The 72,089-nt window shown below is 32.9% G+C and overlaps 4 protein-coding genes and 1 pseudogene across 8 annotated transcripts; 4 read left to right on the forward strand and 1 right to left on the reverse strand.

Annotated features, from left to right (window-relative positions):
• Positions 1–29,239: 29,239 nt before the first annotated feature.
• On the forward strand, positions 29,240–35,147 carry RNR1 (ribonucleotide reductase 1). 2 transcript variants are annotated; one of them, XM_039024899.2, is made up of 17 exons: positions 29,240–30,761; positions 31,027–31,088; positions 31,230–31,317; positions 31,557–31,820; positions 31,944–32,184; positions 32,261–32,337; positions 32,467–32,637; positions 32,749–32,841; positions 32,931–33,080; positions 33,182–33,268; positions 33,369–33,533; positions 33,615–33,734; positions 33,851–34,053; positions 34,133–34,282; positions 34,367–34,514; positions 34,637–34,720; positions 34,809–35,147. In XM_039024899.2, exons 1-17 carry the CDS (start codon positions 30,534–30,536, stop codon positions 34,899–34,901), a joined length of 2,424 nt encoding a protein of 807 aa, XP_038880827.1. In that variant the 5' UTR covers positions 29,240–30,533; the 3' UTR covers positions 34,902–35,147. The 2 variants fall into 2 exon arrangements, with proteins under 2 accessions (XP_038880827.1, XP_090167839.1); XM_090311713.1 differs by having other exon boundaries at positions 30,249–30,761; positions 33,179–33,268.
• Positions 35,148–36,603: 1,456 nt separating this feature from the next.
• On the forward strand, positions 36,604–42,260 carry LOC120073231 (serine/threonine-protein kinase/endoribonuclease IRE1a-like). Its single transcript, XM_039025950.2, has 7 exons — positions 36,604–37,057; positions 37,203–37,437; positions 37,618–39,161; positions 39,609–39,781; positions 40,125–40,371; positions 40,600–40,903; positions 41,927–42,260. The coding sequence occupies exons 1-7, from the start codon at positions 36,879–36,881 to the stop codon at positions 42,071–42,073; spliced, it is 2,829 nt and encodes a 942-aa protein (XP_038881878.1). The 5' UTR covers positions 36,604–36,878; the 3' UTR covers positions 42,074–42,260.
• A 1,729-nt stretch (positions 42,261–43,989) lies between these two features.
• Positions 43,990–48,993, forward strand: LOC120073066 (Pentatricopeptide repeat (PPR) superfamily protein). Of its 4 annotated transcripts, none has more exons than XM_039025673.2 (4): positions 43,992–44,400; positions 44,511–44,613; positions 44,913–47,976; positions 48,079–48,523. In XM_039025673.2, the coding sequence occupies exons 2-3, from the start codon at positions 44,554–44,556 to the stop codon at positions 47,613–47,615; spliced, it is 2,763 nt and encodes a 920-aa protein (XP_038881601.1). In that variant the 5' UTR covers positions 43,992–44,400; positions 44,511–44,553; the 3' UTR covers positions 47,616–47,976; positions 48,079–48,523. The 4 variants fall into 4 exon arrangements, with proteins under 4 accessions (XP_038881598.1, XP_038881601.1, XP_038881599.1 ...); XM_039025671.2 differs by adding an exon at positions 48,569–48,993 and having other exon boundaries at positions 43,997–44,400; positions 44,511–47,976; positions 48,079–48,225; XM_039025672.2 differs by having other exon boundaries at positions 43,998–44,400; positions 44,511–44,843.
• A 13,144-nt stretch (positions 48,994–62,137) lies between these two features.
• LOC120074136 (ethylene-responsive transcription factor ABR1) lies at positions 62,138–63,771 on the forward strand. Its single transcript, XM_039027154.2, is given in 3 exon segments — positions 62,138–62,523; positions 62,911–63,526; positions 63,528–63,771. Coding segments are annotated over 3 exon segments (1,014 nt in total). The 5' UTR covers positions 62,138–62,243; the 3' UTR covers positions 63,646–63,771.
• A 7,918-nt stretch (positions 63,772–71,689) lies between these two features.
• LOC120073526 (26S proteasome non-ATPase regulatory subunit 12 homolog A-like) overlaps positions 71,690–72,089 on the reverse strand; it is a 2,331-nt pseudogene continuing 1,931 nt past the window's right edge.

Here is a 72,089-nt window from a genome sequence, read left to right on the forward strand (position 1 = left end):
AAATACATGTAAACCATATGTTGCACATAATAAAATTCAACATATCACTATAAAGAACATTCTTGAAATTCACTGAAAAAAATAAATTATCCCCTTAATTAATACAATCAAAATCATAACAAATTTATAGCATATTTTTCTTAAACTTCTCCCCATTTGGAATCATCAAAAAGAATAATTAAGAAAAATTTAGAACTACATAAATGTTTCCCCTAAAAACATGAACATAAATTTAGCACAACTCCCCATAAGAATATTAACACATGCTTTCCATATCTCCCCCTATCAAAATGCCTTCTAAAAGATTTAACAAATAAAATTATAAAATCAAGAGGCATCACAATGAATAATATCGAGCTCAAACCTATTTTTTGCAAAAGTTCTCTTCATTCAAAGGCTTGGTAAAAATATCCGCTAATTGATTGTTAGAGCCTACAAATTCAAGAGTAATATTATCATTTTGCACGTGCTCTCTAATAAAGTGATGCCTAATATCAATATGCTTAATCCTAGAATGATGTATAGGATTTTTAGCCAATTAATAGCACTAGTATTATTAAAAAATTTAGGCACATTACCAAACTTTAATCCAAAATCACAAAGAGTTTGTTTCATCCAAAGAATTTGAGCACAACAACTAGCAACTGCAATATATTCTGCTTCGGTAGTGGATAAGGCAACCGAATTTTGCTTTTTACTAAACCAAGAAACTAAGGAACTACCAAGAAATTGACAAGTCCCACTAGTACTCTTACGGTCAAGTAAACTACCCGCAAAATCCGCATCGAAATATCCTATCAAATTAAATTCAACATTTCTAGGATACCATAAGCCTAAATCAATAGTACCAAGCAAATATTTAAAAATTCTGATTTCTTAGGACAAGATTGAAATCTAGCACAAAGACATACACTAAACATAATATCGGGTCTAGTAGTGGTTAAATAAAGTAAAGATCCAATCATACCTCTATAAGTTTTTATATCTACACACTTACCTTTTTCATCCTTGTCAAGCTTGGTGGATGTGCTCATAGGAGTTTTTGCAATTTTACCTTCATTGAATTTGAACCTTTTGAGCAAATCCCTTGTGTATTTTTCTTGACTTATGAAAATATCATCTTTGAGTTGTTTGATTTGGAGTCCAAGGAAGAAGCTAAGTTCTCTCATCATGCTCATCTCAAATTCACTATGCAGATATTTAGAAAATTCTTCACACAAAGATGGATTAGTAGAACAAAAAATAATATCATCCACATATATTTGTACTAAAAACATATCATTTTCCTTAGTCTTAATAAAAAGAGTAGTATCAATTTTACCCATTTTAAATTCATTTTCAAGCAAGAAATTATCAAGTCTATCATACCAAGCTCTTGGAGCTTGTTGTAAGCCATAAAGAGCCTTTTTCAACTTATAGACATGATTAGGAAAATCAAAACTTTCAAACCACGGAGGTTGTTCTACATAAACTTCCTCCATGATATAACCATTTAAAAATGCACTTTTCACATCTATTTGATACAAAATGAAATTCTTATAAGAAGCAAAAGCAAGCAACATTATAATAGCTTATAATCTAGCAACGGGTGCAAAAGTTTCTTCATAATCCATTCCTTCCTCTTGACAATAACTTTGAGTTACAATTCTAGCTTTATTTCTAATGATATTTCCATTTTCATCCATTTTATTTCTAAAAACCCATTTAGTTCCAATTATAGAAGCATGAGAGGGCCTAGGGATTAACTCCTAAACTTTATTCCTTTCAAATCGGTTTAATTTTTCTTGCATAGCTAAAATCCAAAATTCATCATTTTCGGCATCTTTAAAACTTTTTGGTTCAATTTGAGAAACAAAAGTAAGATTATTAAACATACTAAGAGAGGAACGAGTTTTCACACCTTGTTCGGGATCACCAAGAATTTATTCTTTGGGATGGGAAGGAGCATACCTCCACTCTTTAGGCATGGATGAAGAACCAACTTCGTTCTTTTCGATTAAGCTCACCTCTTGCTTACTTGAAACAATTTCCTTGCCTTTGTCACTAACAAGTAAATCTCCAAAATTTCCTCCTAAAACATCACTATAAATAGGCTCATTAGAAATAACATTGCAAGATTCATCAAATACTACATGCATAGATTCCTCAATTACTAAAGTTCTTTTATTGAAAACTCTATAAGCTTTACTAATAGAGGAATAGCCAAGGAAAATACCAACATCCGTCTTAGAATAAAATTTTCCAAGTTTTTCTTTGTTATTCAAAATAAAACATTTGCAACCAAAAACTTTGAAATACCCAATATTTGGAATTTTGTTATGCCAAAGTTCATAAGGAGTTTTATCCAAAGAAGGTCTAACTAAAACTCTATTTAAAACATAACAAGAAGTGTTAACGGCTTCCGCCCAAAAGTATGTAGGTAAACCATACTCATGCAACATTGATCTAGCAAATTCTTGCAAAGTATGATTTTTTCCTTTCAACTACACCGTTTTGTTGAGGAGTTCTTGGAGCAGATAAATTATGAGAAAAACCATTTTCTTCACAAAAAGTTTCAAAAGCATTGCTATCAAATTCTCCTCCATGATCACTCATAATTTTAGAAATCAAAAAACCTTTTTCATTTTGAACTCTTTTTGCAAAACTAGAAAAGCTTTTCAAAGTATCATCCTTATATTTTTAGCATCAAAACCCAAGTAAATATTGAAAAATCATCAACTATCACAAAGACATAATAGTTCCCTCCAAAACTAGCAATTCTAGAAGGGCCAAATAAGTCTATGTGTAATAGTTGAAGGGGTCTAGTTGTAGAGATTACATTTTTAGATTTGAAAGAGGACTTAGTTTGCTTACCCATTTGACAAGCATCACAAACTTTTTCTTTTTCAAATTTAAATCTGGGAAGACCTCTAACCAAAGAATTATTGAAAACATTTGAAATTAAGTTCATGCTAGCATGTCCTAGTCTTCTATGCCATAACCAAGAATCATTATGCAAAGCCGATAAACATTTATCATTAATAGGACAATCATTCAAATCAATAGTATAAACATTTTCATCTCTATTTCCAACAAATATAACTTTTCTATCACTAGCATTTTCAATTATGCAATTCTTTTTATCAAACACAATTCTAAAGCCTTTATCACACAATTGACTAATAATAAGTAAATCATGCTTCAAACCATCAATCAAAAGTACATTTTTAATTAAAATAGAAGATTCATTACCTATACTACCTTTACCAATTATTTTACCTTTCTTGTTGTCTCTAAAGGTTACAAGACCTCCATCCTTTTTGGAGAGAGAGACAAACTTGGATGGGTCTCCCGTCATGTGCCTCGAGCAACCACTATCCAAGTACCACTTGTTTTTCTTAGAGGCTTTCAAACAAACCTACAAACACAAATGTTCAAGTTTGATTTTTTGGTACCCATACTTGTTTGGGTCCTAGATGGTTAGCATTGACAAACTTGAGAATCCATTTCATTTTTGCATAGACATTTAAGGCATTGGATTTAGACAAGTACAAAAATAAGTTGTATGTCCAAACTTGCCACATGAGAAATAAACAACATTATGCAAAGATTTATCTCTAACAACAAATTTATGCACTCTACTTTTCTTGGAGAAATTATTCCTTGGAGCATTGTGAAACTTTGCCCTTTGAGAAAAATTTCTTCTTGGAGAAGTAGTATGAGCATATTTCAATTTAAAACACTTAGGTCTAATATGGCCTTCGACACCACAATAATGACATATAGGCATAAAGTTAGATTTAACATGCTAGACACAACCTTAGGCATATTAAGCTTAGGCATATTATGAGATGCTTTAACAAAGATAGTTTTAGAACTTGAAGGAATAGAACATTCATCAATATAGCCTAAACCTCTTTTATCACCAAAAGGCTTGCCTACTTCAATTATCTTGTCTAATCTTTGAGCACCTATTGTCAACTTTTTAATAGATTCTTTAGCCTTATCAAGTTCTTGCAAAACGCTAAATTCCTCTTCTTTGAGTAATTTAATCAAATTATCTTTTTCACAACTATCATGCTCAAGAAATTTAACTTTGTCAAGCAAGGCATTTTTCTCATCACAATCAAAAGCATGCTTGTCACAAGAGATATTCATTTCATCAATATGCATAGCATCATGCTCATTCTCTTTTAAGCAAGCAATTTCTTCAAGTGAAGACTTATTTTTACTAGATAAAACATTGTATTTCTTTTTAAGTACAACATACTCAGAACTAAGTTTTTCTAAATCATTTTGTATATTTTCAAAAGGTTCAAACAATTCATTATAAGAAAAAGGTTCTAGAGTGACCTCATCATTTTGTTCATCCTCTCTGTCACTATGAGCCATGAAGCAAAAATTGGTCACTTCTTCGTTATCACTCCCATTCACTTTCATCGCTATCATCCCAAGTAGCTTTCATTGCTTTCTTCTTGGATTTCTTGGATGATTTGAGAAAAGGATAATCGGTTCTAATATGACCCGACTTCTTGCATTCATAGCATATTACCTCATCTTTTTTGCTCTCTTCACCTTTTGACTCTTTTTGGTTGGAGATATGCTTCTTGAATTGCTTCTTTCTCTTGATGAAGTTCTTATACTTACGTGAAAGATAGGCAACATCATCTTCATCAAGGTCATCTTCAGATTGGGGGTCAACTTCTAAAGAGATGGTCTTTAAAGCTATACTCTTTTCTTTCTTTTTCTTCTCATCCTCCATGTTTTTCTTGATCTTTATCTCATGCGTCAACTACGAGTCCATGAGTTCATCAATGGAGAGAGATTTGAGATCCTTTGCCTCTTGAATGGCGGTGACTTTAGGCTCCCATTGTTTAGGTAAAGACCACAATAGCTTCTTTATCTTCTCAAGATTTGAGTACTTTTTCCCAAGTCCTTCTAAAGCATTGACAATGTTAGTAAATCTAATAAACATATCAGAAATAGCTTCATTTTCATCAATTTTAAACATTTCATATTGATGAACTAACATGTCAATCTTTGTTTATTTTACTTGATTAGTTTCTTCATGAGTAATTTATAATTTATCCCATATCTCTTTAGCGGTTTTGCAAATAGACACTATATTATACTCAACTTCATTCAAAGCACAAAATAAGCAATTAATAGCTTCGGCATTTAAAGAGCATGTTTTTTTTTTTTCATTTATTGGCATTCTTCCTTAGGTTTTATAGTGCTAACACCATCAACATTTTTTGTTGGAATTTTAAAACCTTCCTCAACAATATCCCATAAATCATAATCAATAGAAAGCAAGAAAAATCTCATTATATTTTTCCAATAACTATAATTAGTACCATTAAAGAAAGGAGGCTTTGTAATAGATTGACTATCGGTAAAAGGGATAAAACTTAAAGTTTCCATAGCTCAAAAACAATTAAATTTATCAAGAAATAAATATTTCAAGAAGAGCAACCCGCTCTAATACCAATTGTTGGATCGACATGGCAACCCTAGAGGGGGGTGAATAGGGTTTAATTAAACTTTTTTTTCTAAATTAACCCAATTAAACTAATTAATACACTTTTTATAAATAATAAGAAAAATTAAATTATGCAACAAATAAGATGACAAAAAAATGTGATAATTTAATTCTATCAAATTTTAGCAAATAAATAAGAACAAACTAAAACATACAATAAATTGCTTAAATTAATTGCCAAAATAAAAAGGAAAGAGTTAGAGAAGAAGACACTGTAATTTTTATAGTGGTTCGGTCAAACTCGACCTACTCCGCTCCCCAAACGCCTCTTAGGAATTTGAATAAAATCTTTTCGACTATTTTCACGGATTAGAGCCCAACCCTTACACCACCGCTCCTTTTACGGTTTCAAGAGCAAACTTGATCATTTCCACGGTTTAGGATCAAACCGTTACAAATGTTGGAATTTTTAAAGAACACAATACAACTCTCACTAGAGTGGATTTATAAGTTTAAGCACTCAACAAGTTTATCTTCACAATACAATAACACTCTCTCAAGAATAAGATGAAAAAAAAAAATTGGGAACTTAGAGAGAGCAACAATGGAACTTTTGAGTTTTGGAGGATTATGAAATGTAAAATTTATTAGTTTAAAATTTGGAGAGGAAGATGGTTTATATAGAGATGAAAAATTTTTAAGAAACCACAATTAATTGGGACCATTGGATTTTGGAAAATAAAAATCAATGATGAAGATTTTAAACTAAACTAGTCATTAGATACAAACAAAATATAATATTAAATTTCTTTTCTTTTGAAATTCATTTTCTTTTTAAAATTAATAAAAAAAAAACATACCATGTGTCAAAAACTAGCCGTTAGACAAAAATATAAAATAATATTAAATTCATTTTCTTTTTAAATTCATTCTCTTTAAAATCAATCCAAAAATAAAAAACATATCATGTGTAAAAAACTAGCCGTTAGACACAAACATAAAATAATATTAAATTTATTTTCCTTTTAAATTTCTTTTTAATTAAAATATTTCTTCATTTTAAATCAATCAAAAAATCAAAAGTTCATCATATGTTAATCTCTCAATGATCCACCATTCAACCAATATGTTGCCACATGTCTACATGCAAATGGTCTGGTTATGCCACGTCATCCACTATGGTATTTTCTCTATAGACTTGTTTCGGTCATATCGTCTTCGATTTTGCTCCGATTTGAGTGATTCAAGAGGTGTTGGAATCATTGTTCCGAACTTTATGCTATGGACATATTAAAACACTAATATTTTCAGTAATTAAAAATTGAGTTTGTTATCATCAAAATATTGATTAATTAATTAATTAAAATTAATTAATTTGAGATTAAGGACAAAAAAGCCAACAATAACACTGTTAGTAGAAGAGACTTGCATTTCACCATGATGATCATAGGTGACTTGACTTGAATCTTGAGTGTGTTGCATGCTTCTGCCTATGAAGGCGGTCATTTGATTTGCATGGGTGAGAGCGACCAGTTCGTCGACTCAATATGCCTTTAATTTTGGGGATTCATATGATTGGGGAGCTGGGAACGCAGCTACACAAGAAGAAATTCTCTTATTCTTTATAGTTAAATAAAGTAGGGAAATTTTTGTCACACCCTGCCCCTAGGTTACCTTTTTAGCCTGGGAGAGGGATGCAACTACAGCAGTTATCAACCCTTGAGCTGACACTTACTGCCTAATGATTATTGTGGAATAACTCTGATACCATACTATAACTTATACACAGTGGAATGATTAAGTCAAGGAGATAAACTATAACGGATTAAGTAGGCCTATCTTTAATTACGATAGTGAAATAATGTTTATACAACTTAAGGACTTAATAACAAAGTTTACAACGACAACCGAAAAACCCTCTGGAAGTGTAATTGGGGCACAAGGCAAACCTTGACCTTGGCAGCACCCTGGAACTCCCCATCTTCCGCTACCTGGGGGGAATTAAGAAAACATTTTGAAGAGTGTGAGCTACTAAGTCCAGTGAGTGATTCTTTTAAGATGAAATTCACTTTGAAAATCATCATTTTTGGGAAATCAATCGCATGCCAACACTCGCATTATAACTCATGCACAGTCAAAGATATAATCATGCAACCAGTAATCTTTATTCCAAAAGCTACATGTAGCATGCATATCATATCATCAATCAATACAATCATCTATGGAAACCTTCCTATGACCCTAATTCCCGCCAATGTGCACATTGACCATTTTATTTATCCCGCTAGTCATGCTTAGGTACTTGACCATATTTCCCGCCGGTCGTCACTGACTATTATTTCCCGCCGACTGAAGCCGACCATATTTTCTCGCCGACCATATTTTTCCCGCCAAGCACCTTTTGTTAAGCATGCTAACTATATCTCGAGCATAATCTCAGTTTCCATAGTCACACACAAACAATATCATGGCAATCATCCTATCACCAAAAGCATGTATTTTATATCTACAGATGCATATATTCCAATATCAGAGTATAAAGCTAGGTGAATACTCATAATATGCATTTACTATCAACACTGTATAAACACAAAATATTCTTTATTTATCAAAGCAACATAACACTCACGATATATCGGAACTATAACGCTATAACACTTACACTATGTGTTAATGATCAAAGCTATAACGCTCACACTGTGTGTTAATGATAAAAGCTATAAAACTCACACTATGTGTTAATGATCAAAGCTATAACACTCACCTTACTTACTTAGGAGCCTTTCTAATATTCCCTTTTCTACCTCGGGCTCCCTTTTTACCCCTAGAAACCAGAACCAAATTACAGCTTAGATTACTCATAGTTCTAAACCTTATTTTGAGATAATTCCTTCTACAAAACTATTCTAAAATGTCTTAAGAAGCTTACCATAAAATCTTAGCTTATAACTCTTCATGTTCTAGCCGAAATCATTCAAACATCAAGACTGGCCCAGCTTACTCGATAGCTCGACTCCTCTGTCTTTTTCTCATTCTCCAGCCCAATTCCTTAGAGCTTCTTCTCCGGCAGCCTCACAATTAAAACTAGACTCTCTTATCTTTCAGATGGCTTTAGGATTACATCAAATGCTCGAGTAGATTGGGAGATTTCCTCGTCTCAAGTTGATGCATTCTGCTCCACCCTCACTGTCCAATGCACTCTACTCTCCCCCTCTTTTTACGAATTTTATGATTTTTGATTTGAAAATGAAATCCCAACTCCATATTTATAGGCGTCCAAACCTTATATGGTGTTGACACCACCTACTTGGCTGCATGGCCAAATGTTTAATCCTCCCTTTATCAACGTAGGCTGACTTCACATTGGTTCAATGTGTTCTTCCCAAACGCATCCAACACAATTTCTTAGGATTTAAGAATTTCTCTTAATCGGACACCTAAATTTTAATTGACGTTCGCCCTTACGTCTTCAATCTTTATTTGTATTAAATTTAGGGTTTTCAATGCGTAATCTATAAAATCGTGGCCAAATTCAATGCATAAATGCCTCGTCGTTCGATGCACAGGCGGTTTCCTTCGATCGCGTGGGTGTGACGTTCGAATGAGGCGTTCAGGCTGCTCTCGCTCTCTTCCACTTTTTCATTGGTCTCGCTCTTTCCACTCTCGCCCTCTCCCACTTTCTCGCTCACAGTCTCGCTCTCTCTACTATCGCTCTCTCCAACTTTCTCGCTCAAACTCTCGCTCTCTCCAACTTCCTTGCTCAAACTCTCGCTTTTCTCTAATCTCGCTCTCTCTCCCATTCTCTTGCTCAAATCAATCTCGCTCTCTCCCATTCTCTCACTGCCTCCACTCTCGCTGGTGTCGCTCTCTCCACTCTCATTCTTTCCAATCTCGTTAGCTACGTTGAATATGGTTCATCTCCGTGCAACTTCTACACGAATTTTCCCAAATAATTTTCTATATTTTCCTCAGTTCTTCAATCCTTTCCTCACTATTCAGGATTTAAGTCTTCAAGGTTTTCTCTTCTTTTTATCCTTTTAGGGTCCTCTCTACTCGTACTTCAGGATCAAATATGGTTATCGTAACTATAATACCTAACCATTATAGTTTACATTCACTCTTACTAATTGTTGATCCATAGAAGGTGACAATTATTACGGTTATTATGACAATTGTAAACATATTAGATTATTTACATAACATAGGATTTAACTTTCTCCCAATTAACCCCTTAATCACTTACTTAAGTAGGAAAATGGAGATCCAAGTTTCACAATTGCCCCTTTAAGGACCGATTTTGAGGTTTGAACAATGTGGTGCCACACACTATCCTCCCTTAATATCTCTCAATTAATCGTGGGAGTGGGTCGTTGGTGGTGGAATCATCTTCTTCCCTAAATCACATAAGGTCTGTGATCTCTTTTTGGGCTCTCCCAAGAAATCTCTCTAATCAAAATTCCTCTCAAAATCTTATTCTCTCCCTCTTCCCAATTATAACACCAGACCCACAAACTTTTGTGGTTTATCAATTCAAAATAGAGAATACCAAGGTTTCCTATCTGGTGGTGTCCAACCAGTTGGTTAATTGGGTTTTTTGTTCGTGATCCAAGGAGAGTTCGTGAAGTTTACAGAAGATTTGCGAGTCTTCAACGGTTAGTTCTTAAAACCCTGATTTTTCCCCTTCTCTCTTTTTTCTGAAAGCATGCAGTAATTTTTTTATTAGAATACATATTTTTCTTCTTTGCATTTTTTTCATATTATGTGAAGATCGAATTTGGGACACGATCTTGCTTGTTCGTCAGTTTTCACAAAACTTCAATTGGTATCAGAGCCAGGTTTTGAGTCCCAAATTCCATTTGTCCAAAATTGATTTACAGAGTTATGGTGGATTCAATTTTCTTTTACATTTATGAGATCAATGTGGGTTTTTGCACATATTGGATGTTTCAGGTTTGAACTTTCTATTTACTGCTTTACTTTACAAAATTGGTTTGTAAGGACCCATTATTTTTTGGCATAAATTTGTAATGAAGTCTGTAATTATTTAGCTCGAGTTGTTCGTGGTTGTTCTGGTGAAGATCTAGAAGTGACGAAACAAAAATCGAACAAAAATTAGTGTAGAACGCCGCTGTAGAGAACCGTCGGTGCACCGCAACACTAGGGTATAACATCGTGACTCTCTGAGATGGTGAAGTACACGAGGAAGGCTGGTTCGCTTCCAGTACGCCTAGGTGGTTCGATTCGCATGTGGTTTGTTGGTTGGTCTGATCCAAGCGATTTAGCTGTTGTTTTGCCTTATTATTATTGTAATATTTTAGGTTTTAATTAATTAAATTAATATAAATGTTATATTAATTCAATTAATTGTTAGAAAGTCAATATAGGTCCAATAACATGTTCTTGTTTATTTATTTTAAATTATGCATTAGATTTATGATTTAATTTTTTTATATATGTCATAATGTATGTCATATAGAGAAAAATCCCACCATAGGTTATGCATTATTCATGCATCATAAATGTTATAATATAGTTGCATGACTTAAATTTTAAGCATACTCACGCATCGTATATTATAAGAGTTATAATATATGTTTGCATGCATTAATAACATTGTCATGCATCATTTATATTATAAGGGTTATGATATATGGCTTGAATGTATGGATGAATTTTTTCCCCCCATTGCTTTTATGTATAATTGTTATTTATGGTTAAGTAATGAAAATGAGATTGCATGAAGTCTAGCACATGTCAAGTCTAGTACATGACATTGCATACACCAGGCTGTTAACAACCGAATCAAAGGGGATTCGTCTCATCTTCTAAACTTCTTGTGGTGTCTTAGAACATTGTTCCTTAGACAAGACAACTTCATGTCTGAAAGGTAGCAAGCCTTTCTTAGAGTTCTACATCGAATACTTGACAAGCATCTTGTCAATGTATGATGCTTGAAACAAGGCCAGTGATTTGTTCTTACGACCCCTAAAAAAATGAATGCCCAGAACAAACTACACCTCTCCCAAATATTTCATTTGGAATTGGGCTTCCAACCACTATTTTATATTAGTCAGTAGACCTACATCATTCCCAATGAGTAGGAGATCGTCTACTTACAACACTAAGAAAGCTACTGAATTGTTGATGACGTTCTTGTAAACGCAAGGCTCATCAACGTTTTGATCAAATCGATAAGATTTTATCACAATATTAAACCTTATATTCCAAGATTGAGAAGCTTGTTTCAATCCATAAATGTACTAATTAAGCTTGCAAACCTTTTGCTCTTGACCTTGGGTTATAAATCCCTCTTGCTATTGCATATAGATGGTCTCCTCAAAATTGTCATTCATAAAGGCAATATCGACGTCCATTTGTCAAATTTCATAGTCATAATATGCGACAATGAATCGGAGTATCCAGATAGATTTTAACATGGCAACAAGTGAGAAAGTTTCTTCATAGCCAACTCCCTCAACTTGGGTATAACCCTTTGCCATTAGTCTACTCTTAAAGGTTTTCACCTTAACATCTGCACCCCCTTTCTTCTTGTAGATCTATTTGCAACCTATATGTTTTACCCCATCGGGTTCATCTACAAGATCTCAGACTGAATTGAAGTGCATAAACTCTATTTCAAGATCCATAGCTTTTATCCATTCATCTTTATCTATGTCATCCATTTCATGTATGTAGGATAATGGATCCTCAATGTTGCCATCAGATATGACAGTTAGGGTTTCTATTAAATCCATAAAACAAATAGACGGGTTCGCAATCCTCCCACAACGCGAGGGGGAATTTTCTTTAGTATTTTATTCGGATGGGCGCAAAGTTAAGAATTAACGCAATTAATTCATCAACGCAAATGCATCTTTGCAGAGGACGGGCAACAACTCATGTATCCCCGCAACACACCCCTTAACTCAATGCATTTCTGGAAGACGGGCGCACGGTATTTCTACGAGCGCAACACTACCTCAACATAGTGCATTTTTGCTAAGGACGGGCAAAGAACACATATGAGTGCAACACGCCCCCTCAACGCAATGCATTTGTGTTGGATGAACACAAATTGTATCTTGTTGGTATAAGATGCACCCATCATCGCAATGCATACCGAGGGTTGATTGTTTTGTTGTTTTTATTTTTATTTTTTTTTTTTCATCAACGCAAGTCACACAGACATTGCGGTAATAATTCTCTTCTTATCAAACAATCATTCACCGATTTTAAGAATAACACAATTAATACGGAAAAGTAAGGAATATAAAGAGAACACGGAAATAAACGCAAGAGAATTAAATGAAGCATAAATTCACAAAGCAATAAAAACAAATTAAATGAAGCATTTGACAAAGTTTATAAAGCAGTAAAGACAAGAATTAAGAAAGCATGTAAACATAGAATTTAGAGATATGGACCGGAAGATAGTTTTCCATGATTAACGCAATCCACACCTCCGCAGGCGATCGAGCTTGCTTGCACAATGTCTTCACGGACATTGTTCTCCTCCTAGTCTCATCCCGCAATGTATAAGGGGAGAGATATGATCTACTTCCTTCGGGAAACACATCAGGTATGAAAAATGCGTTGCACATTTCTCAAACCTTGCATTCTCCGCAACAGTAGGTTTTGAAATTTCGGCGCTTAATCTAGTCCTGATGTGCTCCTGCGCGAAAAATACACCTGATCTCTGGGTCAACTTAGAATTTCTGGATCACTCCAATACTCATAAACCATCATCTTGCTCTTCGCGATAAACAAACAGTACAAAGAGATTTGTCCTGCAAATACTACAACAGTACTCTACACTAACTATTAGGATTCCCCGGCAACGGCGCCATAAACTTGTAACGCTGATTTTATATCTTTAAATAAGCATGTGGACAAATATGGATAATGATGAATGTGAACTATACATCATGTTGCCATAAACTTGATGACTTGGAAAGATGGAGATGGAGTGTGGATGTTGTGTTATGCTTATTGACACTTTATGCGATACTACTTCTCGATGTATGCGTTATTAATAGAATGCTTGTAGTATGCTATGGAGTAATGCGTTGTCACAAGTTTTCTTGCGGTGAAACCAAGTATAATTCCAACGCAAGTTTCCCGAAGTGATCCGAGGTCAAACATAGGGATTGTTGTCGTTAATGTGTTACGATTATGATATATGCGATCGGTTTTTACAATTAATAAAGATTATGATTGTACAGGAAGGTAAATTGCGGTAAAGTAGAACTGTGAAGATAAACTAAAGTTGCGGTAATGAAATAAAGTGCGATAAAAATAAACCTAAGCTAATGTGATGCAAGATACAAGATACATGTTATACATGATGCTGAGTCCGAAACTAACTGTGAAGTTTATACAAAGGATCGTGGTATGCGATGGCAAGGCTTAATGGATGAATCAAAAAGAGAAAGAATAATTAGTACAATCATTGCAAGTTTGTTAATTATGTTAAAGATATAACTAAGGTTCCTGTTTCCCTTGGCGTACACCTCTCGGTGATCGGCCGCGTTCCCATATCTCTATGGTAAAACAGGGATGAACATGGCGAACGCAAGGTTGCTTCTATCTCTGAAAGTACTTCTCACTTTAGTGAACGCATTCTTCCAACCCTTTCTCGATAGGCGGAATGGCATCTTCACTTATGCTCTCACAGGTGAAGATGTCGTCTAGCATGCTTTAACTAAACTTAATTATTTCCTTAACCCAATTAATTTATTTGCTCATTTATTGTTAAATATCCCAGGGATTAAGAAAACATTGTAGAGAAAGTGAAATATTGATGAACAGAAATAGGCAAAGAGATGGAGATGGAAATGATTATAACATTTAATTATAGAATTAAGCGTCTGATACATGGTGTGAATGATAGAGATTAAGAAAATGAATACAATTGATGATAAAGAGATAGAAACAAATACAGAAGAGTGTCAACGTCTTGACACAGATCTAGACGGTGGATTTACTTGCCGGCGTGTGGAGTGGATGAAGAGAAGAGTTTCCCTCTCAGGCTTGCTCATCCGAAAGAAGTGACCATCGTACAGAGCTTCAACAGCGGGAATTGGAAGGATTCTTTCCCGAAGACTCACCTTTCGCCCTTGTCTCTTAATTCTTCCCGGATTTACTCTGATTAGCCGCTCAACCGGTCTCTCTCTCAGATCAGTATATATACTTTTATCTGTATTCAAGCATATCTTTTCAGTGCAATGGCTGGAGCTATTTATAGCCTCAACTTTGACTCTTTGTATTGTGGTCCCCACTGTATTGTTATGGCAGTTTCAGAAATGGTGGAGTGAATATTCCTTTTGTTATGCAATCAATCCCGTCTAAAATGCACAACGGTCAGCTATACATGCGTCAAAATCCTCCGCAATTGCGATGCTCTTTCACATCTTCGATCATTTGCCCGCATGCAGTGTTGTTTTTTATTACCGCATGCGGTTAAGATTGCGTTGATCGTTTAGCTCTTGATCGATTGTTGCATGCGCCGTCATTGCATTGATCTTCTATTCATTGTGTTGTTCAGTTTACCTTGAGCCTTGAACGCATGCGGTGACTTGATTTCCTGTAAAACAGACTTGAAATACTCTTTTCTACCATCGTAATGGTGTCAGTGGGTGTATTGATGATAATTTATAATTCTTGCATTTCTTAGCTAATTTCTATACAATTGAAGCAACTTTCCTTTCTTTCGGCAGCAATATCTAAATAAAACAGTATAAATAACTTGTATTTCTACAAGTTATCACACCCCCAAATTCAGATATATGCTTATCCTCGAGTATATCTTCTACTAAGGCAATATTGTTCAATTCCTATCTTAAATTTTACGTCGATTGGTTGCTCCGAATGCTCCACCTAGACAACATTACTTAACATCGCAATTTCTTTCTATCCTTGAAAATTCCTAGCAAAGCCCTACTTTATTCTTCTATGCTACAAATTTCTGCTCAAAAATGCTTTTCTAGTTTTAAAAAGAATGTTTACCTCTTATTGTCAAAACAACTTGATGCGTCTGGATGCAGTGGTCAAACTTTGTATCATTTATTAGAGATTGATGATCATGGTTACACCCTTCGTTTTGGCTTGTTCCCACGGGTGCCATACGAACATCCAGCTACGGTTGTGTGCCAATCTCAACTTTAACTCTTGAATTTCAGAGGAGTTGTCTCTTGTTTCTTTTATTTTTCTCTCATTTTTCTCTTTTCATATTGCGTCATTCTTGGAAACCCACCTTTATTTTGGCTCACTCCCACGGGTGTCATGCGAACATCCAACTATGAGTAGGCTTTTTTCACAACTTAACTCATATCAGGTTGGGATTGTTTTTGGAGTTTCCCTTGCACTGACATTGGAGTTTATAATTTTTTTTTCTAGAAATGAACGCATTTTTCTTAATGACCGCATCACTTGATCTCATCTACTCAAACCTTCCCCACTCCCAAATTTAGAGATGCGCAAGATTCTCATTGCGTTGTTTGGACAGAATAGACAAATACTTAAACAAAATTTTCAAAACGAAGGTGAGAGCAGAATTATGAAAGATAAAAGGTAAAACATTGCTATAGCTACGAATTAACTAAGTGTTAGTTAGAAAATACAAAGTGTGAGAAATGTTATTATGTGTATGCATATTAGTCATCATGGCATCGCAATGAATAACGCAGAATAAAAGATCAAGAATATCGCAAATAATGACAGAGGATGATAAAGAAGTGGCTATTGCGTATAGATAGAATTGTTACTTAGTTGTATTGAAAATTAACTAAGTATATAAGGAATTATAATTAACGCAATACAAATTTTTTGCATGTACAAAGAATCAAAGAATTGGCTTCTATACATAGAAAAATAATAAATGAAGTTATAAATAAAAGAATGACCGCGATAAAAAAAATGTAAAGTTATTGAGGAGGAGGAGGTTCTGGTGGAGGATTCTGGTGAGGTACACGAGGAGCTTCTTCGAAGTGTAGATGCTGCTGGAGATGTGGAGGCACCATGGGACCATAAAGATATGCTGTCAAGAAGTTGAAGTACTCATGGTTGCGCTCCGTTAGTTGTCTCTGGTTCAGGTGGATCGTATAGATGTTGTGTTGAATATTGATCATCACCTGCTTTGTCATCATAGCGTTGCGTTGTAAATCTCCTACTTGCTCGTGTACCACATCTATTCTCTGGCAGAAGAAGGCCTATTTTTGGGCAATGAGGGTTCGCATATCTACTAGTTCAGCAACTAAGGAGGCAATGGTAGGTTGTGCCCGCGATGTTTCGCCATTGACATTTTGGGGTTGGGCAGAAGTGCCTTCACCCAAATTGCATGGGTCATCAACATGCGGTAGTGGAAGGGAAAGTTGCGATGATGATGCTGAAGGTGAGGATGGAGCTATTGGATATACAGTTGAAGAATCAGGGGCAAGGAGAAGGTTGGTGAAATGCTCGTGAAGGGAAGAATAAGGTTGCGCGGGAGGGCTTGGAGGGGGAATTATCAAAGGCAAAGGGTCTTGGTGAGTCTTGGACTTTCCCTTTTCCTTTGTCATCTTTACGCCGTTTCTTTGGCTTGGGTTGTTGCGGCTCATTCAAATCAATGACAGGCCTCTTCAATGGGAGCTCGAGGCAATGTGGGAAATCTTTAAGGAGCAACCTCAAAATCTCGACGTTTATGAGGCCATGAACTTCAGGCATGGGTTCTTCCTCAATGCCTACACCCATTGATAGGCATAAACTTGAAATAGTCCATGGGAAGAAATACCGGCCTCTTATGTGCCCCATAAAACCTCGAATTTGTTTTGCGATCAATTGGCCCAGAACGATTGGAATGCCATGCGCTATGCAATATGCGGCCATGACTCGATCCCTCGAAATTGTTTTATCATGGGAAGTCGGGATGAGTCGCCATTTTACCAAATATACCCAAAGCTGCGCCTCGGGAAGAAATGTCTTGGATGCCAGAGTTCTGATACCTTTTAACAAAATCGTCCACTCAGTGCCCGATTGCGTTAATGTTTGCAGAGTATCTTCCATCTGCTCTTCAATAGAATCATCAATGATTTTATTACCTAGTGCATCTGGTTTGCTCTTCATCAAGAGTAATTCAATGATGTCCTTTGCGCTGAAAGATACCATTTGCCCTTTTATGGTCACCACATTCTTGGTGCCATATAGTCATCGTTGTATAAGTTGCGCACTACCTTTGGAATGACAATGGCTGGGCATTGGCAAAATGTTTCCCATCCGTGCTCCAGTACAACGCTTATAATAGGGTTTGATAATGGCATTGGCGCGGGAAAAAATCCATCTTCATCAGCATATCATCGTTTTCTCTCTTCTTCGATGGACGCCTCTTAGCGAATGCGAGCTCGTTATTTTCTACAACTGCTTTGCCATTTTCTTTAGTTAACACAAGGCATTATTCTTGCCTTTGTTTCCTTTCCCTTGCCTTGCGTTGTTCCTCCTTCTCCCGTTCAGCAAGTTCCCTGCCCTTCTTCTCTCTTATGCGCTGAATGTTTGCTCGGTGCTTCCTCTCCTTCTCCTCTTTCTTCTCCCTTCCTTCTTCTTCTCCTCTATTTTCTTTTTCAATTTATTTTTCAAACTGCTCAGAGGCCAGCAAAATGCATTGTTCCTCTTCAAGCCTTTTCCTTTCCTCTTCTGTCGCAATCTCATTGTTGTGGCACACCTCCCTATCTTGTAATTTTCTTTTTCGATTACCTTCTACGATAATGAGTTTTATCCAGAACATTTTCTCTTGCTTCTCTTCCTCCTCATTTCTTCTCCTCTCTTGATCTTCTAACGCATCTATCAAAATTGGAGGGTCGATGGTTGACCCTTTCAGCTCATTCTCCTTGCGACGCCATATCGAGGGGGTGATTTCTACATCTTCTCCTTCATCAGTCACAAACGTTTGCGGTGTTGCAGGTTGCGCTGATTCTCTTAGTTGCGTTGATTCCCCCTTGTCCTCCCTCACGAAGGTGGATTCTTCGTCCAGCTCTAGGCTTGCAACCCTCTTTCTCCTCTCTTTCTCATTCTTCAGGCGCCTTTTCTCTCGCCTGCTTTCTTTTCTTTCACTCATTTCTTTCTTCTTCTTTAGCTTGGCCTTCTCATATTCTTCATCCTTCTTTTCTTTGATTTTCTTCTTTGCTTTGCTTCGATGGGCTTGCTCATCTCCTTCAGCCCTCTTCTTCTTCTTCTCCTCAGCCACTTCCGGCTGCTTCTCTGCCACCATTTCCTCCAAAGCGACCCTGACGGGTCCCTCATAGGATTCTGCGTTAGCAGTTTCCTTAAGATCCAAGATGGCCAGAGTGCTTCTCCTTGACTCATCCTCCATTGCCTCCTCTGAAGGCAATGGTTGGTTCACAACCCCAGCTTCGGGCAATCCTCCTCCTTTCTCCAAGTTGCTGAGAATGCTCCCGAACACTTTCTTATCATTCGGTCTCTTCTTTTCACTTTCAGAGGAGAATGTTGGGAGTAAGGTTCTTTCAGAACTTTGCCTCCTTTTGAATTGGAGTGGCCTGGCTACTAAGGGATTTCGTCGGGGTCTTCCGGCGACTTGAGGGATGGTGTGTGGCTGGGCGACGAGACAATGGTTGGCTATAAGGAATGTCGCCTCTCGCATAGAGAGTTGGTCTTTCAAGGGTGATGAGGATGAAGAAGATGGCTGGGAAGTTTGGTCTGCCATGGATGCCGGAGTAAAAGAAAACTGGAAATTCTTTAAGGTTTTAGGAAGAGGGAAACAATCTGGTATGGGTTTCTATTTGCAAATGAGATCAAATGGACTCATAGACGGAGGAGATGGAATTTATAGGTTGGGCCTTGATTGGCCCAATGCGGATTCTGCTGTGGCAGGCCTCGAGCTACTAAAAAATCCTGCCATTTGCACTCCTCACATTTATGAAGTTGCAAAGTCGTACGTCCTTTCGTCTGCAGATTCATCATTTCCTTGGAATCTAAAGCGATTAGACTTCTCAATTTGTAAAAAGAATTTTCTTTGTATTTTATTTGGATGGGGTCAAGGTTAAGAATCAACGCAAATGCATCTTTGCAGAGGACGGGCAACAACGCATGTATCCCCGCAACACACCCCTTAATTCAACGCATTTTTTGAGGACGAGCACACGGTATTTCTATAGTGCAACACTACCTCAACATGGTGCATTTTTGCTAAGGACGGGCAAAGAACACATACGAGCGCAACACACCCCTCAACGCAATGCATTTGTGTTGGATGAATGCAAATTGTATCTTGTTGGTACAAGATGCACCCATCGTCGCAATACATACCGAGTGTTGATTGTTTTGTTGTTTTTATTTTTATTTTTTTTAATCAACACAAGTCACATGGACATTGCGGTAATAATTATCTTCTTATTAAACAATCATTCACCGATTTTAAGAATAACGCATTTAATACGGACAAGTTATCAATCATAGAAGTAACCACCTCTTATTTTGTTGGGGTTGCTTACAAATAGACAAGTTTTGAACGAGGTTCCAATTTCGTAGGATTCACCTCAAGCACACTTGTCGGGCAACCCTGGATCCTGAAATAGCGTAAACCACCTTTACGACCACCAAAGGTGTTTCATAAAAACTTTTTATCAAACAAAATTCAAAATATATGTTGCAGTCTGTATTGCATAACCCTATAACAAATTAGGCAAATAAGTGTAACTCATCATAGACCGAACCATGTCCAATAATGTCCAATTTCTCTTTTCTGATACACCATTTTATTGAGGTGTACCAGGTACTGAGAGTTGGGATACAATTACATGTTCTATCAAATAGTCATGGAATTTTAAATATATATACTATTCACCTCGATCAGATTGAAGTGTCTTTATTGTTCTACTTAGTGCATTTTCAACTTCAGTCTTGTACTCTTTTTACTCTTCAAGGGCTTCAAACTTATGTTGCATTAAGTAAACATAACCATATCTTGAATAATCATTTATAAAAGGAGATGAAATATCTATACACTCCTTTTGATTTAACATTCATAGGACCACAAAGGTTCAAATGTACAAGTTTTAAGGGTTCTCTGGCTCTATGACCTTTTCCAGTAAAAGGTCTCTTAATCATTTTGCCTTCAAGGCATGACTCACATATCGGTAGAGAATTTTCTTTTAACTCGTCAATTCTTAACCAATCTCTCAATTGTATTGATATTTATGTGACCTAATCTTAGGTTTAGAAAATTAGGGTTTTCTTTATGTGAAACTTTTTGTCTTTTATTTTAAGTTACAACAATTCTGAACATTTCAGTATTAAGGAGGGCTTTAAATGCTAACGACCTTAACACATCAAGGTTATCTTCGAGATTAGCTAAACAAAATGCACCATTCTTTTAAATAAACACTTTATTTACATTAAAATTTAAGGAATGGTTTTGTTCAAGTAAGCATTTTACATAAATCAAGTTCCTTTTCAAGTCAATAACTACATAAACATTGTTAGACAATAAATATGATTTATGTAAACATAAATGAAGTCCTCCCACTTCCTTTGCTGAGATGACGTGCCCAGTTTCAAACCCGTCTCCAGCCTGTAGTTACTGTCAGGAACTAATTCCCTAAAATGAAGAACAAACATGATTAGTGGCGTCTGAGCCTATTATCCAAGCAAAGTTTCCAATACAAGTAAATCATATTACCTTATTTTGCCTCATTCTTTTATGCAAAGTACTTGGGGACAATTCCTCTTCCGGTCTCCCTTTTGGTTGCAATGGAAATAGATTTTCTTTGCAACCTTGGCTTTCTTACCCTTTTGGGCAGTAGTAGGGTTAGCTTTCCCCTAACCTCCCTTCTTCTTCCACTTTTTGGTGCTGAAAGAAGAATGTGTAAACTTTATCCCAGAGAACCTCTAGAGAACTTCTTGGAGGACGAGGCAACATTTGCCTCACCCTTTTGTTCCTTGACTTTCATCAAGGACTGGTATGTTTGCAACTCACCGAGGGGGTGGTCAGGTTGTAGTCAAGCTTCTTCGTGACAATGTTACTAGGGAACTGGAGGAAACTCTCAGGTAAAGTTTACGAGATGAAACTAACCTGACTGGCCTCGTCGACGATAGACCCGTTCATTTCTACCACGTTAAAGTGAACCATCGTGTTTAAAACATGTTCTCAACCAGATGTCCCTTCTTTCATCTGAGCATTGAAGATGTATTTGAGAGCGTCATACCAGAGCTGTGTAGATGGTTGTCCATGAACGATCCCTGAGAAGAGTTCGTAGCGGAAGCATGTCGTCTCAATTCTAAAAAATTTACAAAATGCAATCTTACAGAGAAACAAAACGGATCATGCATTTAATTAAACAAAACATATAACACGAACACCAAAAAAGGCACTGCCACAAAAGCAACTCGGTATTCTCTGGATGAGAATCTATGAGGAATGGGCTCTGACTATTTTGGTGAGAGAAGAGATTGAGAGAGGAAGAGAAAAGAAAAGCAGGAGAAAACTTGAGATATCATAACAAAAAAAAAAAAAAAGTTTCTTTTGTTTCTTCACCACACATAGAAGAAGAAAGTGTAACAACCCACACACACGATCTAGAGAGAAAGAGGGGGAGAGAGTTACAACTCCCTCCTAAATAACATTAATTTAAAAATAAATAAAATAAAACAAAATTTATTTATTTATTTAATACGTTATTTAATATATATTCATATGTAACTACCTTATCATATAATATATATTAAACTATATGTTATATTAAATATAACATACCTTTCTCTCACTAATGACTTTTAATATAACTCACAGTTATACTAATTTTAACCATATGAATCCAATTTATATAATTAATATTTGAATCATATTCAAATATTTATTTCCTCTCATAAATACTTAATATTATAATGTATCAAATACATTATAGTAATTATATCATATATAATTAAATTAAATTGATTATATCACATCTAATTAATTTCCTCAATTAATTTGAACAATCCAAATCAATCCAAAAAATGATTCTCATTAAATCTTGTTGAGCTACTGAGAGGACCTCATTGACCTGTAGCTTAAAGCTCCAATAGTACGTGAATAGTTAACCCAGCTCTTTAATTTAAATTATTCACCATCCGTTAACAGATAGACACTCCACTAAGACCGTCAGCTGCATTCTTTGCACTACAAATATATTTTTGTGTCAATTGGATATAAAAAATAAATAGTATGATGACCCTTCACAAATTGCTCGTGAGTACAGCTAGGTCAAAATTATCATTTTACCCTTGTAGTTACATCTAACTTCTTAACTACCATTGATCCCTCTAATGAACAATAAATCATAGTTCAACTATGACCAAACCCTTCTCGAACCAGGAGAGGGTATGGCTCCACATTGTTCAAGCCCCGGAGTCAACCCTTAAAGGAACAATTTATCTACTTACCCCGATGTTGGGGAATGAGTTAATTCCTTATTGTGTAGTTGTGTTCCCAACGTCCCAATCAGGCAAATCCCAAAAATGGTAGGCTTGTTGAGTTGCCGATCTAGTTGCTCTCACCCATACAAATCAAAGGACTGCCTTTAAAGGTAGGAGTTCATGACTCACTCAGGATTCATGTCATGTTACCTATGGCCATCCTGGTGAAATGTAAGTCTCTATTATGAATGGTGTTATATAATGAGACTGGTCCAGTCTTATACTGTAAACCCCGAATCTTACATTCTCTACATATGTATGTTTAGCCATGAGAATATTATGTTAAATAAGTAATGAGTGAAATTTATGTTTTATTGCAGGGAAGTAAGAAGAAGAAAAGAGGGGAAGAAGGAAGAAAAGAAGAAAGCAGGAACAAAGAAGATAGGTCAAGAAAAGAAAAAAAGATCAATTAATTAAACTTAAATTAAGTCTTCCCGACCGACAACACTAAACCCATTAGGGGCGAGGTGGTGGTCGATGATTTCATGCATGAGAAGGCAGCCGGTTGAATAAAAAGGAAGAAACAGTTCAAATACTCGGTTTAGGCAATTGACTCATGTGATCTAAGTGAAATTGGTGTTGTTTGAAATATGGAAGAGTTTAGTTTTTGGAGGCAAGGCTTCCAAAGAAAGATCACACGGGAAGAAGGTTGAAAAGTGAAGAAATTGCAGAAGAGCTAAGTTCTCATATTAATCGGGGCCAGTGGTAAAGATTGGAAGCTTCAGGCCAAACCACGAGGAATTTAGAGCTAAAATTTGAAGGTAAGGTAGTAACTCAATTCTAAACAAGCATATAGAAGAATGTTTCTTGAAATGAGTTTTGGATTTTGAGTTATAAATTCTTGGAGTTGAAACAGGAATTTATTACGTAAGCAGGTATCTGGTTGGGAAGATCAAGCAAGCAGCTCACTCGAAGGAGTGAGAGCGAGACAAGGATTGTGTAAATCTCGTTGGTCCCTCATATCTCGCTAATTTTCTGCCTAATCTCGCTAATTTTGTGAAAATCTTGCTAGTGATGATTTCCTTGGTGATGATCTCGCTATTGATGAGCTCCTTGGTGAAGATCTCGCCAGTATGATCTCGCTAGTGACGATCTCACTAGTGATGATCCCGACAGTAAAGGTTTCGCTAGTAATCAAACTATTTGAAGCATCTTGATGGGAATTCCAAGGAATCTAACAAAGAATTATGTTGTTTCAGGCCAAGAGGAGCTAGGAGAAGCCTATAGATCACTAAGAGCCCAGACGAATAGTGATTGACTAAAATAAACTTAATGTTTTCAATATTTTGTGCACAAAAGACTATGCAATTTCAATGATGTTCAATGATAAGTTTATAAATATTCAAGCAACCAAGTTTTATGAATTGCATAGCATTTCTTCTCCGACATGTGTATATTTTATCGCATGCCAAGGTTATATGTTGATTCATTACAAAAGCCAAGTATCTATGATGAAGCATATGTTTTTAAGATAAAAGCTATGTTTCTACAAATTCTATGCTGAAGGCTATGATTAAATTATTCTGAATGTATATGTTTTTTTTTTTTTCTTAAGCATGATGTGTTTAGTAAGCCGGATACTGAAGGTATAGAAGGTATCCAAAAAGTACTTAAAGTGTTGATGGTACTTAAAAACTCTACGTGCACGTAGGTAGTTCTGAATGAGAGGCCGAAGTATGGGTCTCCTAGGCCATATACCAGCAACCTGAGGCTGAAATATAGGTCTCTTGGCCGGATACAGACGTTGGGAGCTAGAGCGATGTATGCTCGTTCTTAACTAAGGTTTAATGATATTTATTGATGATCAATGAGTTTTTCTTCATAAAACACGAGATTATGATTATGTTTAGGGTTTATCAGAAGTTTCTTGGAATGTTTTCCAATATGTTTATATGTTTATAATAATGTGAAGCATGGCATAACATGATTTCTATAGTCACTCACTGGGCAACTAGCTCACAGTTTTCCTATGTTTTTCTTTTCCCAGGTAACAATCAGATTCCTCAAGATTGATCCTTTTGCCACTTGCCACTGAAAGACTCGGCTAGTTAAAATAATTTAGGTGAATGGTCTATAACAATGTATACATGTTATGAGGGGATTCGGGATATTGTTAGTAAAGTCTGGGCCCAACCATAAATATTTTATCTATATATATTGTGTTATGGTTTTTTAAACATGTGATTGTATGAAAGTTAATGTCGAGCCTTCCTGATGTGGGCTAATTGTATAAGATAATAATGTTTATCAAGTTGGCACTAAAGGAGTTAAGTAAGTAAGTAAAGGGAGTAAGCGCTAGCGATAAGACTAGTAACTGTTACCGTCACATCTTCTTCCAGGTTAAGAGGGTGTGACATATACAAACTCATTTGTATAGAATATCCTCGTTCACATGTCTCCACATGAATGATCAGGATTAGGACATTTGTAGCACTTTAGAATAATTATAACATCTACAAAACGGGTCATACTTGTAGTGTCACCAAGATAAGGTATTCAGCCTTATCTATCTACTATATACCATTTAGGTTATCACTTAAACATGATTCACCCATATGTCTCTTCATACATGTTTAAGCTACAAGATAACCTTTGATGTTAATTTATTGGTTAGTAGTTAATGCAACTAATTTTGAAATAAAAAATCAAATATTTTATTACATAAATAAAATTTGTGTACATTATAGTTACAAATTATAGAACCTTGCGAGATTTAAGGCATGAACCCCAACAGTCCAAAAATTCCCCTCAGGGACTCCATGATCTCACGAGCCATGAGTATGGACTCATGCTTCTTGGCTAATACTTCAAATAAGTTGGCCAAAATATACGTTCGGGCCTTTTCATTCGCCTTGGCCCATCGCTCATTGACAGTTGAGACTTGAGGACACTCCTTAACCAAGATGAATCGCAGGTCACTGATAATGAGTACAGTATTAATAGTATTTTTTAAGCTTGTGTAATTGTTGTCGTTAAGTTTAGCAGCAAAAAGCAAATCTAGTGTAGTGCTCGTTATAATGAAATTGCTAAAACCATATAATTTATTTATATTACTTATACATGCATTACCCAATTCAACAACCAGTCAATTTAGTAAACTTTTAATGTACCCTACGTGACATCTATGTTACAATGAAATTTCAGTGGGTTAGAGTAAAAGACCATAGGGTGAACAACTACTCATTCACTGAAATAAGACAATCTCAACTAATAATTACACAAAAACAACTCTATTCCTATAATTATTAGTCATCATTGTTTGGCCCATAAATTGTTAACTTACTCAACATTTTATTGTAAGTGTAACTCCTCATTTTAGATTCTAAAGTCCTATCCTAATGAGTCAATCGTAGGAAAAAATTGATTGGATAAAAAACTAAAGCAATTTTATCCATTTTTGGAGTTTAAGTAAACATTCATTCAAACACCATTTGTAGGGGGGACAAGCAAAGGTGCCTCGAGGCCGAGCATGAAAGTTTACTACAAACTAATGAAAGAGATTGTGGGATGTCTTGACACAAGCCCTTCTCCCACTCACTATAAACATTATCTCCATTCATCTCGTTATTAATAAACACCACCCATAGGGGGCACAAGCAAAGGTGCCTCAAGGCTGAGCATAGATCTCACGGTGTGAACTATATAGGAGAAACATGAAAGAAAACTAAAGTATCATATACAACATTTTCTTTCCACTAAGTGTTCTACCTACAGTTGATTAACTTAGAAAAAAATCGGCTAATAATTTTTACTAAGTGCCTGTTAACTTTGCCAAATGTACATTTACATTAGATAGTTTAACAATGTTGATTTATGTTCATTAAATACCCTAATAAACGCTAATCATTTGTTGCATGCTTATAACAAATTTATCTATTTTACCTTCCAAATCAGTTCCCAGGCAGGGATGTTATGTTTCTATCATCTTAAAAACCCCAGCCTAAACAAAACCTTCATTAGACAGAGATCACTTATAGATAAATTTGTTATAAATTTAATCTTTTATTGGAGTCCAATTTAATATAATTAAACGGAATCAAAAGATTAAACTTATTTGTAATTATAATAAGTAGGGGTGAATCACCGACTCCACTATGGGGGCCGAGTACGTAGCGGTTTGTGAAGCTGCTAAATAGGCCGTTTGGCTTAGGAAGTTCCTGACAGAGCTGGAAGTGGTTCTAGATATGTCTAGGCCCATCACCCTTTATTGTGATAATAGTGGTACTGTGTCGAACTCCAAGAAGCCCAAGAGTCACATGCGCGACAAACACATAGAGCGGAAGTATCATATGATCTGCAAGATAGTGCATCGAGGGGATGTGATCATCACAAAGATCGCTTCAGAGTACAACATTGCTGACCCATTTACGAAGGATCTCACGACTACAGTGTTTGAGGGTCACCTTCAGAGCATGGGTCTACGGGACCGCCCGCGGCTGGAGTAGGGCACGTGGTAGATTTTATTATACTGGGCCTTAGTGCCTTGGTTTATTGTTTTGTACTAGTTTTATGTACACCCCACTCACTTTAGGACAAGTGAGAAATTGTTGGGGATGATGTCAACTCTCATGTCTTATAGTTTGTAAACACATATTTGTACGAACGATTGTGATGTATAATATATGATAGTTTTTTCACTATTTGTCTTTAAACATTAGATGTTTTATTTGCTTGACCACAAACCAACAAACTAAAATCTCTGGTTGTCATTATGTAACTTAAATATGTACGTAGTGACATACAAGTGGATCGTGTCTTAAGTGATAACCAAAATAGTCTGTAGTATATGGATATAGGAAGGAAACCTTGTCCTGGTAACACTACAAATGCGACTTGCTTTGTGAAATAGTTACAAGTGTTGTGACTTGCTACAGATGGTCTGATCCTGATATTCGTGTGGGGACGTGCGAGCATGGGTGTTCTATACAAAGGGTTTGTATAAGACTTGACCACGAAGTGTTAACGTCTTTTTATATAACGTCGTTCATGACAGAGACTTCACTTCACTAGGATGACCATAAGTAACACGACCTCAATCCTGAGTGAGTTGGGAACTCATGCCTTTGAGGGCGGTCATTTGATTTGCATGGGTGCGAGTGGCCAAGTTGTTGACTCAAATCTACCACTTTGGGGATTCGTCTGATTTGGGAGCTAGAAACCCAGCTACAGAAGATGGAATTCACTCCTTCCCCGAAACAGGGGTAAGTAGATAAATTGCTCCTGGGGCTTGAACGATGTGACGCCACACACCTTCTCATGGCTCGAGAGGTGTCCACACATAGTAAGACTATGTTGTATTGTTCATTAGAGGGATCGATGGTACTTAAGAAGTTGGCCCAGTTGTACTTACAAACATCTGTGAAGGGTTATCGTACTGTTTATTGGTTATATCTGATGGATATAGAAATATATCTGTGGCAAGGAGAGTTGAGCTGTCGGTCTTTAGTGGAATGTCTGGCAGTTAATGGATGGTGGATCTTGTGGCTAAAGAGTTTAGTTAGCTATTCACATACCGTTGGAACTTTGAGGCATAGGTCTATAAGGCCCCCTTGGTAGCTCAATGGATTCAAGTTGAGAATCAGTTTTTAAGTCAGTTTGAAATGTTCAAATTGACAAGAGAGAGTTTGATTATATATGATATGATTGAACTGGTTAATTATATCTTATATGATTGACTTTGTGTATGAGATACATTAATTGAGGGAAATAGATATAAATATGATTTATATCTAGTGGAGGAGAAAACACTATGGTTTATGTTTGATATTAAACTATAGTTTAATGGATATATATATATAGGACAATTATGAGATAATTGACCGCTGTTTTCTCTGTAACCGTGTGATAGTGGGAAGTTTCATTCACTTTTCGTAACTGAAAAATAAAATGAAAATTGTTTTCATTTTACAAAAGATCAAATAATTCGAGGAAGTGTATGCTGTCCATCTTTCAGTAAACACATCTATAAAAATAATTATCATTTTATCTAAACCGTACCCATAACTTTTGGGTTTTGTTTTAAACGACAAAATTAATCACGTGTCGTCCGTGTGACCGCATTGGAATAAAATAATAACAGTTGAGAGGTCAATTTAAGAGGATGCGAAAATAAAGGGGTGGATCTAGAAACATAAAAAGGGAGAAGTGGTGGGCCAGCACCTGTGCCCAAAATACAAAACCCCCGCCAAACCCCAAATGCGCGCTAATTAAAACTTTGGTGCTGGCTTCTCTTGCACGTCGCCCACAAACAAAAGCTTCCCCAACAATTTTCCCCCTTTCCTCCCGGCTTCCACCGCAAGTTTCCCGTTTTTAAATATGTTAAATTAAATTCCAAATCTTAATTTTAAGGTAAGTATTATCATTAATGTTTTTAGTTTTTTGGACTCGATTTACATAATTTTGAAAACGTTTACAAATGGTATTTTTTTTTTCTTTTTTCCCAACTCTTGTCGTGTGAGGTTAACTAAATCAGTTATATCTATTATGTTAATCTTGGATTTGACAAAATAGAACAGATATCACAAAAGTATTAGAGATAATAAGTGCAAGATGAAATTCTTGAACCAATCATATTTAATTTCAACGTTTTCAAGATTAAAAAAAGAAACCACTTCTAATCCTAGAAAAAAATAAAATCGTTATAATTGTATTATGATAACTTCACATGAGGTAAATTGAATTTTAATTTGAAATACATTCTAGACCCTAATAAACTCATATCTAACTTGGGAACGTTTGAAACGAAGAGTTAGTTATTATAATTCTACATTATTATAGTCGGATTACAATAGTTTATGTTTGAGTGTAAATTATTTTAATTTGAATTATAATAGTATGTGTTTGATGTGTAAACTATTTTAGTTCGAGAAAAAAATAGTAAATACGGTAGCAAAAGATAAACAAATGATAGATGTAAAATAGTATAAACAATAGAAAATAATAAATACAATTGCAAATGAGAGTTTTAAAATAGTGTTAATTGTAGCTAATTGAGAAATACAATATTTATTTTAGCCAGAGATGATTATTATAGTCTTAAGATAGTCTTTGTCTCACACGCATCCATCCTAATTTTTAAAATAAAAATACAAATTACTAATATACAAAATTGTTCGGTGCTACCACTTATATAAATAATCAAATTATCGCAACATATTGGTAATATCATTTCAGTTCAATAGTAATTCAAAATTATTAAATTGGTTTTATTATTGTATAAATTACTCAAATTAATTATAAAGAATCAGCGCGCGCTTCATCTTTAGGGCCTTTCAATTTCGATTTTTTTGTTTGAATTTTGAAATGGATTTTGGAATGAATAATAATAAGAAAAACAAAAATCAGAAACATAATTTGAATATCTCTAAGATCTATCTAACCCCAAACTTCTATCTAGAAATGAAAGGGAAAAAAAAATCTAACCCTAAAGATGAAGCGCGCGCCCTCGTTCCCATTGTTTTGCGTGGGAAAAATAAATTTGAACTTTCTGAAATTCCCACTTCAAAATTCGTAAATTTCCCATTTTCCTTCTTGGGTTCCCGGTTCCTCTTCCTATATAATCCGAATCTTCTCTCGACACTCTCTGCACACAACCTATTCGACGAAATTCCTTGGTCTAATTATTCTCTACAAGATGTATGTGGTTAAACGAGATGGGCGTCAAGAAGCAGTTCATTTCGACAAGATCACTGCCCGTTTAAAGAAACTCAGTTATGGCCTCAGCATCGATCATTGTGATCCAGTTCTGGTGTCCCAAAAAGTCTGTGCTGGCGTTTACAAGGGTGTTACTACTAGCCAGCTTGATGAATTGGCCGCCGAAACCGCCGCTGCTATGACCGCTAATCATCCTGACTATGCCTCTGTGAGTTCTCACTCTTATCCCCGTCTATTTCACAATCTGGGGTTTTCTAATTTTGTAGTCGCCTATAGGTTTCTTCAGTTCTTTTTATTCTCATCTGGGATGGGATTTTGTGTCACTTTCATGTTTTCTTTCTCTATATCCATTAGGGGGTACGATATTTGGGTCACAAATGATCTGTAGTCGTAGATCCATACTTACAATAATTTTCTTAATAATTATAAGTAAGTTTTGTTTGAGTAACTTTTTTCTTGTTTGTTTAACCCAGTTGGCTGCAAGAATTGCTGTTTCAAATCTGCACAAGAACACTAAAAAGTTATTCTCAGAGACGTAAGTTTTGGCATATGCTCTTAATTGATAATGCATTTTAGTATGTAATTGATTTTTTTTTTTTTTTTTTTTTTTTTTTTTTTTTTTTTTTTTTTGTTACTCTTTACTTGAAACTAATATTTGGGCCGTAATGGTGTTTAGTATTAGAGACATGTACAACCATGTCAGTGAAAGATCAGGACAGAAGGCTGCTCTCATAGCTGATGATGTTTACGAAGTGATCATGAAGGTGATTTTTTTTTTTTTTTTTTTTTTTGTTGTTGTTGTTGTTGTTGAATATTTTGCACCTTTAATGATCAGTAGTTTTTCTAGTTTGTTTTATCTTGATTTTGTACATCAATTGTTAAATTTTATTGGTCAAATTTTTAGTTGCAATTACTTAGGCTTTGGTATTTCTGTCAGGTGATTGTTTAATCTGCCATACTGCTTAATAAATGGATTTCTATCTCTTTTGTTGCTTTTTCTCAGAATGCTGCGCGTTTGGATAGTGAGATCATATATGACCGTGACTTTGATTATGATTTCTTTGGCTTCAAAACTCTGGAAAGGTCATACCTCCTGAAGGTTCAGGGGAAGGTTGTGGAGAGGCCTCAACACATGTTAATGAGGGTTGCTGTTGGTATTCATAAGGATGATATTGATTCTGCTATTAAAACTTACCACACCATGTCTCAACGTTGGTTTACTCATGCTTCTCCCACCCTTTTTAACTCTGGAACACCAAGGCCTCAAGTAAGTTTTGAGTTCATTGATTGCTATTATCAAAGAATGCGGACCATAGTAGTTTTGTTTTGTTTAATTTGAAAATGTGGCCCTTTGAGTATGATAATCATGACTTTGCTTATTGCATGACAGCTTAGCAGCTGCTTCCTTGTATGCATGAAGGATGATAGTATAGAAGGTATATATGATACTTTAAAGGAGTGTGCTGTCATTAGCAAATCAGCTGGTGGTATTGGTGTTTCCATCCACAATATTCGTGCCATGGGCAGTTACATTCGTGGAACAAATGGGACATCTAATGGGATTGTGCCTATGTTGCGGGTTTTCAATGATACTGCTCGATATGTTGATCAAGGAGGAGGCAAGCGGAAGGGTAATGTGCTGATTGGATCTAATAAAGTTTTCAATGATTGATATTTGCATTCTCACATCATAACTTCCATTTGCAGGTGCTTTTGCTGTATACTTGGAGCCATGGCATGCTGATATATTTGAGTATTTGGAACTTAGATTAAACCATGGAAAAGTAATTACTATTTGTTGGCTTATTTATTCCTTTTCTTTTGGAAATTATTCTACATTTTATTCAATTGGTTCTAAAATGATCATTCTAATATATTTAAGTGCTAACTGTGGAACATTTTCTTTCTCGTAGGAGGAGCATCGTGCTCGTGATCTTTTTTATGCACTTTGGGTTCCTGATCTGTTCATGGAAAGAGTCCAAAGTAATGGAGAATGGTCATTGTTTTGTCCAAATGAGGCCCCAGGTTTGGCTGACTGTTGGGGTGAGGAATTTGAGAAGCTATACATTGGATATGAACGGCAGGTAAATACAATTCAATTGTCATGGAGTTAATTTTGCAACTATATGAGGAGCTTTGTCTGCTCCATTCAATGATATGCTCTTGTTTTGATTGGGATTTTGCGTCCTTTATAGGGAAAGGCTAGGAAGGTTGTTAAGGCACAAACTCTCTGGTTTGAAATCTTAAAATCACAGATTGAGACTGGAAACCCATACATGCTATTTAAGGTAGTAAGCCACCATACATTGTCAATAGTTTCCAAACTTGTTTGGAGTGTAGCTTAATTTGTTTGTCTTTTCTTTTTGGTGATTTCTAGGATACTTGTAACCGGAAAAGCAACCAACAGAATCTTGGGACAATTAAATCCTCTAATTTATGTACAGAGATTATTGAATATTCAAGCCCTGAAGAGACAGCTGTGTGTAATTTGTCCTCAATTGCTCTACCTCGTTTTGTTAGAGAAAAGGTGGGCTATACCAAATATCAGTTTCTTTTTACACCATAACTTTGCTTTCTGTTCTTATGATTCATTACCTTAATTTGCTTCACTCTATTTTTAACTAGCAGGGTGTTTTGCTCGAGTCTCACCCATCTAAGCTTGTTGGTAGCAGAGATTCCAAGAATCGATATTTTGATTTTGACAAGTTAGCGGAGGTATTATTAATCATGACTTAATTTGCTTTACTTCTTATAATAAAGAGATTTATTCTTTGTTTAGTCAACTGACATGGTTACTTATTCTTTGTCTAACTAGATAACTGCTCTTGTGACAACAAATTTGAACAAGATAATTGATGTCAACTACTATCCTGTTGAGACTGCAAAAAGGTCAAATCTAAGACACAGACCTATTGGTATAGGGGTTCAAGGTCTTGCAGATACCTTCATTTTGCTTGGCATGTCGTTTGATTCACCTGAGGTAATTCAAGCTTTTAGCTTTGCCTTCTACTCTTAGCCTCTTACTTTCAACTAAAGTTACCTGTATTGTAACAAATGGCAGGCCCAACAATTGAACAAGGATATATTTGAGGCCATATACTACAATGCTCTTAAAGCTTCTTGTGAGCTTGCTGCAGTGCAGGGCCCCTATGAAACGTATGCTGGCAGTCCTATTAGTAAGGTATGCAATGTGAAAAGGTTATTTTCCTTAAAGTTTATATAAATGTGCATATGACAAGTGTTGGATTTGATTTAATCTAATAAGATGCTAATGCTGATTGACTTATTTGTACTCAGGGAGTTCTTCAACCTGACATGTGGGGGGTAACACCTTCAAAGCGATGGGATTGGGATGGCCTTAGAGATCAGATAGCTAAATATGGTGTTAGAAATTCACTTCTTGTGGCTCCAATGCCAACAGCTTCTACCAGCCAGATTCTTGGAAACAATGAGTGCTTTGAGCCATACACTTCTAACATCTACAATCGTAGAGTTCTAAGGTCTGCATTTAAACCAAAGCTTTTAATAATAATATATGTTTTCTCTAGTTGTATTCTAAAATCTCTTTCCATCCTCCAGTGGTGAATTTGTTGTTGTGAACAAGCATCTCTTGCACGACTTAACAGAGATGGGTTTATGGTCTCCTGCATTGAAGAATAAGATTATATATGAAAATGGCTCTGTTCAAAACATTCCAGAGATCCCTGATGATCTAAGAGCTATTTATAAGTAAGATGACTTTTCCTTGCATTTCCCCTTTGCTTGCCTTTGATGTTGATTTATCGTTCTGACTTCTTGATATATTTAACTCAGAACTGTTTGGGAAATCAAGCAAAAGACATTAGTTGATATGGCTGTTGATCGAGGATGCTACATTGACCAAAGTCAGAGCCTCAATATCCACATGGACCAACCAAATTTTGGAAAACTTACTTCCTTGCACTTCTATGCGTGGTCAAAGGTATACTGGTGTCATAGCCCTCTTATTTTTTATGATTGAAAGTTTATACATCATCTGTTAGTATTGATTTGTATTTTAGACAAATCTTTGATTCCATTTGTTTTTGTTTTGGCTATATGAAGGGTTTAAAAACAGGAATGTACTATCTACGATGCAAAGCTGCAGTTGATGCGATCAAATTTACAGTTGATACGTCAATGCTGAAGGTAGTAGTGTATAATGAAAACTGTTTGTTTCGCACTGCCTTAACTACAAGTTCTTTATATAATCAAATTCCATTGATGGTCTTTGCAGGAAAAATCTAATAATGAAGATGATAGTACAAAAATGGCACAGATGGTATGTTCTCTAACAAATCGTGAAGAGTGCATGGCCTGTGGAAGTTAGACATGGCTTTATATATTTGTTCTGGAGAAAAACCTCTTGCTCCAAAGGGATTACTGAATTTTTATACATAAATTTCTAGCTATCTATAATATAAAGTAAAATTTCTGTACAGTTTTAGTTTTAGTTTTTAGGTTTTTTTTTAAAAAAGTGTTTCCCCCTTTTTTGGGTTTGCTGTTTGTAATCCATTTACCATGGGTTTGACATTGGAAGTGAATATGACTAAACAACTTTGCTTCTTACTATTAATAACTATCTGTTTCTACTTCCTATAGAAATCTAAAGGTTTGAGGCTTAATATGATCTTGCCTTTATAGTACTAAAAAACTCAATGTTTGTTTTACAAAGTTGTATTTGAGTATTTGGTTTAGTTTAATATGTAATGAAAAAATTGAAATTTGGTCACAGATGTAACCAACTAATAGAAATAGATTACAATCAATATCATCAAACATTTTCTAATAAAGTAAGGCAATAAAAAGAAAAAGAAAAGAAAATATGAGCTATTTAGAGTGTCATAGTCGAGTCAATAAAGTATTTGCATCTCTTATTTCAACTCAATAATGGAAAAAATAAACATAAGTTGCACAACTCATTTAAGCTTTGAGTTTAATTTGAGGTAGTTTAAAGTTAGACAGTTATTGACAACCCTAAGAGAAGAAGCTGACATACTAATTAACTGTACAATGGAGTAGTTATCTGACAATTATTTATTTTAAGTTCAATAAGTGGAGGTGTGAAGATATGAACTCTTATTCTTAAAAAAAAATGTAAACTAATCATCAATCTATTGTTATTGCTTAACTATGCTCTTTTAGTTATTATTATTATTATTATTATTTAAATAAACTTCGATAAAATAAAAAACTAATTGCAAGAAAGATCCTCATTAAGAACAAGATGACACATAGGTAGGGTAAATATCATCCCTACAGTTAACATGACCCTCAGACTCGGGATAAAAAATGTTCACAATAACATATGCCAGAGAATGGGGAAAGAAGATTCTAAGAAATTTCTAAACAATTACAATAACCAAAGGAAATCTTGCTAAAGCACATGACAAGCACAATATTGCCATCAACCAAGTTCTTTGTTTTATAAAAATCAACGTTCGAATTGTTTAGGGTTCAAATCATATTTGTCAAGTTTGATTTCACTGGTAGAGGTTGACGTGCATTCCCTCAATTGGAGAAGATAGTGAAGGCCAATCTAAATAGTCTCTCTTTTCAATGTCTTGATAGGCCACCTTGTATCTAATCTTTTAAACTCAACACATAAGAGAACTTTGATAGTCTCAAACCACCCACCCAAAATTGTCACTTTTTGACGTTGCATCAAGAGGCATCAACCGAGACTATCTTACCCAACTCACCTTTCTCTTGAACCTCATTGGGATAGGTCTCTTAGGATTCTTGAGGATCAACAAAAAAAAAAAATTGTCGATCATTTTGCACACACGCTCAAAATTAGCAATTTTGGCCTTAGACCCCGAAGATGTATGCATAATGATTAAAGGATAAAATGAACTTAGCTCAACTGACATACAACCAAGATATATGTGCATAATTACTAAGGTTGTTTGTTCAAATTTTCATATTACATTTGTTATGTTGAAAAAATAAATAATAAAAAGCATACACAAATAGGAAAAAATAAAAATAAAATAGGGTAATAACGTAATTACGAGCGGGAACATATTCAATGGGCATTGGAGTTTTTATAATATAAATTATTCTATGGATTAAAAAAAGAAAAGAAAAACCAGATGCGTTTAGATCGAGAGCACCTGGCTCGATCTGCTGAAGAGAAGACGATTTAGGGGGAAGAAGATTCTAAGAAATTTCAGAAGGATCAAAGAAGCTCGGATTCCATCAACTTGCTCCTTCTACACCTTCTTCTCATTAATTTCCAAAATCTCGCTTCAAAATCAGCTCGAATTTGTCTTCATTTCCATCAATCCACTCTCCTGGCTCCGATATGAGGTGCCGTTTTTTTCGCCGCCTATGGGTATTTCTACTGTTAATTTCAAGATTTCGGAGCTTGACTGGCGAAGCAATAACATATGAGAATTTGAAATTCTCGCAATTGGGACCGTACGGGGAGAATTCTGAAGAATTAACTCAAATTGGGGGCAAATCCCTTCTGCCCCTTTCTGTGTAAGCTCCTTTCATTATGTAGTATTCTTCATTTCCTTATTAATATTCATAGAAATTTCTTAGATTCAGGACTGATTACGATGGCTTGATGCTGGCTTGGATTTTTGTTTAGTTACACTATTTGCATTTTCTTTTCCTGTTGCAGAAAAAGTAAAGGTAATACTGCTCTTGTTGCCACTTCGGACGGTGAGTTATATTTGGTAGATAGTAATTCGAAGAAGATAATTTGGTCATTTACTTCTGGGACACCAATCTACTCGTCATATCAGTCTCCTACCAATTACAATAAAGAAAATGCTTCTGGCTCAAGCCGTAGCCCCTTCTTTTTTGATTGTGGAGATGATTGGGAGCTGTACATCCACACAGAGCATGGTAGAACGGTATACTTTTGTGAATTAATTACGTTATCACATTAAGGATTCGAAGAAAAAAGTTTTTTGGTTCTATTGTTTTTGTTAACCTTACTAGCCTAGTCGTGAAAGATTTCTGTGTTGCACATATGCGTGAACTTGTATAATTTCCCTTTATATAAAGCATTTTTTGGTCATTTGACACTGCAGAAACTACCCCGCACCATTGATGAGGTTGTTAGAAGTACACCTTATATATTTGAGGATGGTTCGGTGATGACTGGTTCTAGGAAGACCACTGTATATGAGATTAATCCTGTTACAGGAAAGTTGATTCGTAACCACACGTCTGATCTCTCATCATCTGGGCTATGCAATGAAGAGTACAGTGTTTTAAATGGCAATAGTTCCAAGAATAAGCTGGACAATGTAGATCTGATACAACCTGGTTTGATGAAACCTATTGAGCAACGTCTGTACATAACAAGAACAGATTATTCCCTGAAATCATCTATTGCAGGGTCGGAAGAAGTTTCTTGGAGTTTGAATGTTGCTGAAATTGGAGCTACCTTAGTCTGTCCAGATGTCGAGAATCCAACAAATAGCATTCCATCGGGTCTTCAAAATAATGGTAATTTTGATTTTGATTTTACTCCGCCATTGTCTTGTCAATCAGAAGTACTTGTCTTTCGTGAACGGAACCATGTATTGACAGAATCATCTGGGCACGAAATACTCTCAAATTCTCATAACACTAATAATATGCTTCCGGTGTCTGCTTTAAGCCTAATGCTTCCTTCGCAGCCTAATGTTAAGCATTCAAATATTCATCCTGAAAGATTGATGCTTCCTGGACCTGCAGCGAACATAGCCTCCCTTCTGGAACCTAATGCAATTAGTCACCTAAATAACGATAATCAGGCAATAGTTCCAATGCCTCTGATGAAGATTAATGATTCAAGTATAGTTCAGGGACATACAATAGGAACCCATAATGTTGATTTCACAACCATGGTTCTTAATGGACCACTAGGATTATTTATTGTTATATTTATAACCATATTTTTGGGATTGATTAACCGCGGTGGGGCACTGGTTGCAAAGGCAAAACAATTTCTCTTGAAGGAGAAGCAACCCAGTATTGTTAGTTCAAAAAGTGTATCTTCCAAGAAAAAGAAAGCTCGAAAGTTAGGAAGAAATGGAAATTTTAACAAAAAAGATGCATCTGTTTCATCTGAAAATGAAGATATGGCTCGAAGTGAGGGTGATTTTAACAACTGGTTTCACCCTAATAACCTTATTGATACAACTGGTAGTGGACGTCAAATTGGTAAATTAATGGTAACCAATACAGAGATAGCTAAGGGTAGCAATGGCACCATAGTTCTAGAGGGGGTCTATGAAGGTCGACTAGTTGCCGTGAAACGTCTTGTTAAGACTCACCATGATGTTGCCTTTAAAGAAGTTCAAAATCTAATTGCTTCTGATCGTCACCAAAATATTGTTCGATGGTACGGGGTGGAGTATGACCAAGACTTTGTATATCTTTCGCTGGAACGATGTACCTGCAGTCTGGATGATTTGATTCAGATATGCTCTGATCCTTCCCTGAATTCTTTGCTTAGCCTAGATGAAGATGCAGGACCTACGATTGATTATAAATTGCGTTTGGAGTCTGTCAAGAATGTAATATCAGATCTTAATCTATGGAAAGAAAATAGCCGTCCATCACCACTTCTTCTAAGACTCATGAGGTATATACTTAATCAGTCACAAGTTTTTATTCTATTAATTAAAGGTCTCTAGCAATTTCTGCGATGACATGTTTCCTTATTAGTTGCACACAGTATTTTTATGTAATAGAGTAAATTTAGTTAATACTTTTGGTAGGACTATATCCTTGTTTGGTTGAAATCAAGCCACATTCATTTAAATACGGAAAGTTTCATATTTGGTTGATCGATCTAAGATAATTTGTTATCTTTCTGTTGCTACATAATGGAGTCTTGATATCAAATAATAATAGCTCGGTTGTTCTTTGGCATATTCATGTGAAAATATATATTCAAGCACAAAATTTGGTCCCTTAGCCTTCACCTACCTTACTACAAGTTTAGATATCCAACTATGATATATGAATTTTCATTTGATCGGATGAATTTCATGTTAGTTTTTCTTATTTCATACTTTGTATAATGTAGGGACATGGTTGCCGGGCTTGAGCATTTGCATGAGTTGGGGATAATTCACAGGGACTTAAAGCCACAAAATGTGTTGATAACAAAGCAAAAATCTGTACGTGCTAAGCTCTCTGACATGGGTATTAGCAAGCGCCTTCAAAAAGATATGTCTTCCTTGGGACATCATGCTACTGGTAAGTGTTCTTAAATTATTATAAACTTGTGGTACTGATTTATCAACACATTATTTAACTTATAAATTAGAATTTTTTAACCAATAGAATCTTGTTTCTGGTTTTAAAAAAGCTAGTATTGAGTATGATCTTTACACTTTTTAAGTGCAAACAATCTTACACGTGAAATTATATACAACAATTTATTAAGTAATGTTCTCTAATATTTTTTAACTTAAATTTAATGAAAATTTAAATGGACTGAATGATGTTATCATGTATAGCATGAAGTTTATGTTCCAAATTTAAAAGAAAAAAGCACATGAGGAATGATCACATTTGAAACTTGAGAACTTTACTGCAGGCTGTGGGAGTTCTGGCTGGCAAGCCCCTGAACAGCTTCTTCATGGACGACAAACACGTGCAATCGATTTGTTTAGCTTGGGCTGTGTTCTCTTTTTTTGCCTCACTGGTGGTAGACATCCATTTGGTGATCGTTTCGAGCGTGATGTTAATATCGTGAGGAATCAAATGGATTTATTCTTGGTGGAGGGCATCCCAGAAGCTGTGGATCTTATTTCTCGATTGTTAAATCCAAATCCTGATTTGAGGTAAGAAATGACGGTTCTAGAACTCAAAGAGAATCCTTAAACACTAGTTTTTATCCACATATACCAAAGGCCAGCATAAATGCTTTGTAGTTCACTTGTACATTTTTTTTACGGACAAATATGTGAGTAAATTTTTTGGAACATTATGTGATATTTTTGTATGGTAGAAGATTTATATATTATATAAGTAAATATGTAGTTTAATTAATTTCCATCGACTGTTGTCAGGCCAAGAGCATCAGAGGTATTGCAACATCCTTTGTTTTGGAGTTCTGAGGTTCGACTTTCTTTTCTACATGATACTAGTGACCGTGTGGAATTGGAAGATAGAGAGACTCACTCTGATCTCTTGGAAGCAATAGAGAGTACTGCACCATTAGCTTTAGGTGCTAAATGGGATGAAAAGTTAGATTCAGCTTTCATTACAAATATTGGTCAATATAGACGTTACAAGTATGATAGTGTTCGAGACTTGTTACGAGTCATGCGCAACAAGTTGAACCATTACAGAGAACTACCCAAAGAAATCCAGGTTATCTCCATTTACATGATGCTTCTTTCCTCCTTTTTCTTTCATTTTTCTGATGCTTGGGGCCTATAATTGGTAATACTATTTAGTTATTTTTGGAAAATAGATTGCAAATTTTAGTTTCAACGTTAATGATTGTATATCTTGACTCAGAATTTCTCGGAATCTAATTATCTTATATGGTTGTTTGTCATAAATTAAAACCTTCTCCTTCCTCTCTTGACCTGCCTCGCCAACCTTGCACTTCTTGCCAATGGAACCAGCTCACCTCCCGTAGCTGGTGATCGTCCACCCACCTTCCTCCTCACCCCCTTTGTCATGCAATCTGCTGACCCTCTTGGAGCGGTAAATGTAATATTGAATAGAAATACTTTACTGTGGATTTAGAAGAGGCCACAGCAGAATCAGGCTTACAGAGTATCAGAGAGAAGCAACGGTTCCATGAAATTCTCCCAGTATTTTCTAGTCTGGATCCTTGATAATATCCTAATGGACATTGCTCATCATCTCCTACCATCAATTTCTTCAGAAAAATCAGAACAGTTTATAGTTTGTTTGGGCTCCAAAAACTAATACCAATGTTCGTTGTGGAAATGTCAGATTTTCAAATGGAAAGAAGAGCAACCTTATATCATTGAATAGTGGTAGTTGGCTCACCTTCTCATATCCCCAGATCCAAGTTTGGCTTTCAAAGTGAGGAAATCTACCTTACTAATTGGAAGTGAACTTAAGATCAGAGGATTGTCCCGTGAGATTAGTCGAGGTACACGTAAGTTGGTCCAGACACTCACGGATATCTAAAAAAAAAAAAAAAGAAGTGAACTATTGTAGCAACACGACAGTAGTTTCATGAGTATTGTAATCAGATCATAAATGCCATCACTATCAGAGAATCAACCAGTCCATGTTTTTTAGTGTGCAATTTTGTTAGAAAGAACTAATCCCTGCCAAATACCACAGTTTGTTTTTTGTTTGTGAAGATTGATGATTTTTTTGTCATTTTGATGTGTTTGCTATATATATCAGGAGCTTATAGGATCTGTTCCTGAAGGATTTGATAATTACTTTACAAGTCGGTTTCCAAAGCTCCTGACTGAAGTATACAGAGTTATTAGCCAATATTGCAGGGAAGAGGAAGGTTTTCGGAAGTACTTCAAAAGTCATATGGAGTAGACTTTAGATACTAATTTCTCAGAGAAAATGATGCTATATTTATTTCGTCTGACATATTTAGAACACAATATTGATGTACCATGTATACTGTATACACAATTGTAAATATCGTTGGGATAAAATATTTGTAAAGCCTCATAACATTAAAACATCAAGTTTACAGAAGCATATCTTTTGGTCCTCAAAACTCAGAAGTTCATCTTCTCTTCGTACTTGACAAAGAACCATGAATCTAACTAGTAATGAATTATCTGGATGATATTGCTACTTCAAAGGAGTCATACCTCGAGTTTATGTTTAAACTAAATGAATTGTGTTCAGATTGGCTAGTTCGATAGGTAGCTAGTGGTAGCTATTTTGACATATCAACGAGTAGTAATGTGTAAATATATGCATATGTACCTACGTATGTTATGTTTAAGCATCATGCATCAATTACCTATATCAACATAGCAGATCTATGACATCTGGTGTAATTGTTAATACTTATTTTCCCCTATGCTTAGGTACTAACAAGTTTTGATTTTTAAAAGATTTTAAAAATACTTATTCTTAAAGCTTATACGATTAGTCGGGGACAGTCAAATTAGGCTAAATTATAAAAAAATTATCCCATAAATTTTACATTTTGCGTAAAAAAATGCCTATGAAATTTCAAAAGTTTCAAAAATACATTTAAACTTTTAAAAAAAGTTCAAAAAATACGTTTGTTGTTAAGTCTTGGATGAAAACCGTTAAAAGTTTTGTTTCAAAAATACTGTTGAACTTTCAAAAGTTTCGAAAATATTCTTAACTTAATAAAAGTTAAAAAATATCTCAACCCATTAGTATTTGAATGGAATTCGTTAATTCCTCATGAGAAAAATAACTTTAAAAATTAAAACAAAAAGTTAAAAAAATGCTCCTACCATTAACATGGTGAATAATTTATTTGAAGTTCTGTTAAGTTTGAAAATAACGAATTTTAAAACAAATTATATAGATATTCTCATTTTTTTCATATATATACTCATATATTTCTCTAAAATTTTCAATTCTTAACTTAGACTAATTTTTTCAACAACGAAAATAAAAACCAAGATTTTAAGTTAAAACATAAAATCTCACAAAATCCTTCCAAAATTTCACAAAATTCCAAAATAAAAATCTTCCCTTAAAATATACCGAACGACAAATAGTCAAATAAAAAAAAATATTTGGCTATTAACACACACGTCGTATAATTTTGTTAAATATGCAAGCCTTAAAATCATTCGGTGATTTTTTTATTATCTTTCTTGTTATTATAGTTCATATACCTTAACTAAAGTGTGCAATTTTATTTTTATTTATTTTAGATAAATAAGTGTCAAATAGTTAACAAAGGGGAGTAAGAGTGTATTGAAGAAGAGTGGAGAGAAAAAGATGGAAAATAGAGAGGTAGGACGACATTACCGGTTTCTGTTCGTAGAACATGAATGATATTTTTTTTAATTTTTTTTTAAGGTTTAAGAATATTTTTAAAACAAAACTTGAACGTTTCCATCTAAAATTAACGACAATGATATTTTTGACCTCATTTTAAAAGTTTAGAGGTATTTTTAGAACTTTTGAAACTTTACGGACATTTTGACACAAAATATAAAGTTTAGGGATATTTTTTATAATTTAGCCATCAAATTACATCAACCAAAATAAGACTATGTTTCAGAAAAAAAAAAAAAAAAAACCCAATAAGACTAATTTGAGTCGATCATAACTTATTAGACGAGACACTAATTACCATTGTTTAGATTTTCAACCCTCACATTGATTACCTTTTTCATTTGAAATTCACAACTGTTGATCAAGAAAATTACCTTTTTTAACCCAAAAAATTAGTGGTTTTACAAAAATGACCTGGACTTTTAAAATAAGTTTTTCAAACTTAAAATTTCCCCTTTTCAACTAACATTATCCTCCACCTTATTTTCTCGCAGCAGCCGCACATCACCAGTTTCTTTCTTCTCCCTCACTCCCTACGGCGGTCACACGCTGCCACGGCTGCCATTATTGGCCGCCGGCAGGCCTCTGCAGTCAATTTTTTTCTTCCTCTTATCTCCCCAAAACTCCAGCTCTCAGGTCCGTCAATTTTCCCACAGGCAGGGTCGTCATTCCCCGCCATTTCCATGAAATATGTTATCCACTCTCTCCAATCTCTTCCTCAAAGTTACTTCGTCCCTCTCCCTCTCTCTGTCTAACCAGATGGTACTCATCAATCCCCTTTTATAATAGCTTCAGCTATGGCCGCAGCAAGAGTTTGGATTAAACCCACCTCCAATTTTCGACCATCCTTCACAACAACAAAAGTAAGTTCTCTCTCTCTTTTTGTTGCTGCCAATTATGTTTATTTTCCTAGAAGAAACAAGATATGCAGCTTATTCTGTTTCATTTATAACATTTGGAACTCTGGGCGCAGTGCATTGATTTGATTGGTAAAACCAATAATTCACTTCGAGTCAATGGTGTTGGTGCCACAAATTCTCATGCATTCGATGAGACTTCACCCCATATGGAACAAGGTAAATCACAGAGCATTCAGTTGATGAATTTCATGGAAGAGCGTGGAATTCGTGCCAACCATCAAACCTATCTTTGGTTGTTAGAAGGGTGCTTGACTTCTGGGTCCTTGCTTGAAACTATGAGGCTCCACTGCAGGATTTTGAAATCGGGTTTTGATGTAGAACCTTTACTAATCGATAGTCTTGTTGATAATTATTTTCGACATGGGGATCTAAATGGGGCATTGAAGGTATTTGATGATAATCCCAACAGAAATGTATTCTCTTGGAATAAATTGATTCATGTCTTTGTTGCGCAGAAGTTGAATTTCCAGGTGTTTGGTCTCTTCCGACGAATGTTAGCTGAAGAAATTACTCCCAATGAAATCACATTTGCTGGGGTTTTAAAGGCTTGTGTTGGTTGCAACATTGCATTCAACTATGTAGAACAGGTACATTCTAGGACAATCCATTATGGTTTTGATAGTAGTCCACTTGTTGCTAATCTTTTGATTGACTTGTATTCGAAGAATGGGTACATTGAGTCAGCTAAAAAAGTATTCAATTGCATATATATGAAGGATATTGTTACTTGGGTAGCTATGATCTCAGGTTTATCTCAAAATGGACTTGAAGAAGAGGCCATTCTCCTTTTCTGTGATATGCATGCATCAGAAATCTTTCCTACTCCTTATGTATTGTCAAGTGTGTTAAGTGCTTCAACCAAGAAACAATTATTTGAATTGGGAGAGCAGCTTCACTGTCTAATTATTAAGTGGGGATTTCATTCCGAAACATATGTGTGTAATGCTCTCGTGGCATTGTACTCCCGTTCTGGGAAATTGGTATCTGCCGAGAGGATATTTAGCACAATGAAATATAGGGATGGGGTTTCTTATAATTCACTAATATCTGGTCTAGTTCAGCAAGGATTTAGTGACAGGGGATTAGAGTTGTTTACTAAAATGCAACAAGATTGCTTGAAACCAGACTGTATTACAGTTGCTAGTCTGTTGAGTGCTTGTGCGTCAGTTGGGGCTCTTCACAAGGGAATGCAATTACACTCATATGCGATAAAAGCTGGAATGTCTGCAGATATTATTCTTGAAGGTTCTCTTCTTGATCTTTATTCGAAGTGCGCTGATGTAGAGACTGCCCATAAATTTTTCCTTACTACAGAGACAGAAAATATAGTGTTGTGGAATGTGATGCTTGTTGCTTATGGACAATTGGATAATCTTAGTGATTCATTCGAAATATTTAGACAGATGCAAATTGAGGGCATGATACCCAATCAGTTCACCTACCCAAGTATTTTGAGAACTTGTACTTCTTTGGGAGCCTTGTATTTAGGAGAGCAAATCCATACCCATGTTATAAAGACTGGGTTTCAGTTGAATGTATATGTTTGTAGTGTGCTTATAGATATGTATGCTAAACATGGACAAATAGACCTTGCTCTTAGAATCCTAAGACGGCTGCCAGAGAAGGATGTTGTCTCCTGGACAGCCATGATTGCTGGTTATGTGCAACATGATATGTTTTCCGAAGCACTTCAACTTTTTGAAGAAATGGAATATCAAGGAATTTTATCCGACAATATTGGATTTTCCAGTGCTATTAGTGCATGTGCAGGTACTCGGGCACTTCGTCAAGGCCAACAAATTCATGCTCAGTCATATGTGTCTGGATTTGGAGATGATCTTTCAATCAACAATGCTCTAATTAGTCTATATGCCAGATGCGGTAGAATTCAGGAAGCATACTTAGCATTCGAGAAAATTGATGATAAAAATAATATTTCTTGGAATTCATTGGTTTCAGGATTTGCGCAGAGTGGCTATTTTGAAGAAGCATTGGAGGTATTTGTTCGAATGTTACGGACTGAAGCAGAAGTTAATATGTTCACGTATGGATCTGCAATTAGTGCTGCAGCCAGTCTTGCAAACATAAAGCAAGGGCAACAAATCCATGCCATGGTTTTGAAAACCGGATTTGATTCTGAAATAGAAGCTTCTAATTCTTTAATCACATTGTATGCAAAATGTGGTAGCATAAGTGATGCCCAGAGAGAATTCAATGATATGCCAGAAAAAAATGTGATTTCTTGGAATGCCATGATTACTGGCTATTCCCAGCATGGTTGTGGTATGGAAGCACTTCGTCTTTTTGAAGAGATGAAGGTGTGTGGGATCATGCCAAACCATGTTACTTTTGTAGGAGTTTTGTCGGCATGTAGCCATATCGGTCTTGTGAAAGAAGGTCTTGATTACTTTGGATCCATGCATAAAATGCATGATTTGGTTCCTAAATCCGAACATTATGTGTGTGTAGTGGATCTTCTTGGTCGGGCTGGTCTGTTGGACCGTGCAATGGGATTCATAGAAGAGATGCCTATCCCTGCAGATGCTATGATATGGAGAACGCTTTTAAGTGCTTGTGTTATCCACAAGAATATGGAAATAGGAGAGCGTGCCGCACATCATCTCCTAGAATTGGAACCTGAAGACTCAGCAGCCTATGTTCTACTATCAAATATATATGCTGTTTCTAGAAAATGGGTTCACAGGGATTGGTCAAGGAAATTGATGAAAGACAGGGGGGTAAAGAAAGAGCCTGGTCGTAGTTGGATTGAAGTCAAGAATGCAGTTCATGCATTCTATGCTGGGGATAAGCTCCATCCACTTGCGAATCAGATATACGAGTATATAGGACATTTAAATAAACGAACATCTGAAATTGGATATGTGCAAGATAGTTTTAGTCTTTTGAATGAGTCGGAGCAAGGCCAGAAGGATCCAACAATTTATGTTCACAGTGAGAAATTAGCAATTGCTTTTGGACTACTGAGCTTGAGTAATAATATTCCCATACGAGTAATGAAGAATCTCCGTGTCTGTAATGATTGCCACAATTGGATAAAATATGTATCGAAGATTTCAAACCGCCCGATTATAGTGAGGGATGCACATCGTTTTCATCATTTTGATGGTGGTGTCTGCTCATGTAAAGATTTTTGGTAAATGCTAGTAAGAATACTCGTCTTTTTTATTCTTTACTTCCATGGTTTGGTGTTTGTACGGCCCTCATGCTTCCTGATATCAACAAAGGCATAGCCATTGGCATTCCGTCGACGAATCGTCTTGGGGGAAAAGCTTCTTTGTACTGCATTTTTGAAGACAGATTGGAAATGTTATCAGCTCTTTTAGAAACGGGTTGGTGACGGCTGACAAGCTGAAAAGAAATCTTATCAAGCCAGCTTGGGCAGGAAAATCTCGTGTCAGATAATATGCTCCGTTTAATTGCTTGAAGGCTGCCATGGGGAGGAGGATTACAAGTCTTCAAATATTCTTTTTGGCTGCAGTATAAGAACCACCTGACCTGGTATGGCCTCAGGAATTGTTTTTGGTTTCAAGCAATCAGCAAATGCTCTATATTTCAATCTGATTTCTGCATATGTTTCCTTTTTCTTTTTAAATTTCACAGATTTCAGATAATGGATTGGCAAAATGGCTCCTAAATTAATGGTCTCAGCACTCAATTGCTCGAATTGAAGTCCGGTATTCTGGAATCCTTTCCTATCATGTCATCTTAACCAAATCAGTTGAAACAACACGATCAAACTTCATTGAGGTAAACTTTATTTCACTTCAATGGTAGTTAATGAGATCGACACTTCAGATTTTCCGATGATTAATAGCATGTTTGGAGTGATTCTGAAATGGTTAAAATTAGTATCTTTTTAAAATCATTAAGAAAATATTTTTAATCATTAAAATAAATTCTAATAGCATGAAAATTATGCTTAAAAGTGTAAAATTAAACATTGAATATATTTTGAGTGATTAAAAGTTTTTAAATGATTTTAGCCCTTTCAAAATCACTCCCAATTAAGAAGAATCCCAATAATCATTGTTAGATTTTCCAGTTATCAACGCTTCAAATTTCCGATTGAGGTAAACTTCTTCATTGTTAGAAACTCTGCATGCATGTTTGAGGATAGTTCAAGGAAAACTACTGCGTTTGAGATTAATCCTGTTACAGGGAAGTTGATTCATAGTCACACTTGATCTCTCATCATCTGGACTAATAAGCAATGAGGAACATAGTGTTTGGAGAATTTTTACATTAGGGTTTAGGGTTTAGATCACTAACAATAGACTGATGTAAATTTTGTACAGATTTTTTTTAGTGTCACTTGGGGGTATAATTTGGTTCTATTTGACCAGTTAGTTTTATACCGAACCAGCGGTCCGATTAATTTGGTCAATACTTTTGGAACTGAACCAAATTGGCCTGATTTTGGTTTTGGTCAAAGGAGATCAAGTTGTTGGATCTTTGATTTGTAAGTCTTATTGAAGTTTCAAGTTTCAATAAATTTTGAAGTACATCATGCAAAAACATCAACGCTTAAATTTCAGGTATAACGTATCTTTCTCCTAAAAGTACAACGTATCTTCACTTACATAATTCAAAGTCAAACTATGAAGGCGACAAGGCATCAATTACGTACTATAATACCATACTGACTAATCAAAAACCAAGACCTATATTTTAACCTTACAAATGCCACTGGGTTGACCTTGCTGAATCTTCTTCTTCCTTTGGTTTGGGTTGTTTGATCCCTAATTTGGATGGCCTGCATGCGTGGGAAAAAAAATCATTTCATATAAAATCGAATAGAAAAACTTGTTAATATGAGTATAACTCAACTTACATATGTCGAATAAGAGTTTAGAGGTTCACGCAACCCGTCTGACTCTACAACATTTGGGTGTCAAGAAAACTCGTAGGGAATTAATTCCTAGGTAGGTGGCCACCATAGATTAAATCCTTGACCTTTTAGCCATTTATTGACACCGTCTCCTTTTTTATCATTAGGCCAACGCATGATGATTTAGTGTAGTTTCTATTTAGTTTTTAACTTTAAATTGAGTTTTGTTTCTATATGGTCCATAGGTTTAAGATTTACTCTTTTAACTTCAATTTTTCTTTAAATATTCATTTTTCGTCTTTGCCATCAATCACCCTCATCATTGGGCCGACCCGACCTAACGTGACCCGGAAAAGTGAAGGACCAAGCTCGATCCAAGTCCAAGCCTAAGAGCCTAAGGGCCAAAGGCATTGTTTGGGCTTGGATCGGGCAGTCCAACCTTCAATAATCAAACCCATGGCTGAACCCTTGGACTTTGTTCTTTGGATCAAAGTTTGGGTTGAGCTTGGACCGGCCTATAGAATTAGTCCATTAAATATTAATTATTTAATTATTTTAAAATATATATATGTATATATATATATGTATATATGTATGTATATATATATATGTATATATGTATGTATGTTTTGGATTTTCTTAAGAAAATGTTATCAAAATTGTATTTTATTAAATTTATTTTATACTTTTATTACCTTTTTTTGATAAAATTATTGATATTCTGGGATTTTATTAAGTGTTTAATTGTTTTAGAAAATTTTTTGATAAAATTTTATTAATTTTTAGCATTTTTTAAAAAAATATGTGATTACTAAAAACTATGATAATATATCTAACTATATTTAAAAAAGAAGTTTAAAATTTACTCTTTTTTCTTAATTTATAAAATATAATATATGAAATATATACCTACGGCTATATATTTGGGTTGGTCCGATGATAAACTCATTGGGTCAGCCAAATGTTGACTTTGGATCGAGTTTGGATTGAGCCTGGACTGGACTTGGATCAGCCTTTGGACTTCGGACTTGTTGATGAGGTTGAGCCGTCAATGTCTAGTAATTAATTAAAAGAATTATAATTCATTAAGTTTCACTATTTTTTTTTATCACTATAAGTTAATTAATAGACATTAACGCTAAAGATTGAAAGTGAGCATTTAGTAAAAAAATCAAGGTTAAAAATGTAAATATCGAAACCTAGGAATCAAATTGAAACAAAACTCAAATCTCAAATGTAAAATTATAACATTTTGAAACTTAAGAACTAAATTGAAACCAAACTCAAAAGTTAAGAATTTAAAACGTAACCTCTTAAAACCCAAGTACCAAATGAAAACTAGTCCAAATCTTAGGGATCAAAAAATGTAATTTTTTTTCTTTTTTATTAATGGTTTTTAAAATGCCAGTCTACCAAATTTAATGTTAAGATGGTAACATATAACCAAATCGAAGGTAAAGATTGACACACTTGACAAATTTTGTGGAATGGTATTGAAAAATGATAGTTTGCATCCAATTGAAGTATCCTAAAATGGAAAATTGTGGAAGTCTTGATGACATTTTCATCCTAGTTGGTAGGGTACGTGTGGCCTTCCAAATTTGATTCTTCCAATTCTACAAGTAGAATATATGCCTTTAATCCTCCCCAATATTCACTTTAAAAATTTTTTAAAAAAGGAAAGAAAATTTTTATTTCACTTGCTTGGTAATATAATAGTGTTTTTTTTTTTTAATTAACAAATGAGTGTTAAAAAATGTCTTGTTCAATTTTATTATTGTAGTCGTCTTATAAGATATTGTCAAAATATGTATAATTCAACCGTTAAAGTATCTAGTCTTTTTTATTAATATTAGATGTTCAAATCCTTACCACACATTCGTTGTACTAAAAATTATTGTCTTATAACATTTTAAATTAAAGAGGATGCATTTAGTCTAACTAGTTGGTTTTGCCAACAATGGCAATTTGTTATAAAATCAAATAAATTTATAGGCTGAATTACAAGTTTAGTCATTGAATGTTGATGTTTGTATTTATTTCGTTTTCAAACTTAGAATTTTATATCTTGTAAGTCATCAAACTTTTAAAATGTCTATATGTCAATGAACTTGAACGTTTAAATTTTTTTCAATCGATGTGCTAAAAAAAATTCCACTAGACATAAAATTTATATTTAAATTGAACAAATCGATTAATCATCTAAATATGCAAGTGACTTGTTTAGATCTAAAATTGAAAATGCAAGAATTTTTGGATATTTTTAGTTATACTAGTCACAAATTGAAAGTTCAAATATCTATATGACATGTACCTTAAGACCACGGATAAACCAATAATTTAACAATATTTATATATTTTAAATAAAAAATTATTCTACATACTCTAGATTATTAGAAAAAAAATATTAGAATTTTTTTTTATTGAAAAAAAAAAAGAAGTCAATGGATAAAAAATATTGTCCTCTCGTAGTAAGCCTTCTCACATGGGGCTTTAATTACGTAAGAAGTAGATGTTGAATGGGAGTCTCCGAAATTGAACCGAGAAAAAGAAATAAAAAAAAAAAAGAATAAAAGAATGAAAGTTGGAGGAGTTTTATTTATTTATTTATTTATAATAAGTAAGGTTTAAATCTCCAACTTTAAATAAAAAAGTATATGTCAATAAGGGTGATGAGTGATGACCAATTCGATTTTCTCGGTTCGGATCAAGCATGACCTAACTAATAGGTTTTATAAAAAAGGAAAAAAAAACAAATCAATGCCCAATAAAAAAAAGAAAAGAAAAACAAAGAGTTCGATTTTTGATCGGTTTGGTTTGTATGGTCAATTTTGGCCATCATATGTAATATCTAAACTTTAACAAATAAATTAATTTGATGTAAACAACAAACAAATTGATATTCTATAACAACAAAATAATTTTATAACCAATTTATAAAGAACTTACGAATTTGATAGGTTTTTAAAAGTGATAAGTGAAAACATTGTGGTCCAAATTAGCAACATGTAACGCAATTTCAAAATTCTATGTGTGGATCAAGAAGATTAATAATCATTCATTATCCATGCATCATATGTGTTTTCCATGGTTATGTATAAGTTTCAATTGGGTTTGAGTTTCAATTATTTTTAAAATAAAAAATTGAACCAAACCAATATCTTACCGAAAACTCGCTCCAAATCATTAGATTAGTTTGGTTCAATTTGGTTCGTCGATTTTTTAGTTTCCTATTTGTATTCCTATATACCAATTACATTTGCAGCTACTTGTGGTATATTAATATATTAGGCAGATGTAACAATAACAATTTTTATTGGTGATTTAGAGGAAGAGATTCTTTGGATATAATCCAAAGAATTTGTAATTACTTGTCACAAAGTATGCACGCATTTTGAATTTTTGACGAGGAGAAAATTAGTATTTTAACTTTATCCACGCGTGTGTGCGCTTTTTAACTCTTTCTCCTCCAATCACTTTAATTAATTTCTAATGTCATCTCCCACTTTTTTTTTTTTTTTGCCTTGCGACAAATTATTAATAAATCATACCACCTTTTCAATTTTAGACCATCCTTTTATTTCATTTACAAGGAAAATAGAAACATTTTTGTGGCTACCAATCATGAATTGAATAAAAGATACTAGAAGGATTTTCTCTTTGGGTGTGTTTGAGAGTTAGAGATGATAGTCTGTTCGGTTTTGTTAGTTTTGAGGTCAATTAAGAACTAAATTAAACCAATTGATTTTATAAAGAAGAGATCCAAACTAATGTCCAACAAAGAACAAAACCACTAGATTGGTTTTATTGGGTAGGTTCGGTTCTTGTTTTTTTATATTTTTTCTTCCAAATTTTGTTTCTATTATCACTTTGTTTTGAATTGATCTTTTTTGCTAGTTTAAAATTAAAATTGGGTGTATTTCTATTTTTATAAATTGAATTTTGACATTTTTGTTTTTTTTTTTTCTGGGTACTTTTCTAAATAAAAAACATACACGCTCCATAATAATGGATATTTTTTCTAAACAACAAGTATACATACATCACAATACTAAAAGATAGTTTATTTTTAAGGATATACATATATCATTGGATCGGTTCGGTTTTGATTAGTTTTTCTAATAAAAATCTATCCGAACCAATACTTTTTAGTTTTCTCCAAATACACACCAAGATTTCCAATTTTATACTAACAAACCAAACCAAATCATTGCATTGGTTTGGTTAATTTTTTGTTGCACTCCTATTGAGAGTGATAGTTGGGGTAGTAATTTGACAAACAAAAAAAAAAACAAAAAAACAAAAGGAACAATTGATTTTGTAAAATTGATTTTTAAACGATCAAATTTATGTTTGGTTGCAAACTTTTTTAAATGGTTTTCAAATATTTAAAAGTGTTTTGAATTATTATGTTTGGTTCTAAAAGTGAATTGAAAGTTACCCAATTACTCAAAATTGTTTTTCTATATGAAAAACTATTATTTAACTAAATAATTATGGTAAATATCTATTTCTATTTATTTATTTTCAAATTCTTATATGCTTGGTTGATATTTTGAGTAAGATGAATGTTTATAATAGGTATTGAAAGAAAATTTAAAAATTATATAATTGTTTGTTGGGAATAATACTTTTGTGGTCCTAAGTTTTGCTTCTAATTTTTATTTGGTCCATAGATTTTAAAATGTTACATATTTAGTCCTCAAATTTTGAGTTATGTTTCAATTTAGTCCCTAAATTTTAAAATGTTACAATTTTACCCTTGAGATTTGAGTTTTGTTTCAATTTGGTCATGAGTTTTAAGATTTTATAATTTTAACATCAAATTTTCGTTAAACACTCACTTTCAGTCGTTGGTGTCAATTTCTATTAATTAATTACAAATAATTATGAAGTGAAATTTTAAATTTAATTTTAAAAATGATAAAAATAGGAAAAAATAATTAATTATAATTTTTTTTAACGATTTTTAATTTATTAACTTAAATTAACTATAAAGATGAAAAGTGAGTATTTCGTTAAAAATCGAGGTTAAAAACGTAAATCTTGAAACATAAGGATCAAATTGAAGCAAAACTCAAATGTCAGAAGTAAAATTGTAGTATTTTGAAACTAAGAGACTAAATTGAAACCAAACTCAAAACTTACGGACTAAATGTGTAACATTTTGGAACCTAGGGACTAAATAGAAATTAGACTCAAAACCTAGAGACCAAAAAGGTATATTTCTCTTATTTTTTATTAACAATTTAATGACAGACAATGTCTGTCATCTTTTGTTCCGGTATTTAAAATAAAAAAAATGATTTCACAAATAGCTAATCAATAATATTTTAACAAAAATTGAATTAGATAGTCATTTTGGGATTGATTCCTAGTCAATCACCGAATAAAAATCACATATCAACTAATTTCTCCAAAATCAATTTGAAATGATTTTAGATTTTTCTAAAATCAATTTTAGCTCATGCCAAATGCCATCATTTTAAGGGAAAGTGATTTTGGCAAGAGAAAAAAAAATGATTTTGACCATCTCAAAATCACTCTCAACCATACCTTATATTAATAAATAGATTCTACTTTTGGGAGATTATTAAGAACTAGTTTGGTAATCCTTTGACTTGTAATTGTTGTTGTTTTTTATAAAATTAAACATATTTTATCTCAACTTCTTACAATATTTTCATCATTTTTGAGTAAAATAGTTGAATTCCTAGTCAAATTCTAAAAATTAAAAAAAAAAGTGAATTTTTAAAAACTACTTTTTTTTTAATTCTAAAAATTGACTTAATTTTTGAAAATATTGGTAAAAGATATAAAAATAAGCAAGAAATTTAGAGATAGAAAAGAAGTTTATAGGCTTATTTTTCAAAAACCAAAAAAAAAAAAAAAAATCTAATGATTCCAAACCGTGCATAAAAACTGGTTGTTATGTTGTAGGAGTTTATTTATGTGGCTTTGTTGCTCACAACCTAGCTAGAAATGCTATAAGAATAAGAGGAACTAGCTAGTTTCTATTCTTTTAATTAGATTTAGGTTGAATTATAAATTTATTTCTCATTTCTCAAGCTTTCACGTCTTTATAAATTTATGAATTTACTCAGATACAAGATTAAAAAATTTATTGTTTCATTATACATAAGATTCAAAATACACCTAACAAATCAATTAGTATTTTCAAAATTTTAAATTTTACATGAATTTATAATATATAATATTGATAGTTTAGAGACTTATTAGACATCTTTAAAAATTCATGGACCAACTAGACATAACACCTCGTTCAAGTTTAATGACTATTTTATGTATTTGAAGTATTTTTAGTCTCAAAAATTTTAAATTAGTCCATGTACTTTCAATCAATTTTAAATACTAATTTTTAATTCAAATAGCCAAATAGTTGATTTTATGTGAATTGGTGGAATACAAATACGAATAATCATCTCCATTAGAAAAATACTTGGCTAAAATTTATTTATTTATTTTTTAAAAATTTTTATTGCAACAATCGTGGGAATCAGAGATCGAAAGATCATATTAACTAAACTCACTTTGGCTAATTTTGGTTCTTGTACTTTAGGACTTGTTCTATTTTGGTTTAGTTATTTTCAAATTTCTTAATTTAGTCCTTTAAGTTTCAATAAATTTCAAATTAGTCTTTACTGTTAGATTGAAGTTTTTTTCCTTTGATTTTGGTAAAATAATGATAATAAATTTCCATTCAAGAAAAGCTGTGATGTGAATAATTTTCCAAAATTTGTAAGACAAATAAATACCATTTATTTTGAAAAATTAGCTATAAACTAACAATTAGGACTAAATTTAAGATTTGTAGAATGTATAGACTCTCTATATTATGTGGAGTTGAGCATCTTCTATTTGCTGGGATCAAGCTTTTCCTCTGCAGGGGCCTTGTGCAATAAACCCCTACAGGCGCTTGTCTATTGTCGTAAAGTAGTCCCCACAAAGCTTTCAAAAAGAGGGATAGTCTTCTGTGTAAGCATAGCATTTCTGGTTGAACCTGCCCAACTCAACTAAGAAGAACCAAACCTGAAAGATACATCTTTTTCCTTTTGGAAGAGTATTTCGAGTAGTGGGCACCTCGTACGACCTCGACCCGCCTACTCGAGTCTTGAATGAATATGTAGGAAGGGGTGGTCCTGGGTGTGTATAGGGTTGTGTTTGTTTGCAAGAATGGATTCCTCGTCAAGTCAGTTTGGGGGATATCGACACACTCGCGCGAATTCGGATAGCTTGAATGTATAAGAATTAAAATAGAACAAATTTCAAAGTATAAAGACCAAAATGATGTTTTAACTAAATTTTTATTTTACCAAACTTAGTAAAATTATAATAATTTTCATTATATTCCAAAAAATATTAATATGTTTCCAAAATTTATAAATGAAAGGACCAACAAGACATTCTAGTAACTAGTTAACCATAAAAGTAAATATAGTTATTCAAAGCATCATTAAATTAAAACAAGTTTTAATATAAATGGACTAAAGTAATATTTTAACAAAAAAATGATTATAATATATTTTCAAAATTTTTAGAGAACCATTTTCTTTTAGCAAAGTTTAGTCTCAAACTAATGGTAAGAGACTCTTTTTAAGATTTATTAAAAGTGTAAAGGTAAAATATACCAATATTCTCAAAATATACCAGAACAAAATTTAAGAAGAAAAGAAAAGAAAAAGAAAAGAAAATTAGTCATTGCTATTCTTTTATCATCTAATATCTACCTATTTTTTTTAGATAATTTAAGTCTCCTTTTTTTCAACCTATATAGCTTTCATGTATTAACACATCAATATATTAATACACATATTTAAAGTCACATATTCACATTTTTAAAAAATAATATAAAGTCACATTATTCATGTATTTAATTAAATAATATGCTTTGTAACTAATTATGTTAGAGGCCGTTGGATCACTTTAGGGGGATAAGGGGAATGAAGAATCGGGCGATGGGGTAAAATTTCTTTGTAAAATAGTTTGTATTAATTAAAACTCTATACTTATGGCTCAATTTAAATTTTAAACTCTCAATTAATTTTTTTTACTAATCTTTCACATAAATACAAACAAGGCACATAATATAAATTTGAGAAAAAATGTCAGATTCAAATAGATAAATACAATTTTTTAAAACTAAATTTGAGCCGTTTTTAGGAAAATTGTCAAAAAAAAAAAAAAAAAAAATAGCATCTTTAACTTTTCATTTTACAAAATTAGTATCTTTTTTAAAAATTTATTCAAATAAATTTTTTTTGGGTCCATCTCAATTGAGATCGACCATCGATATTTAGTTAAAAAATGATTTTTTCTAACTTGTCGATGGTTTTAGATTAAAGATCGAGATTCTAATAATTTTTCTAAATATTATATAATATACCAAAATCTCATACCAAACCTTAGATATTTTCAAATCTTCTTCAAATTCGGTTATTTTTACCAAATATTATATCAAAATCTTAAATAAAATTTTAAATTTTTAGCACAATTTCTAATTTCGAAATCAATTTACCAATTATTCCAAATAATTTTTTTTAGATGAATATTAAATGATTAGTTTTTTTTTTTAATTTTAGGAAATATTGATTTTTTCAAAAAAGAAAAAGTAAGATATGGAAAATATATAAAATTTCAATATTAATCTCGGATAGATTAATATCGAGATTTTATATATATTTTCCACATTTTACCTAATATTTTTTGTAAAATTTAATCTTTCCCAAAATTTTAAAATCAAAATGAAATCATCAATTTGAAAAAATCTAATCGGTAAATTCATTTGAAAATTTAAAAATTCTTATAATAGTTGAAACAGAAATTGACCAAGAATTTATTGAGTATAATATATGATAAAGATAAATAAATTTAGATAAAATTAAAAAAATATATATTTGGTATAAGATTTGGGTACATCAATTTGAAAAAAATTAGTAGAATCTCAATATTAAAAGAGATTATTGAGAAAGGCCCAAAGGGGCCAAAACTTACCAAAATTGTTTTTTTAAACTAAATCTCGGTGATCGATCTCATCCACGATGAGTCGAGAAAAACTATTTGAACGAATTTTATAAAAATATTAATTTTATAAGATGAAAATTTAAGCATACTATTTTCAATAATTTCCTAAGTTTTTATCTTGTCTTCTTTAAACTTGGGGTTGATGTAATTTGTGATAAATGAGAGAATCGTATAGATAGATGCAATTTTCATTTGTTGCTTGACCAAAATCAAACATAATTTTTTTCACTCATTCAAATTGAATAAACTACAAATTTAACTTTCATATATGTTAAATTTGAAAATTTGTACGTGAAGAAACATCACCTTAATGTGATGGTTTCAATCTAATTTGAAGCTTCTAACAATGAATTTAATATATACAATTAAATCCATTTTTATGTTTCAATATTTAATTGTTTCACTTTCTTTCACTATATTATATCCAACACCAAATTTTATCACCCTCAAAAAACTAAAATCATAAGTAGCAAATTGTAATTTAACCAATAATCTTAAATAGAATCAAGTGAAGTTACAAATCTTTAACAAAGAATCTAAGGGGTGTTTGGTGGCCCATAATGCATGAGAATGTAATGTAGTGTAATCTAAAATCCATATTTGAAATGAACGTTTTGGATCCGATTTGTAATACAAAATTCATTTCGTTCGACAGTTTCAATCAAATCATCTTTCTCATCGTTTTCATGCTTCACAATCTCGTCTTTGGTTACCCACGTTTTTCACCATTCCTCTAATCTTTTGTAATTTTGATTATATTTCAATTTTCCAAATATCTCTGAATGGATTAGTTTACGAGAGTTCAAATTCTAAATTCATGCAGTTATTAGTTTCAAATTTTAGAAGATAAAACCTCCCAGATTTAAGAATATAGATTGTTCTTCTTCTTTTTTTTTTTCCCTTTCTTTTTTAGAAAAAAGAAAAGTTTATATCACGTAAATTTAATTTATATCACGTTTAGAAAATGGATAAAATAAAGAAAGAGCGAAGTGTTTGACTGATAGTCCAACATCAGGTGAGTTCGGTTGACCATACAGTATTCCCTCTTGGTCGGTGCCCTCCTAGCCTCTGCCACTCAAATCTCTTAACAAATCACTTTTTTTTTTCCTAATTTTATTTTAAAAAAACTATCAATTCCCACGAAATTTTAATAAATCTTTAAATTAACTCTTCTTTTTGTTTATTTATTCTTTATGTCTCAATTAATGTTTTCTTCCACAAATTTTTGAAAATATATTTACGTGGAATCCTTTCTTAAATGAAAATTATTATCACTATTTTATTAAATTGGATCAAAGTAAATTCTCGCTAATAATAAAGAATAATTTATTGGTTGAAGATATATATAGACTAAATTACAATATTTAACATACATAAATTAAAATAAAATATGATCCTATAAATATTATTTTGCTCAATTAAATTCTTATCAACAATTTCACTTTTCAAAATGGTATTTCAAGCTGTTTTTTTTTTCTTTTCCTTTTTTGACGATACATATATTCAAACTTCAAAACTTTTATTTAATTTAGTTTGACCGATCTTATCTCTCAATTTATTTATAATCTAGTTTTGGTACTCATCAGAATTGGTATTAATTTGATGCTTAATAGACTTTTTTAAGAAGAAATTTAATAGACTTTGAACTATATATATATATAGAATTGGTATAAGTTTTTGTTATTGACTTTTTATTTATTTTTCTTACAGAAAAAAAATTTGAGATATCAAAGAATAATTCATGTACATCAATATTCAACTATTTTATGAGTGTGATTTTTGCAGTTCCATTAGAAGTTAATATTGCTAATCTTAATAATAATAATAATTATTATTATTATTGTTATTATTTTCTTTCGAGTAAAAAATCGAGTCTTTACTTTTTGAAATAATACATTAATCATTGTACTTTTAATATTGTAACATTTTAGTTGTACATTTTAGTATGCAAAATAATATAGTATCTATGCTTTGAATTTTAAAATGAGTTAGTCCTTAATGTGAATATATATATATATATATATATATATATATATATATATATATATATATAAATAAATAAAGTAGATTGTTGAAATAAGTATGGACCTAATATGTTTATGAACTATACAATCTAAATCAAATAAAAATTGACATTTAATTTTAAAAAAGATTAACACTAAAGATTAATATGTTACAAATTACTAATAGACTTAAAATAATCATAAATATTTACCTTTCTTGTTGGTTTTAAATATATAAAACCACAATGAATTATCACTGTTTTTTTTTTTTTAAACATTATCTTAAGAAAAAAATGTAAATTCGTTAATTCAAATTAACTGTTTTCATTATTGCTTTATTCTCCTTTAATTTTCTTTAATAATTTTCACATATATTTTTTTTATTTTGTTATATGCTTTCTAACCATGTCTCCAAAAGCTATTTAAATGTCATCCTACATTATAAATTATAAAAGAGTACATTAAAAAAAGATGAAATAGCTATCTAATCTAATTTAAGAGATTTGTTAAAAAGAATTTAACAAGAACCAAAATTATAATTTGAAGAAAAGAAAAAAGAAATAGAAAAAGAAGAGAAGATATGATAATAAAAAAGAAATGAGAAGCCAAGTCGGCATTTGGGAGTGTGTCGACCGTGGGGAGCCACAATATCCACAGACTAAGTTGTTCACATTCCTTTACTTTGACTTGGTCTAACCCATTATCCTCTTTTCTTTTACTCTTCTCTACCACGTGGACAATTTTCACCCTTAAATTGGTCATTTATTTTTTTTTTACTAAAATCATTCATAAATGTTAATTTAAAAATCTACTTATTGTCCATAACTATGGGTTACCCATTCAAAGTGGTTTCGTAGTTTCTCTCATATATCGAGTAATTTAAAAATTGTATAATAATTGATATAAACATCGAATTCATAATTACTATTTTACAGATGGATGATTCAATTGTTTATTTAAATATCTTGATATAAAGAGTTAAAAATTTATAAAATAAAAATAGATGAATTATGAGAGTTGAAATAGAAGAAGGATAAACTAAATTATTTTATCATATTAAATTAATATTGTTAGCTTACTTTGGTTAAAAATAAAAGGCAAATGTTCATTTTACAACAAACAAACATGTTGTCTTGTGGTGAGAACATAACAACAAAAAAAGATACCTTCTTAGATTCTTCATGAGTGCTTTATGTGGGAGTTTAGGTTGTGTCTCGATCTTTCGATGGAGGTTTCTTTTATAATTTTCTCATTGTACTATTTTACTTTGAGAATATGCACAAGATTTAGGTCGATTCTTATCTCAATTCATTATTTGTCGCTTATATATAGTATAGATTTCAACCCTATGTCAAATGGGGAATAAAAAAGAAAAAATAATAATAAATAAAGTGAGAAATTTTTTGTGAATTTTTTTTTAAAGAACTCCCCTCCTCTTAACCATATAAATAAATAAATAAATAAATAAATAATTACAACATATATATTTTTTTGGAAAAGAAAAATGTGACAGATAGGATGACAGACTGCGCCTATTTTTTTTTTTTTTTTAAAAAGATAATTTAAAAAGGGAGAAGAGAGAGAAATAATACTGTTATGGTTTTATTAACCTTAAAATCAAATTCGTTTTGTTTTCAAAATGAAGAAGAATACTTCAACTAGAAGAATTCTCCAACACAAACAACCGACTTCCTTACACAATGGCGGCGCGTTCATTCCAATGGAAACACCTTTAAAAATTAAACTCATAAATATCCTTTCTAATTATTTATATATAATCTTTCCTGTCCAAAAAAAAATGAAAATGAAAATAATAATAATAATAATAAAAACCCCAATTCGAATTTCCATCAAAATAATCTAAGGTTGAAGCTTTTGATTAAATTTATTGCATGGCGGATCCAGAGGATACCAAAGCCTCAGAAATTTTGTTTTCGGGTTTCAGTAGAGAGATGGAGATGTCGGCTATGGTTTCTGCTCTGACCCACGTCGTTGCCGGAGATGTGCCAGACACCGATGCTTCTTATGATTCCACCTGGAGCTCCTCCTCTGTTTCTGCTTCCGCTGCACCTTCCGCCCCTCATGGCGGCGGTGGATACAAGAGAGGCCGAACGCTGGCGATGGAAGACGGTGGCTCTGTTTCAAATTGGTCGTCTTCCTCTATAATTTCGGGTAAACTTTCGGGTTGCTGCTAAGCTTTTAAAATGTTAATCAATTTGTTTATAAAAACAATGAATTTGATTGAAAAATCTTGTTGATAGAAAGGAAAAAAGATAGCAAATAGCAATTATAGTACCTGTTCTTCTGTCTAATTTGTAGGGAAAAAAATCTGACCTGCTTAATTAGTAAATTATAATTTTAATTCTACAGAATAGATTAGATAGAGATTGGAAAACTTAATTTGTGGATCATTTTATGATCCGGAAAAATAAAATTATACAAAAATCTAACTATTTAATTTCAAGAATGAGAAACAGAGGGTTTAAAATATATTCAATTCTGAAGGGAAAAAACAGAGGATTGTTCGTTATTAATGAACAAATTGGTATTGTTTTGCAGGAGATTCAAGCAATGTAGTGATCATAAGGCCACAGACAGGGTCGGTGACGATGGAAAATTCCGTTTACGAATACAGCGGAGAGATGTCAACCTCGGCGGAAGAACCACCGGCGAAAAGAAAATACAGGGGCGTAAGACAGAGGCCATGGGGGAAATGGGCAGCCGAGATACGAGACCCGTACAAGGCGGCGAGAGTTTGGTTAGGTACTTTTGACACGGCGGAATCCGCCGCACGGGCTTATGACGAAGCCGCTCTCCGGTTCCGAGGTAGTAAAGCCAAGCTTAACTTCCCGGAAAATGTCCGTCTCCGGCAGCTTCCGACCACCGAATCTCCGGCGACCCATTTTAGCAATTCGAATTCTACGAACACCCTTTTGTCAATTCCGACCAATTCCGAACCGATTGTTCATTATCGGCCAACTCTTAACCTGCAGAGCTCTTCCGATGCTTCGCTGGCGAACTACCTCAATTTCTCAGGCGGTCAATTGCAGACGCCGATCGACATGTACAATGAAATTAACTTCTCATCTTCAACATCGATGGCTTCCCATTCTTATTCTTCTTCCACAAGACTGACGAATTCTCAATTTTCGTCTTCGTCGTCTTCTTCGCCGGTGGTCTCTTTCTTTCCCTCCTCAGTCCCTTTCCGGTCGTCGGAACAGCGCCAGCGACGATGAACATCATACGATTTCAGATTGGTCTGAATTTTTTAATCACGCTGCCTCGTCGAGATGATTACGTTATTTGTTTGGATTTCCGGTCGAGTTAGGTAATGGAATTAGTAGAGTGGAGGTTGAGACTTTTTTTTTTCTTTCCTTTTTCTTTTTCTTTTTCCTTTTTTTTTTCTTTTTTTTTTTCTAATAACAATTTGGTGGGATTTTTTTATAACACAATTTGAGGGATTTAGTCATTGGGTTTTAATTTTAAATTTGATAATTTATTTTCTAAATTGAAAAGCATAAGTCTTTCCTCATTTTTCTGGTATGGAAGTTATTGTTACTATTTATTTAATTTCGACAACAATAAATTTAAAAGAATTACATCTATAGGTAGACTAAAAGTAACCATTTGAATTGTCAAAAAAAAAAAAAAAAAAACCGTTTAAAAAGACTAAAATCAAACAAATTTCAGAGTATTAATAATATTTAACCATTTTTTTTTTTTTTTTTGGATAGCTAATTTGTTAAGCTCTCAATAGAGAAATGGTAACAGAAATTAAGATTTTAGGTTGTATGACTTTTTGCTTGGGAGATATTTGTCTACATATATTTGAATAAATTGTAAAGTTGAATATCCATATTAAAGATTAATTCATATCTACAATATCTTGTATACATACAAACATAAAAACGAATAATATAATAATTTTACTAAAAATATAAATACCAATAACAAGTAAAAATCAACTAAATTATTAATTTAAATAATTTTGTCAACTTCTTTATTCACATAAATATCTATCAATATTGATATTTCATGAATGTATTCGTAAATTTTAATTTTTTATGTCAATATCGATTTAATCCATGTTTGAGAATGATATTTTTCTCGAAATTCTATAATATTGATACAAAAATTTCATACTATTTCAATAAGTTTAGTAACTACATTTATGAAGGGGTGTGAACCCATAAAATAAAATAATATATAACACATCATTTAATGACTTATTGATAGAGTTGCAATTAGGGATGTTTGTGGGTCGGGTCGCTAAATTGTTTGGGTTATAAATTTTCAACCTAATCATGAAACATTTGGATTGAATTGATTGAGGTTAATTGAGTCATTTATTTAAATGTTTATTCTAAAAATAAGTAATATGTTAATATGCCAAAATTGTATTTAATTATTTTCATATATTGTTTGTTCTTCCAAATTGCTAAAAAATTATTTTTATGAGTTATTGGAGAATTAACTAAAACAATCATGAAAAATAAATATATATATGTAAAAATAATTGTGTCACAGATAAAATCAACATACTTTTCAAAATCAATAATAAGTTCAAGTTGGTTTGAATTATTTTCGGTAAATCCATAAACTAATCTAATCTATAATTTTTTTTATTTATTTGAACCCATCACAACTCAAACCATATGGGTTAGATTGAGTTGACCGAATTTTTCGAATCATTGGATTTTTTTAATACCTCTAATTGCAACTTGTTTGGTGGGTTGGACTTGTGTAGTTCAGTTTGTGTGAACTCTAAAAAAAAAATATGAAGTAAATAAAAGGTCTTTGGGAAAAATTCATTTTTTTTTTTTTTTTTTTTTTAACATGTTTGGGGCTTGAAAGAGATCTCGCATTTTTTAGAATGTGAACGCCTTGTTCAAACTTACAAATGATTTGTTAAAAGTTAATCCATCGAAACGTAATTTAATTAATAAATAATAAAATTCATAATTGATTTCAAAGTTAATACTTACGAATGATTTGTTAAAAAGCTCATCGATCTAAATGTAATTCAATTAACAAATAATAAAATTCATAATTGACTTCAAACTTAGATACTTCATGCTTTCCTTCCATAAAAACAAAAATGAAGATGGCAAATCTTTTCTTTTCCTTTTCATTTGAACCAATAAATGATTATTAGTTCACTTTTTAACCAAGTCTTCAATTTAAAAGTTTACTAAGTTTAACTAGTACATTCAATTATACGAATGGAGGATAAATGTTTCGATCTTTAAAAAGTGAGTATTTGTAAATAATTATTACGGTTGAACTAAGTTTATCGGATTGGTGAAACACTATTTTCTTTTTATTTACGAATAAGAGGATGAAATTAATCAATACTTTAATTATAAAAAAAATAACAAATTTTACTTTTATATTCTATAACGGAAAAACTTAGGTGCAATCCAATCAACACCTATCTTTATGCATCCTACAAAATTATCCAATTATAATTTATCATATGGATAATTCTTCTAACTTAAATATTCTAATTCATTTTTTTATGTGTGTGATGAAAGTGAGATATATAAAGATAAGTGTATCTTAGGATGCACACAAATATTATTCTTATGACAAATTTTATATAAAATGTTGAAGCATAAATTAAACAATATACTAAGTTTAATTAATCCAGAATACCTTAAACAATCTTTCCAAATTTATTTACAAATAGGGGAGGAAAATAGCTTAAACATTCTTTCAAATAAGTCATTGTTGCTCTCATTTTCTTTTTGTCACCATAGAGGTGAGGAGATTTGAATTGCAAAAATTTCACTCTGAGTATCAATTGAACTATGCTTGTTTTGTCGATCATTTGATATTTATTAATTAATTAATCTGAAATCAGTATGTCATTTATTTTTATTACTATTATTATTTTCATTTCTCAAAATGAAATATCATATTTTGCTATTTCTTATCAACTCTAAATTATTAGAACCCTCATACCTCCAATTGTACTTAAAAAAAATATGAGAGGATTTTTTTAGGGGTTAAAATCGAGATTCAATTTGTAATCTAGTTAAAAAAGTGATTTCTTAAAAATAGACCCATATTACGTTAATGTCTTGAACATTTCATTTTTTTTATAACAAAGACTTATTGATCTCTTTATTTTCACTAATATCAGTGACTCTTTACAATTTAACCCTTACTTATGTTTAATATATATATAATTCTCTCCCCCATGCTTCAAGGCCATTTCTTCCTCCTCCATCTCTTTTCTCCTTCTCCCTCCCTCTCTTTTCTCCTTCCGATGGTGTGAGTTACAGGCGAGAGATGGATGACATGGGGCGATCCCGCGACGGGACGAGCAGGATGACAAGAACAGCGATGACGAACTTGGAGCAGACGAAGGACAATGATGGGTTTGGAGCAAATGACGGGGAATGCGGACTCGGAGTAAATGAACGACGACAATGGACTTGGAGAAGATGAACGGTGGATCCGATTGAACTTTTAGTTTTATTTTTTCCTATTTTCTGTATATTGTGATATATATGTATTTTTTTTAGCTTATGTAGGAAATTTGATATATATTTGGTATATGTATTTTCTTATTTGATATAAATAAGACTGTTTTTCTTTTTATTTAGACTTCATGTATTATGATACATATATTGTGGTGTAATTGAAATTTATGAATATTTATATACTGTGATATATTTCATATATTGGTTTATACTGTGATTTATGTCAAACATTGAGTCAAACTCTAATTTATAAACTGCAATATTTTTCTTATATTGATTAGAATATTTTCAAATACATACCAAAATGTTCTAAGGTATATTTAAAATAACCATAAATATGTCAAAATGTTATAAAGTATATTTAAAATAACCATTAATCCGTCAAAAAAGCTAATACGTTGATACGTGAAAGTCAACCTAAATATAAAATAAAATTTCATAAAATGCATTTTTTTTTTCAAATTGAAAAATGAAAAAAAAAATCAATAAATGTATTTTCTTTCTCAAATTGATAAATGAAAAAAAGTTATATTAGATGCATTTTCTCTCCTTATAATAAATATATTTTTTATCTCCATCATGGAAGTAGCTTTAAAAATAGGAAAAAAAATATAAAATTCGGATATAAATAAATGTAAAATCGTATAATTATGCAAAATTAACCTTAGTCATCTTTTAACAAAAATCAAAATTCAAAACCTTTATGAAATATAGAATTATTTTTTAAAGCTTTCCTCGAAGAAACCCCTTAAAAAAATCAAACCGGCCTTTTTAAAAAGTTGGTCAAAGACAATTACATCACACAAAAAGCAAAACATAGGCTTTCCGTAAGAAAGTACAACTGTCAACCAACGTAAGAAAAAGACAATTTTTGTTTGGATTCGTCGAGTGGGATGTGTTTTAATATTTCCATTAATGGCACTTGAGAACAAGACCCGTGCATGAAGCATACTTTACTTGGTTTCCACGCGATATGATTTTTATACAACTTTCTTCAAAATGTTTTCTTGATCAATAACCGCGAAGGTAGAGGATCAAATTATTGGCATTTAAATTGATCATCAAGGCTTTTTGTATCAAGATTTAAAATATCGATATAATAAAAAATGTTAAAATCTCCATTTTACGAAAATGTTGATGAAAATATCGATGTTGATAGATATTTATAAAAAAATTGTAAAAACAAAAAAGAGAAAAGTTAATAAATCAATCGTTATATTTGGATTAGTAACGTTTGGTTTCTTATTTTTCATGTTTCATGAATTTTTTACGGCATAGTGGAAAAGTCGATTCACTCTTTATGTCTATGTCCAATCTATGAAAAACGAACATATCGATGAAAATCTCTGACATATTGACGAAATTTTAATCCGATGATTCACACTAAACTACGATGATATTTCCCAAAATGTTGATAAGTACAAAAAAAAAAAAAAAAAAAAAAAGACAGTAAATTGATTGAATAATTTATTTGTAATCATTGATCTTAACTTCATTTTATGTTACTAAAGTCAGTATAGTTCAACAATAATTGATATATGACTTATTCTTCTATGGTCGAATGTTAAAATCCCACATACTCTACTTCTTGTACTTTTTTTTTTTTTTTTAAAAAAAAAAATCCTTCATCTTGAGGCTTTTGACTTGTATACAAATTTCTTCAAATTGTTTTTTAATCAATAATTGTGAGAGTAGACGATGGAACTATTGACAGTTAAATTAATAATTCAAAGTCTTATTCATGCCAAGGTTGAAAACATCGATGTTAATAAAAATGTCAAAATCTCAATTTTAAGAAAATGTTGATGGAAATATGTATATTATCAATAAAATGTTGATGTCCAATAGATATTTTTGGAAAATTCTAAAATAAAAAGAGAAAAATTAATACATCAATTTGTTTATGCATTTTAAATAAGTTATATTCGGATTAGTAACAACTAGTTGCTTATTTTTTACCTTTCATGATTTTTTTATGGCATAATGGAAAAGTCGATTCACCATTTATGTCGATGTACAATTTATGAAAAGTGAACATATTGATGAAAATGTCAACATGTCGACGAAAAGTTAATACCATGATTCATGCTAAACTATGTTTGGATTTGCCAAAATATTGATAAATACGAAAAAAAATTGGTCGAAGTTACTTATTTGTAATCATTATTCTTAAACTTCATCTTTATGTTATTAAAATTAGTATAGTTCAACAGTAATTGATATATTACTTATTCTCTTGAGATTGAATGTTCAAATCCCTCCTACTTCACTTGTTGTGCTTAAAAAAATCCATCTTTCTACTTTTGATTTTCCAATATTTGTCCCAACTTTTTTTAGAATCGAAGTTTAGTTGAAAAAACTGGCAACATGAGCATAACTCAACTAATATAAACTTGTACAATTAACGGGATAACTCTTTTTTAAACCCTAAAATAAAAGGGCTCACTTTCTTTCTTTCTTTTTCTTTTTCTTTTTCTCGGATATCATTCATCTTTGTGTATCCCTTTTCACCACTCACATCTAAAAAATATTAAAATATTTCAAAAAAAGAAAAAACAAAATTTACCACATGAAAAATTATGATTGGACAATTTGGTGAAATGTACAAAGATAGATGATTTTCGGGATGCGCTTTTAACTATTTTTCTTTTAATAATTATGTGGATATAGACGGTCTAATTTAAACCTCACCCAGAAACTCAAAATCAAATCATATAGGATTTAAAAAAGAGTTGTTCAAATGTCAATGTATGAAAAATGCCATTTTTATCATTTTATGTGGATTGGTTAATTAAGTGGGCTTTGTAAGATTATAAACATAATTTTGGATAAATCTACCATTCTTTTCCATTATTTTAATATTTTCGACTTTTTGTCACCATTAATGAGTTTTTTTTAATACTTTTTGTTGTCTAATAATAAATGTCCTAAAACGTGATTAATGAGATTTTTTCCCTCCAAAATGGCATTTATTAATTTTGGTGGACTGCATTTATTGCCAAGTCTAAAAATTAGGTGGACTGTATTTATTGTAGAATTATGGTGTCAAATTTTCGCCCTCTTTTGTATATGTATCGGGCTTACTTCAAATATGTACAATAATATTTTAAATATATATGAGATTATTTCAAATATATTTAGAAGAAGTATAAATTTTATGTTGTTATATAATATATACTTTATATTTTTTAATTTTAGCATCGTTTTTATTGAGTTGTATATTACATTGTTTATCATACGTATATAGGTATATTGAGTTATTTTGTAAATATATACCTCATATTATAGGCTACAAATTAGACCATAAACTAAGATAGATGACATCAAATTATTTAAAAAACAAACAAAATTCGTAGAATTCAAATTCTTAAGCTAGTACTTTTAAATGTGTTAGTAATCTTCTTTTCCCCTATAATATAAATATTTAATGGTATATTTGATATAGATTATGGGGAAAAACCATGTGAATATACATTATATCGTCAAATATCACGTACTAACTATATTTAAACAATAGAGATAGACAATACTGTAGGTGCAATAAATTCATATATTCAAAAGTGAAATTGAAAACAATATGTACAAATACACCCAAACCCTTCGTTCATCCACCGCAATCTCAAATCAGTTGAATAGATCGACTAGATATATATAGATTATTTGAAATAAATTCGGATGTATATATAGATTTTTTTGAAATAAACCTATATATTTCCGACGACCATATCAAAATTTTGAGATTTTGGGTTCAAAACCATACGTTTGGAAAATTTGAAAAATTTTGAAGGATAAAAGTGGAAAAGGTTAAATATATATATAATATATATAGTTGAATATCACATAATAACTATATTTAAATAATAGTATGTATTTAAACAACAACAGTAGATAATACTATATCCACAGTTAAATCTATGAAATTAAAAACAAAATGTACAGATACTGTAGATTTATCGTCCATCCATATAGAATCTCAGATTCGTTTATAAGATTGACTGCAAGATATATATGAAATATTTGAAATAAATTCGGATATATATAGATTATTTGAAATAAACTGTGAGATCTTGGATTATATACTGCGAGTGTATGGCTCCCCAGACCTAAACAATGTAGCTAATTCCGTTCGGAACGGAACAACCCACAAAAAACAGCCGTTCAACGAACCTTTAACGAACTTTGAACGGACCACGTGCGCACACATCTGGAACGGAGCTCTCAAATCTGCTTCGACGACGTTGGAACGGAGTTCACGAATAGATCCATGAACAACGTGAACACGGAAGGAGAACTGCTTCGATGGTGCTCAGATCTGGAACCGGAGCTTGCTCGAACAGCGTGAACAACATGAACACGAAGGCTGACAGAACTAGAACGGTTGACGAATGCTTGACGGAGCTTAGATCTGGAACCGAAGACAAATACTTGATGAAGGTCGACGAAGCTGGAACGAAGCTCCAAGGTGAACGAACGAACAAATGCTCGAACGGAGATGGATGCTTGAACGAACGAACGCTCGACGGTCAATCCTTCGCACAACAGTGACGAACGGAGATGGATGCTTGAAGAGAATTTGTGAAGGAATAAAAATTGGAAAGTGAAAGTGCAAAAAAAATATTGGAAAGTGTGAAGAGTGTTGGAAAGCATAAATGGTTTTCTTCTCTTAATTTTCTTTTTTTGTGTTTTTTTAGAGTATAAGATTTGTGTAAATAATCAACCCATCAAACTATTTTTGAAATAAATAGAGAATAAAAGATATTATTATAATATGGACCCCTAGTAAAGGCCTTATACGTAGGAATCCTTATTATATACATTTATACCATTTGTGAATAATACTGATGCATGAATCAAAATTTAATTTTCTTGCTTTTCACACTCATTAGTGATGTCTTGCATGGGTCACCCACTCAGTACAGTAACAAATGTACGACCAAACAGCAAGAAATGTTAAGTTAATAATAATATGGATATTCTTCTCATCAAGCTTCCAAAGTAACTTTGTGTACCATGGTTTCTATGTGAACTTGTTGACAACTCTTCTTGACGAGATCAAGTTAGATTCTCCAAGTTCATCGACCAAGAATTAAGAACATCGCTGCTATCATTCGTTGATCCGAAACAGACTCTTCTTGTTGGCCCGTCTATCTTAGCAGCTAGAGCTCTGGATACAACCATTTCAGAGGGATGTTTCTCAGTTTCCTGAATTAGATAGAGGAGAGAATAAAAGGAAAATGATATTCATTAGTA

The sequence above is a fragment of the Benincasa hispida genome, chromosome 3, assembly GCF_027475165.1.
Source record: "Benincasa hispida cultivar pf3 chromosome 3, pf3_genome.v1.1, whole genome shotgun sequence".
NCBI classification, from domain to species: domain Eukaryota; kingdom Viridiplantae; phylum Streptophyta; class Magnoliopsida; order Cucurbitales; family Cucurbitaceae; genus Benincasa; species Benincasa hispida.

Excerpts from the sequence above, each read along its gene's own strand:
- RNR1 (XM_090311713.1), top strand. The coding sequence starts at position 30,534 with ATGTATGTGGTTAAACGAGATGGGCGTCAAGAAGCAGTTCATTTCGAC. Across the intron at positions 33,269-33,368 it reads ATTTTGACAAGTTAGCGGAG|ATAACTGCTCTTGTGACAAC; the intron begins GTATTATTAATC and ends TTGTCTAACTAG. Across the intron at positions 33,534-33,614 it reads TGTCGTTTGATTCACCTGAG|GCCCAACAATTGAACAAGGA; the intron begins GTAATTCAAGCT and ends AACAAATGGCAG.
- LOC120073231 (XM_039025950.2), top strand. The coding sequence starts at position 36,879 with ATGAGGTGCCGTTTTTTTCGCCGCCTATGGGTATTTCTACTGTTAATT. Across the intron at positions 37,058-37,202 it reads TCCCTTCTGCCCCTTTCTGT|AAAAAGTAAAGGTAATACTG; the intron begins GTAAGCTCCTTT and ends TTCCTGTTGCAG. Across the intron at positions 39,782-40,124 it reads CTTGGGACATCATGCTACTG|GCTGTGGGAGTTCTGGCTGG; the intron begins GTAAGTGTTCTT and ends ACTTTACTGCAG.
- LOC120073066 (XM_039025670.2), top strand. The coding sequence starts at position 44,335 with ATGGCCGCAGCAAGAGTTTGGATTAAACCCACCTCCAATTTTCGACCA. Across the intron at positions 44,401-44,510 it reads CATCCTTCACAACAACAAAA|TGCATTGATTTGATTGGTAA; the intron begins GTAAGTTCTCTC and ends CTCTGGGCGCAG.